Below are 59,470 nucleotides of genomic sequence, written 5' to 3'. Positions count from 1 at the left end.
CAACAAACATAAATTTATGTAGTAATAAATTCAATTGTCTAAACTTACAGACAGAGCATATGGCCTGGATACACATATAATATTTTCATAAAGATCAATTCATGAAACTGTATTCAAGAATTCTTTAATTTTACTCATCAATACCTTTTTATACTTTCACAGAATTAGGTAAATAAGATTTCACTCTTTAATCAGTCTGGAAGAATAAAAAAAATGTATTCAGGTATGTGTGATTTTTTCTGGAAGAAAGCTCAGCTGCGTTTTGAATAAGGGAATTATTTGCAGACGTGTGTTTTAAGGTATGCAATGTTTTTATTATTGAAATATGTTTATAGGACTGTGTTATTTAGGCTTGGTATAAAAACACTCAATCACCAACAGCACTAAGAATTTAAAAAATGTATAACATGTTTAAGTTTAAGTACTTTGTTTAAAAATTGTTAAATCCCTGAATAGAAAACAGCAAATATATGATAGGTTTAAAATTAAACAAATGTATAGTAACAATGTAATGAGAATGGAAACGTTTTAACAGGCAATATTTGAAAAACGAAAGACACAAACCAAGTTTAGTGGTTATTTTCTCAATGTTATATAAGTTGTTAAAAACGTTTGACTCGTATTAATATTTACAATTTTATAATGACAGTACAGTAGAACCCCTCATTATCTCGGCCTCGAGTTTACCGCACCTCGGTTTATCCGGCCACTTCCCGGAAGCCAATATCGAAATTTATTTACCACGGCTTGCAGACGCGCAGTTTGCGCACGCACTAGTCTCCCACGACTCTTGCGTTATTTTTGTGTATCTATTTGTTTACATTTTCCTGTGTTGTCCTCAGTTGAGCTAAATAGGTTTAACCTGTAAACAGTTCGTTGATTATTTCCAGTGCGGTTAGTACAGTACAGTACAATTGTTTTGTTTCGTCAACAAGTGCTGTGTACTGTAGGTTGGTTTTATCCGGCCGAATCGTTATCCGGCCAGGGGCTCGGTCCCGTGGTGGCCGGATTATGAGGGGTTCTACTGTACTCTTGTATAACAGATTCATACATAGAAATGCATTTATGCAATTCCTGACCTGGTAAAATCCATGATTTCAGATGTATATAGCTATTGTGTGGTCATCCTGGTCTCAAATTAGAATCTCTTAAAGTTCTTCAATTGATGGGACAGATGACATGGTGCCATGTGGCATGGAATTAGGGAGCCTGACATTAAGAAGATGCCATGTTTTGCATCCCCCAAATGTAAATAAGATTATGTGGTCCACAAGTCTTGTCACTAAAGGAAAAGGTACAGCAACCAAACCCTCAAAATTTTAACTCCAGGGCGGCTCAAACCGCCACATATGATGACAGTTACCACCCAAACAATCATTCACAACAATATGCCGACACAATAAATTTTTTATCCCAGCGACGCCCCCCAAATGGGAAGTACACAAGCAGGGAAAATTCTCACCAACACAAAACATTCAAAACAGTACCAAACCAAGTGTAAGAATACTCCACCAAAATACACAAGGAAGTTAACAACAAAAATAAATAGACTGATACATCTTCTAGAAACTTTAAACACCTCCACCAAACATTGTCATTATAAGCGAACATGGACCTAAAACCCTACCAAATTGAAAGTGTTGCACTGATACCTAGGTACCGCCTGATAGCTCATTTTCAGCAGAGAGCGCTTCAGAAAAGGAGGAGTTGCAATATTTGTAGAGGAGAGAAACTAGATGAGTATGCAAGAAGAAGCAGGTAGTTTAGATATCTTTGAATACTGTGAAGAATGTGTATGTGAAAATGGCGATGATAAAACTAAAAATCAAACAAAAACGTGTCTAAATATAATTGGAATATATAAGATCTCCGGATAAAAACCTTGATGAGGCTCTGGAACTAATGTCGGCAAATGATAGAAAGTCAGCAAAGCAGAATAAAATAGTCCCCGTTATCATTATGGGAGACATAAATGTGGATTATCCTGAAACCAGATCGAAAGTCAATCAAAATTAAATGAAACCTAGCATCTCATGGAATACAACGGGTCACTCTGCCACCCACAAGAATAACACTCGGAATCTAAAAACTTCAATAGGGACTGTATCTGTACCAAAACCTTACAATGGAAGAAGTGCGATATTCAAAATTATTGATGCAAAACTATCCAGACCACCACAGTCTCAAAATGTGTTCCTTGATATTAGAAAAACACACCAACATAGGGCCTACTACTCTAAGTAGAGATCTTCGACCACAAAGTCTACAAGAACCTTTAAAAATGACTTTTATCAGCGGAAAACTGGGAAGATGTTTTCAGTGGCCCCCATCAACAGACGAAGCATATAACTTCTTCATTTAACACTGTCAACTCGAGCTCTCAATGCAACATGCCCCCTAAAAACCAGGAAACTTAAAAAAAACAAATGTAAACCAAAACACTTTGCTGGGACCAAGGAAGCTATCAGACTAAAAAATTGTTTATAAGGAAGCACAGGAGACAAATATGAAACAAACAGGCAACTACATTGATAAAGAAAACGCAACTCGCATAAAAAAAAACCTATGACCAGAGGCTTAAAACACTAAGGCAACAAACATCTGCTGACTTCATTCAAAGGAATGAAAATAAATCACAAAGCGGTATGGCAAGTGATAAATACCTCACGGAATAAGAAAAAAGACTGCTCTGCGCTCAAGTTAAAAGTCGCATGGGGACCTAACAACAAACCCTCAAAAAGTAACAAACTGCTTAAACAAACCCACTTTGCAACCATTGCGGAAAGCTAACACTTTCAAAAACATCTCCTCTAGAGAAAAAGACACCCCTGCTAGGTCAAACAAACAATAGGCACAACATTTCTCCACCATTTCACAAAACAACCAATGAAGAGGTAATGTCCATTATATCGCAAAAATTAAAAGTCAAAAAATTCAGCAGGAATCGATGAGATCTCTTCCCAGAATGCTAAAAAATATGCATGAACGAGCTGACACCCCCCTTTGGTCTCAATTTTTAATAAATATTTAAGCAGGGCAAATTTTCCATCAGGAATGAAAGTTTCAAAAAATTTACCCAAAGTATAAAGGTGGAGACAAAAACCATACCAACTAACTACAGGACCAAATCTCCCCTCATCTCAAACCTTTTCTAAAATATGTGAAAAAAATCGTTCTTTCAAGGCTCCTAGATCACTGCTCTCAACATGACCTACTTAACAAACAACCAACATGGATTTCACAAAAAAGGGAAAGTCAACAACTACTATGCCGCATGATCAAGCTGAATCGAAACCGTGATTTGACAGCCTTGAGAAGGGTGGAAAACTACAGATGTCAATTTTTTCTGGACTTCAGCAAGGCGTTTGACTGCCTTAGTCATAGTCTTATAATACAAAAAACTGGAGAGGCTAGGTGTGAACAATAGTGCAAAAACAATGGTTCAAAAGTTACCTACAAGGAAGAAGACAACTTGTTTGAAATAAGACATACAAGGCAGGGATATCACCTCAGAAATTAGATCAGACCTACTTACCATAGACAGAGGAGTACCACAGGGATCAGTGATGGGTCCAGTCCTATTCAATCTTATTTATATAAATGACATGCCACAATACCTTGGTGAATACTGCACACCCTTGCTTTATGCCGACGACACTACACTGCTCCTAAAAGGGAAGACAGGGACAAAATTGCGGTATCATCCTACACGGCCTTAAACATGGCCTATCAGTACTGTTATGGCAATGATCTGGCAGTTAATCCATCAAAAAACAAACAAGTTGCATTTGGAAGACGAGCAGCAGAGGTTACCTGTCCTTCCTGATATAGAAGCAGATTCACAAGCAAAGTTCCCTTGGCATAATACTGGATGAAAACCTCACCTGGACACCACATCTTGATAATATAAGCAAAAAACTGAACTCTCTGGCCCTATATGTCATTAAACAAATTAAAACAATCAGCGGCAACCAAACTGCAAAAACTGCCTACTTCGCTATATTTGAAACACATCTGCGATACGGACTAAATAGTTTGGGGCACATCCGCTAAAAATTTAACAAGAACTCTCCTCCTGCAAAAAAAAGCTATTAGGGCTCTATCTGACCTACAGAGTCGGGAATCATGCAGAGAAGCCTTCATAGCTCAAAAAGTCCTAACTGTGGTTGCGATGTACATTCAAGAGGTAATTCTTCTATGTTGATGGGGGAAGATCTACCAAGGCTCAGCAGCACCCATGAACATAACACAAGACATGCCACGAAGTACATCCTACCAAACCACCATCTCTCACTGTACGAGAAAAAACCTTCGTATATGGGTAGAAAAGCTATTCAAACCACCTCCCACAAGACCTCGTTCTAAAAGGGGCAAAGCGCTGAGGACTTCGCTGCAGAGGTGGCTCTTGGAACGGCCCTACTACAGCCTGGAGGAATTCCTACAAAGACGACTCTAGACTGGGCATCTATTTTTTCAATTGTATGACACTATCTGTAAAATCTTAATGATGACAAATAAAGATGAATCTGAATCTGAATCTGAATCTGAATCTGTCATGTACACTATACTGTATCACGTATGCAATGAACTTCCATGTAGCACTGGCGTAACTCATACTAGGCTTTGGGGAGGGGACAAACCTGATTGAAGTAAAGTAAAATGTTTAACTGCTGTACTTCAAACAAATTAAATTGCTCTTACACATATTTTTGAAAATTTTTCTTAGGACTATTCAGAGGAGTTTTATCCCCCTCATCTCCCCTTTTAGTTATAATAACATTGTTAAGTATTAAGTACACTTTAAATGATAGTTTGACATTTAGGTACGCATAATAAACTATTTCATTTAAAAACAGTCAGCATGCCCTTGATTTTGCTTCGCACTTGACATGCTTGTTCTGGAGGTAATGTTTCATGCTTCCATTGAGAAAACTGCACTTTGGTTACTGGTCATACCCATACAAATCACAATTCATTGGCTGTTATGATTTTTTTGAGAAAATTGGGATCATTCTGTATACATTCATAATATACCTGAAATTTCATATCTCAACTGAAACTTGTTGCTCTGCTAACAAGTTCTTTGGAAACTTTTTGCATTAACTCTGCACATTGGCAATTTTGGATTAGTACTTTGAAATTGAAAACAAATAAAACTGAACAATTACATAATGATGGCTGCCTCTGTAGCTAGTTCACGGAAACATACGTGGATGCATGGATTCTCCTAAAACACAAGTTTGAATTATAATTTCATCACTTGCACTTAGTGCTGGTTTTCCAGAACAAGTTTCAATGTCCATTGAAGTGTAGCCATTCACCTATTTTTACGATTTCTGTGCTACGTTCCAAGCGCCTTCTCCAAAAGCCTATTGAATTTTTTGAATAGTTCCATTGTGGAATCTCTCAAGTTTTAGGACAAAATCTGAAGCAATACCGCTGTTCCACCTGTTCTGTCATACTGCACAAAACAAGACAAAAAATGTGATGAGCAATAAATACAGGATTCTATATTAAGTGTTTGCAACCGTCGGACTTGATATTAAGGTTGTACATGCACACTATAGTTGACTGCATCTATATGCCAGTGTCTAACTCACTCCAGCAAATTCTTTGCATAGTAGGAAAAAATGAGGTCAGGTACTGTTAAAGTAATCCTTTTAATTGCAAAAAATGGTGTATGTCTGGATTTTGTGTAAGTTTAAAATTTTATCTTGGACCATGCTAGTCGCTATGTCTTAGAGATGTGTGAATCTAATGCAATGTTTTCACAATAAACAAGATAGTCACAGTATGCGTCATAATGCTGTATGTGATGCAGTAGGTTTGAATCAATATAATGTGGATTGGACTGTGGTATAGAACAAACTTTTGGGCAGTGGTGAAGGATATTGTAAACCTGGAGAAGAACATGTACTATTGACAAGTTGGATAATGAGTGAGGTTCCTGCATTGACTTCTTTGCCAGTCACAAGTAGTAAAATATTAGGATAACCAGATATTGAGGCTAGTTGGCTGTCTTAGAAGTATAGTGTTTAAGTATACCAGCATTGCCTTTTTCAATGAGCTTCATAATTTGATACACAATGTAGGTTCAAGGTTGAAATCCCATAGCATTTTTAAAGTGGTATCATGCTTGGGTATGGATTCCTGTGAATTGTTCAGGATAACTCGGAGAAACATAAATAATGGATTGAAATATGGACAAAACAATGAAATAGATTTAAATACAGGCTTGCATTTCATTAAGTTGATACACCATGTTACATATTGGTAATATGTATATTTTATATAGTACATATCTATATTGATATGAATGTGGCAGTGTACCAGTATTGTAATGGCACACAGCTCCACGTAAGATAGATTTAAGAAGATGGTTGGAAGAATTCATTGTGTTGTGAACATGTGCCGTATTATTTAAATCCTATTAAATCCTAATTAATAAGTAATAATTAAAATATCACCTAAGTGATATTAAGCATGGTGTCAGGTGTGTGAATACTGTAAAAAGTAGTGTCATGAAGTAATAATCGCGATAACCTTGTTTTTAAGTAATGTTAATACAGTAGATTGAAATTATAACCTAAAAAATGGATTTTAAACAACCTCGAGGGTTAGTGATTGATGAAAACGTAGCAAACAATTGGGCTCTGTTTAAACAAAAGTTTGGAAATTTCCTCCTTGCATCAGGCAATGATGGAAAAAGAAGACAAGGTTAAAGTAGCAATGCTTTTACATTGCATAGGGGATGAAGGTTATGGAAATTTTATAATACATTTAAAACAAGACGAAGCAGATACTTTCAAAAAAGTGATCGAACTCTATGATGCATACTTCAATCCTAAGAAGAATGTTGTGTACTGTAGGTATAAATTTTTTAGTAGAATACAACAAGAAAATGAACTTATAGATCATTACGTTACGTCATTGAAAGCTCTAGCCAAACCTTGCGATTTTAAAGAAGACGAAGACAGTCTAATAAGAGATAGGGTAGTGATTGGTATTAGCGACAAACAGTTACAGGAAGCTCTACTTAGAGAAAGCGATTTAACTTTGTCTAAGGCGTTGAATCAGTGTCGAGCTGCTGAACTGAGTAGGCAGCAAGCACAGGTGATTCAAGGCAAGGTAGGCCTAGGTACTGCAGATAGCGTAGGCTTGCATGCAATCAAGAAGAAAGGTTATATAAGACCTAAGTATTTCACTAATGATAGGCCTAAAAACAATAATTTTAGTCCAAACCAAAAACTAAGCGACCAATCAAGAGGTCAAGGAGCTCGTCAAGATTTTAATAAAGGACAAACGTATAAGTGTCTAAAATGTGGAACTGAGCATACTAGGGCTAATTGTCCTGCGTATGGGAAAAAACTTGTAGGAGAAATGTGGACTTAAGAACCATTATGCCATTGGTTGTTATGGAGCAAATAAAAATAAACCAAAACTTAAGAAAACCGTTCATGAAGCTACGATGGAGCGAGAAGACATGGAAGATATTTTTCATAGGCGCCTTATTCCAAGAAAAGGTATCCAGGGAGGTCCAGTCCAAAGAAGAGGTGTCCAGGGGAGGTCCAGTCCAAAGCAGATGTGTCCAGAGAGGTAAACAGTCTTGAGAAGAAAGTGGAAGTGTTGTCGTGGATGCAAAATGTGAAAATAAATGATCAAAATGTGAGTTTTAAGCTTGATAGTGGTGCGCAGTGCAATGTGTGTTACCATTACATGTGTTGAATCAGTTGAAGTTTACCTAAGGTAAGACTTGAGCCTAATAATAGTAGAATTCTAAGCTATGACAATCAAGAGTTAAGTTGTGTTTAAGGAAATATTGTTCTTGACTCGGAGATTGATGGTAAAAAATACAGGATAAAATATGTAGTAGTAAAAACCGAAAGTGTGTCCCATACTTGGTTTAATTGCTTGCGTAAAGTTTAATTTGATTAAAAGAGTTAATAATTTGCAAGTAGGTCTAGCTTCAGATACTAAAGAAAGTTTTGTAAATAAACATAAAAATGTCTTTACTGGAGTAGGAAAGTTCCCTAAAAAAATTGACTCTAGAGTTAAAAGAAAATGCTAAATCTGTAATAAATTCTGTTAGAAGAATTCCTGAATCAGTCAAACCTAAAACTAAAAGAGGTCCTTGATAGGCTAAAAGAAAATAAAATAATTGAACCTGTAGACCATCCGACTGATTGGGTTAATAACATTGTAATAGTAGAGAAACCAGATAAATCCTTACGTATATGTTTGGATCCTGCTCAGCTTAATGATTGTGTAAAATTGGATCCTTATCCAATTCCCTCTGAGGAGGTGGTTTGTGCAGCGACCATTCTACGCAGTGAATGAGTTTCTCTCTTGGAAGGACAATGACCTAGCTTTTTGCAAGTCTAGTCTAACTCAACATGTATTTGAAATTTGAAGACTGTATTGACGCTTATCAAATCTTGATGATTGTGAATAAAAGATGTTCTCTCTCTCTCTCTCTCTCTCTCTCTCTCTGCAGATGAGTTAGAACTATTGTTGAGAGGAAAGTCTTGTTTTACTGTACTTGATATAAAAAGATGGGTTTCATCAAATTGAATTAGATCATGAAAGTAGCTTGTTAACAACTTTCATAACTCCTTTTGGTAAATATAAGTACAACAAACTACCTTTTGGGTTAAGAGTAAGTCCGGAAATCTTTCAAAAATATAATGTACAAATGTTTGGTGATATTCCTAATGTAGGAATTTATTTTGATGACTTCATAATTGCAACTGAATCAGAAAAAGAACATAATGAAGTTTTAAAAACATGTAATGGATAGAGCGTTAAAAAATAATGTTAAGTTCAATGCTAAAAAATTTACAGTATAAAGTAAGCAGTGTCAAATATCTTGGTATGATATTTTCTAAAGAAGGCGTAACTCTAGAGCCTGAACGTGTCAAAAGTATTGTTGCGTTAGAAGAGCCGGAAAGTAAAAAAAGAATTGCAAAGTGTGTTAGGTGTAACTAACTACTTATCTAAGTTTGTACATAACATGAGTCAGTTAACTGAGCCCTTAAGGCAATTGTTAAAAAAAATGTTGATTTTTTGTGGACAAAAGATCATTCAGAAGCGTTCAAAAAACTTAAGTCTAAGATTGCTGAGGCAACATCGCTTAAAATCTTTGATCCTAAGAAAGAGTGTGAAATTTTTGTTGATTCATCTAATTTTGGGTTTGGAGCATGTCTCCTTCAACAAGGGTATCCGATAGCATTTGCTTCTAAAGCGTTAACCGATACAGAAATAAAGTATCCAATAATAGATAAGGAGATGGCAGCTATGTGTTTTGCCCTGTCAAAGTATCATAAATTTATTTATGGTCAAAAGGTTACTGTATATACTGATCATAAGCCTTTGGTTTCAATTGTTTTCAAAAAACATGTATAAGGTTTCTAATAGGTTACAAAAGTTTAAACTTAATCTACTTAAGTATAATATTGAAGTTAAATACTTACCTGGAAAATCTAATATTTTAGCAGATTTATTGTCTAGAAAAGTTTCATGTAAAATGAATGAAAAGAATGAAAGTTATTTGAATAGTGAACTTGAAAAATCTGTTATGGTTCATAGCCCAAAAAATCAGTTAAGTATGTCTGAAAGTAAAAAACTAGAATTTAAAAGTGCTACTGAGAATGATAGTGTTTTGAAAGGTATTGTTAAATACATACATGAAGGATGGCCTTCATATAAAAGTTTGAGTAATGAAATGAAAACTTATCATAAAGTTTAAAGATGAAATATCATATGAAGATGGTTTGTTATTTTTTCGCAACAAAATCATCGTTCCTTCTGTTTTGCGACAAAGTATGCTAAATTTAGTACATGAATCTCACCTTGGTGTAGTTAAATGTAAAGCCAGAGCAAGGCAAATTCTATATTGGCCTAACATAAACGGAGACATTGAAAACCTAGTTTTGAGCTGTCAGATATGTAAAAAATATAGGTTTTGCAAACGTAAAAGAACCATTAATGTCTCACGAAACGGCTAGTAGGCCATGGCAATTCGTATATAGTGACATACTAGAGTATGGTGGTCAAAATTATTTGGTAGTTACTGATGCTTATTCTAACTGGGTAGAATTGAGAAAATTGTATGATAAGTCAGCCAACAGTATAGAATAGAATAGAATAGAAAAATTATTTATTTTCTTGAAAATATGTACAATAGTAAAATTATATAAACATCATTTATACCTTAAGCACAAACACAAACATTGCTCCTTAGTTGTAGACACAATTGACATGAAAATAAAAATAAAACAATGTAACTTTTTGTTAAAGAAATATGAACATGTCTTTTTTTTTATATTTAATACAGCTAAGGTACATCAATAAACAAAATTCAAGAAAACAAAATAGGACCTCAAAAGGCAAGGAACTGCCTGTGTAGAGGCTCCAACTTTCTTAGAAAAACAAAAGAAAACAACACTCAAGCAAATGAAATTAACAAATAAATTCAAATACGATAAATCTTCCCATTTAAACTAAGCTTTAATAAAACAAATTTGAATAAAAAAACACATTATATAATTTTCAAAGTCTAAAGCTAATTCAGTACATAAAATGCCATAAATATAAATTATAACCATATCCAGTTATTATATCTTCCATATAGACTTAACGTTATAGAGTGTTGAAAAATATTTTTTCTCAGTTTGGTGTGCTAGAACGCTTTGTTTCAGACAATGTTTCCCTATAGTTCTCAAGTGTTCAAAATCTTTTGCCAATGAGTACAATTTCATAACTGTGACAAGTAGTCCATTTTATCCTAGAAGTAACGGCAGATCAGAAAAAGCTGTTGCAATATGCAAAAATCTTTTGAGACGGGCCAAGGATAGTGGTAAGGATATTGAGTTGTTACTTTTAGATTACAGAAATACTGCTCTTAGTAATGTGAATGTCAGTCCTGCACAATTGTTTTTGAATAGAGTGTTAAAGTCAAAATTGCCTGTAAATACTAATGACCTCAAGCCTAAAATAGTTAATGTCAACAGAAGTAGCCTAAATGAAAAATCTAAAAAATATTATGACAAAACATCAAAGTCACTTGGTAGTTTGAGAAAGGTGATAATGTTTTGATTCAAAAAGGTAAAGAGTGGATAGGTGGTAAAGTAATTGAAAAGTTAAGCTTTCCCTCACGAAGCTATGTAGTTGAAGATAAATATGGGCAAGTGTATCGTAGAAATAGAATAATGTTGAAAAAATGTTATTATGAAGTTGGTAAAAATAATTATTATGATTTAATTGTAGAAAATGATGTGGGTAGGCCAAATGATAACAATATAGAAAATGTTGTTGAAAGACCTAATGTTGTTCCTGATAGGCCAGTGCAAAACCAAACAACTAGATGTGGTCGGGCTATCAGAAAGCCTGCTCATTTGAATGACTTTGTTTAGAGATAACTTTTGTTTGAAAGTTTTTGGTAACATCCATTTTCATAATTATATTAACTTTAATCTGTTTGTGTTGTTTTATCATTTTTATTAAAAAAAAGGAGGATGTTACCTATTGGTAATATGTTGTATATTTTATATAGTAAATATCTATATTGATATGAATGTGGCAGTGTACCAGTATTGTAATGGCACAAAGCTCCACGTAAGATAGATTTAAGAAGATGGTTGGAAGAATACATTGTGTTGTGAACATGTGCCGTATTATTTAAATCCTATTAAATCCTAATTAATAAGTATTAATTAAAATATCACCTAAGTGATATTAAACACACCATTTGCCAGTGGCGTTATCTAACGGGAGGTTCAAAAATTTAAATTAACGATTTTAAAATGTGACTGATATTACAAAAAAGGTGAAGAGAAGGCATCCCTACAATCTCACAATTCATAAACAATAAAACTATGCAAATTTTCTTTTTATTGTAAAACATATAATTTTTTACGGTGCAGTGTAAGATATAATATTCAACTATGGTAGAATAATTAGACTAGGAAAATTTGCTCAGGTGATTTACCTAAGGCAAAATAAATCTGAAATACTATGAAGGAAATGTAATAAATATATAGAAGAATCAGTATCAGATAAATATATCAAAATTATACTAAAACTGATGTAAGAGTTGTTTAAAAGCCATAAGCCAGTGAACTGTGAAGGTTTATTTTGTCAAAGAGGATATGTATTTAACTGTTTTGACAGAAAATTTGCATGCAGTAATTAAAAATTATATTGAAGCAATGACAGGGCTTCAGCTCTGTATCAACTGGTCTATTTTTGTCTCATATTGTTGTCCATGTAGTTGCTCAAATTCACATTAACATACTTCCATAACAAGATATTCCATAGGTTTGATATCTTCTTTTCATAATTTTTTTCATAAAGAGCAAAAACAAAGTAAGCAATAAAAGCCATTATATTGTTCTCTAATGACTTGTTATAATTAATTATTTTCCTACTCATCTTTGAAAATTGACAAAGGAGTGTAATATTGATGATAATCATTATATTGAGTATGAAAGTCTATTGTGTTATGTTTTGCAAGAGATCTAAATTGTAAAATATATACACTTATGCTGACATGTTACATATTGTTTGAAGTTTTATTATATAATTTACCATATATCTCATTGATATTTTAAATATGTTAAAATCTTGAATTTTATGTATTCAATTGTAATTCATGCATTACAAAAATTCTTATATTTCGAGGATTACCTCTGGCTACATGACACATACCACCAGTACGTGTCAGGTTTCATGTTGTAGTATTGTTGAACGTACACTTAAAATATGTGTATACTTCTAAACATTTATATAAAATAAATAAGTTAAAATTTCTTAGTAGCGGGCAATAAATTGATAAATATAGTTATAAACTTGAGATGCAGCTGATATGAGTGTTATGCATGGACAGAATGGTTTGTTATTGAATATTGAGTTCATCCATGAGAATCAATTCGCAACACGTTTAAATTATGCCAGATTTCCAAATGACCTGCTGTTGAAAATGTCAACTTCTTTATATGTTTGTGTATATAAACCTAAATTATATTTTAATTGTAAGTGTACACTTAACAATGCTGTAATTGTGTAAAACGTGTCACATGAGAACAACTTTACTGGGTTCCTGCATGCTGTAAGTGTAAATTCCTTGAAATATAAGATATATCAGCTATCCCAGGGTTAGATCCAGGTAGAAATGTATAAATCTGTAAAAAAAGATTTTCAGATCAATCTAATTTTTACGAGTTTTAGATATAGCAATACATGTGTCTCAATCAATACAACACACTGTTTTCTTAAGCACAGTTTTAAGAACACTAATTAACAATGATCACTTTCCATATATATATATATATATATATATATATATATATATATATATAAAATTCAAGAACCTCATGCACCCTCTACAAACATGATACATATCTAAAATATTTTAATAATTAAGATTTTTAGAGAGAAGTGTACTTACTAATCGATTGTACGTAGCATGTTAAGGACAATTTTTTGTTTTAGTATCATATCAGTATTTTCAATTTATTTATAAAGGAAGATTTCAATAAATATATGTAATTATTTTATAGATCAGTCAAAATAACATTGTGGTTAAAAAAATACTTCTTGTTTAGTTTCTGGTAAAAATGCTCCAACCTACCAGTTGCACTTGACATTACCACAGATCAATCGATTAATTAACGTTTGGTATTCAGTTAATCACAACACTGACAAAGTGATAACTCCAAAGAGTGTCTATGCCAATGCCATCAGTGCTATCTATGATGTGTTAGTCTCTTATCTAATTTGTCGGCCACTCTTGACAGCACTTTTCTCTTCAGTGTAATCCTCAAGTACAAGTGCTGCTTTTGTAACTGCCATTATACGAGCTATGAAAGCACGAAATAGGAGACACAAGTGAGTTCTGTTACAACAATTTTGTTTGTTTTATTCGTTTAGCTTAAGTTATCAGCTGTTCACAGTTAATGTTATCTCTTACTTATACAATTTTCTGAATAATTTTCAAGCAATTTTATCAAGTTTTTCTGTTAGAATATTTGTAATTTGTTTTTTATACGTTTATGAATGGTGTAAAACAGTGCAAATATGTTTATTTTTGATCAAGTTGTTAGTAATAGAGCTTCTCATTGGATAAAGATTGCTACTGCTATCAACATCTTATAATTGTTCAATATTACAAAAAACAAAAACACATACTTCTGAAAATTTTTCTACTTTGTTCTCCATAAGCGTGCATCCAAGTAATTAAAATAAAGTCAATAAAGCCAAGTTTCATTTCAATTTTCATTTTAATTTTATTTCTAAACATCCCTTCTGGTTCAGTCAGATGAAAGGTGGATTTCATGTAAGGCTGTCATCTCGAAATGTCAAACTGAAAATACATTATTAGTTTAGATGGGCATGTTAATATAATCGTAACCCTTTCAAACATTTAGAAAGTCCACAATCTTGAAATCTTACTAGACAAAAACTTTTACAACCTTATATATAAAATTTTGTTATAAAAACATGGATTTAATTTAATTACAATTAATCCCAAATTATGTTTGTAAAGATATCTATTTAGTATGGTTCAATTTTATACTTCTATAACTTTTAACTTTAAACACAGCCATCATCTTGAAACCTGAAAAGTTATTGGAAAATAAGTGTGCATAAATTTTGCTTGGAATTACTTGACAATCTTATAACACTTGTAAATTTGTATTAATCTTGCGAAATACTCCAGGGAAAAAATTTGCCTAAATCTGTGAATGCCTCTTTTGAAATCTGCATGTAATCTGTTTTAGAAATGTTATCAAAATACTACACAATTTTGGAAGTTGTCACCTTAAAATATATGAACCTTGAGAAGTACAATTGAAGCATTGGGTCTAATCATTTGTTTTCATTGAGAAAATTGGAATATATAAAAATCAGATTTTTTAACCCTTTAACCACCACGACCGAGATATATTGTGCAACACTATTTTGTGAACAATCTCCATGCCCGAGTATATTCGCTTTCATGTTATCAGCTGTTTTATTTTTGTTGTATCAGCTGTTATATTTGTTACTTGGTGTTCTATTATGTTAGAAATGTCTAGAAGATAGCTGTCCAGTTATGTCACACCATGATGACAACACACGTGTCAGATCAGCGGTGAACGCAGTAGTCAATCGAGCATCTTCCCCACTAGAACATTTAAAGATGATTTCTAGTACATTTTTGTTCTGGTGCTAAGTTTAACTTTGGCAGGTTTATCATCATACATTCATTAGTTTAAGTTTTGTATGCTTGCCTTTTAAAAGATTTTTTCCACCCTTGGAGATAAAGATATATTACGAATTCTCAAATGTAGTTTTACTTATATAACATAAACAATGGAAAATGTCCAAATTACTGTTATATTGTTAATGCGTTTAGGCACTCAAATACAAAACTTGGATACTCCACTGTATTACTTTATGTATGAGTTCAAGGTAATATGATACGACAAAAAAGTATAAACATGTAAGTGATGAAGACGGTGATTTTATTTAGTATATTTGTTTACTGATTCAGAGGCTACATTCAAAGGATGGTTGGTTAACCCTAGAATATTTCTGGATAAACCATGCCAGTCATGGATTTGGCTGGGTTAGTTAGCAAACTCCCTGATTTCATGTATGGCTGAAGATTAAACTGAAGATGCAGCATTTGTTTAGAATGTTAATTCATACAACACTGAAGTTAAGTCAGCTCTAAAGATTGGCATGTGATTATTAGTAACACTTTCAAACATTTTGGAATTCTACAAGGGCTATCCAAAGAGTAACAGCGGTTTTCAAATAAAAAAGTAACCAACTGAAATGGGAAACATTTTATTATATACATTTAAAAGCTACACTCTTAGGCTATTTTTCAATGTAATCCCCGTTTAAATTGAGACATTTGTCATATTGTGACACAAATTTTCCGATTCCAGCTTTGTAAAAACCTGCCACCTGAGATCTTACCACTGATTAATGCCAGCGTGAAGTTCATCGTCATTATCGAAGCACTGCGTTTCAAGCCAGGTCTTCATCGCTGGAAAAAGGCAGTAGTCGCTTGGTGCCAGATCTGGGGTATAAAAGGCGAATGATCAAACACTTCCCAATCAAAATCTTCCAAGACTTGTTGTGTACAATTGATTGTATGGGGCCATGCATTTTCGTGGAAAAACTAAATTTTTGAGCTCAATTTTCCCCTATGCTTGTTTTGTACCACTCACTGTAGCTTATGTAATGTTTCACAGCACCTCTCTACGTTGATTGATCATCCTTGTTCAAAAATATTAATCAGAATCACACACCCTTAACATCCCAAAAAACAGTTGCCATAATCTTTCTCATGAGTTTGGAGACATTTTTTGGGTTTTTTTTTTAAGAATGTGTGTGTCCCCATTCCATAGAATGCATTTTTGTTTCACAATTGGCATGCTTCACCCATGTTTTCATCAACAGTAAAGATACGATAGAGAAGTTCATTACCGTGTTTGTCATATTCATTAAGGTTAAGGATGCAGCAAGTCTTTGTTTTTTGTGATCTTTCGTAAGGATTTTTGGAACCCACCTAGCACAAAATTGTAGTATCCAAGCTTCGCTACAACAATTTCATGAAGTAAACTTCATGAAATTTGTGGGAAATGTTCTGAGAGATGTCATTGTAAAACGGTGATTTTCAATAACTTTGTCATTGATTTTCAACTTCAAATCATCACGTACTAGGCTAGGTCGACCGCTACGACTATTGTCATGAACATTGGTGGAGCCATTTTTAAAGTCAATACACCACTGCCTTACTCTGCTTTTACTCATTATTCCATTTTCATAAACTTCACACAGTTGGTGATTGATTTCTATTGGATTATGGTTTTTTTTGCCATCAGAAACCTTATCACTGAACGCACTTCAATTGCAGCATACATTACATTTAATCACAGTGAGAAAAGTAAAAGAGATAAAGACCCCGCCCGACAACAGCTCAATGCATACTGAATGCCACAGTGTTTAGATACCAAGATGGCGGCTTTAGTCCCGTCCAATGCCACATCATTAAGAAATGTCTGTTACTTTCTGGATAATCTTCGTATTATCTTGAATGAAACTTCTTAATACAAAGATTATTATAACTATGTAAATATTTTGTTATTAATTTTAAATCAAGCGATGTAATAACTTTTTATTGCGAGGCCTTTCGTCTTTGAATGTGGGTCTGAAGATGTTTCCTTCGAAAACAAAAGAGCTCACAACAAACTTTTTAAACTTTATTGCATTCTTTGATTTTAAATTAATAACGAGAAGAATATCCAATAAGACAAGACCATCTACAAAGAATATAAAGTTATTTCCAAATACATGGACTTGGTTTTATTGCAATTAGAAGTTATGTTTCCAAACATTACTTATTAAAATGATTTGATGATATCATATACTTCTAAAAGATTTGTACAGTTGATGTTTAGAAATCTTACAGTCATAAAACCTGAAGTAAATACAAGCATTTTCATAAATGAGCTGGCATACAACTCTGTTTTTCTCAACGATACATAGTAACTGAAGTATAACCATTCCTTTTCAAAAACATTTTATTAAAAATTTTAAGAGATATAGAAAAATTAGTAGGTATAAAAGTAGATTGAAATTGCTTGACATTTCTAAAAAAAACCTTGGACATTTTTGTTTTATATAGTGAAATACCTTAGATAAAGGCTTTGCACAAATGGGAATGGCCATCATCTTAAAACTGTCTATTGGTTGAGACTGGTTAATAAATTTATCCAAGCCATGTGTAAGTACTCTCTTTACCAAATTTAGTTAGAAATTAGTCAATTGTTATGTTTACCATTATTTCCACTTTTTGTAGCATAATACTCTCAAGTTTCTAAAGACACAAAAACAAAATTATTGTAAATTAATTCTAAAACACTTCTATTTTGCTTTACAGCTACATAATATCTTACTGAGATAATCATTCTCTTTTCAAATGTTGACCGATTTTAAAAATTACACAATATAAAAAATGTAATTTTATTCTGTTTGAGCACAAATTTAATGTTAATGCCTGCCATCATGAAACCTGTTATTGGTTAGGAGTAACTAACAAAGTCATTCCAATTATGTTAAAATACTGTCTCTATACAACATTTTTTCTGAACGTTTAAAACATTATTGCAGTTATTATGTTCAAAAGACTGTATTAATCACATCACACATGTGCACTCACTCACACACACATCTGAATTTTCGGATTACAGTGGTTTTGGGTACTGGGACCTGGACATTCTATCATGAGGGTGATTGCAGTGGGCAGATTTTAAAGACACCTAATTGAAAGTAAAACACTTCATATCATAGTCAGGCTCAAAGAGACCAGTTAAGAGTTTCGTGATGAACAACTTACTTTATGAAATTTAGATTTTGTATAGAACATGATGTTGTTGCTTATTTATTGATCCAGTGTTTAATTACTTTTCAAAACAATCAACTTAAGATACTTTTAGTTTGTTTATTTTTAATATAATAATTCATGTTTCTTTACAATCAGATTGATTAAAGTGGACTCTTTTTACAGAATGTATTGTATTAGAATAATACATAAATTAAAACTAAAGTTTCTACTTTAAATTTGTACAACCCCTCAAAGGAAGGAATGTAATACTGTGCTTTGGATGGAGCTCATGGTGGCCAAATAACTCTACAATTACATAACTATGGTGGCCTTGTCATCACAGCACTGTGTGAATTCTGGTAGTTCTAATCATTGTTCTTTGTTCTATTTGCTGTTGTTGCTCTTGTAAAATGAACCGTTGTTTAAAAAATGTTGTTTCCTAGTTGCTAAATAAATTAAAGAAGGTTTTATAGTTAACAATAATAGGAAACATGAAAATAATATACTATCTCAAAAAAAAAAAAAACTGTCAAAAGAAATAAGTATGCTCTTTTTTTAGGATAATCAGATCAGAGAAAACCTCAAATTGTTAAGGAACTTTTCACAATCACAATCGTTAAACTAAAATATAGTAAACAACTTTTGTTTTGATTAAAAAACAAATAACTTAAATTATAAATGAACATTAAAAACAAAACATACAAGACTAAACCTGATATTATTTTAATCTACTGCAAGTGTGAAGTGGGGTAAAGGTTTTTAATACTTAAGGTGTATTCTTTGTTGAACTTTAATCATTTATAACTTGATTCAGGAGAAAATACTAAGATTGAAATTTTTACTGTAGTGTAATATTATTTAGATGCTTGCTGTGAGCAACACTTAAATTTGCCTCAGCATAGATATTAAACCTCAAAATCTCAAAACTTTCAAATACTCCACTGTTTATTTGTGTATAAAAAGATAAAGGATACATATTTTGGAATTCTTCCTTAATGTTAGTAAGTATTCTTTCATATCTTACTGTTGGTAAAATATTAACTTGGGTATTTTATTCCTTCATCAGGAATTTTAGCCCTAAAAAGTGCATTTTGTGCACATTTTATTACAAACTTCGGAGGGATTTTTAAGTTATTAAGGGTAGTTTAACATGTAATTGTAAGAACCTAAATTGTAGAATTTACTTTGCTGAAAAAGATGGCATAGGTTTCATTATTGTAGCTTTACACTTTTTGGAAATATTTTGTTATTCGTTAATGGCTGTTAAGTCTACAACTAGGCCGGGTGGCCAAACCGCCATAAGTGGCTACCATCTGTCTGAATGTAGAATAAGACAAAATTTTTATTTAACTTTTTTTGAACTGCTGATTCATATGAAAATAACATATAAAAAATTCATTTCATATAGATTGACCCTACTGTGAAAAGGTAGTAATTGGTATGAAAGGTGGGATCTTTTCTCACATAACTGTGCTGGGTACCCACTAGTTCTATACAAATTATCAATTTGAAAGAAAAAAATCTTAAATCTATCCTTGGACCTGTGGTTTTTTTTCTTTCAGCAGACATATTAAATGATAATATTGGTATTTATACAAATAACAATTCTGACATTTTTATTTTCAACTTTTGTACCACAGTTGAATCATTGCACTAAAATATTATTAGAGGGCCAAATAAAAACTAAAATTATAACAGAAACAAATACCAAATGACAGTGGTTGAACATTATTGCCTTGGCTATGATTGTGTATCATCTGTTAGTGTGGCATGTCTCTTCGTCAGTCCTCTAGATAGCCTACTACTGCAATGAATATTTTTTATGTACAGATCATAAAACCAAGAAAACTAATTGTTTACCCAATAGTGGTTTTAGGTGTGAGCTTGAGAGACATTTTTGTTGTTGTGACAGGTGACTAGTACACTCAACTGTTACAATCTTAATTTTTGAATTTTAATGCATGCTTATTTGTATAACTTTGTATCCTGTAACTAAAGAACAGAATAGATACTAGTTCTTGGAATATGTACCTGTTGGTTTTTTTGTAACGTGTGGTGATGGCCAATGTGTGTATCGGCCTTTCAAACAATCAATCCCTAATCAATAATTAACTTTAATGGAGGATGGAAATCGAATGGTTCTTAAGAGTCTTGTAATTTTTTTAACCCAACTGTTCCTTCACTATATTTATACAAATGTGGAGATAACAGGACAGGTTAGGATTACAAAATCTTATTTTATGAGTTAATGGTTTATTTTTAATCATTCATATGGCAAGAGCAATTGAATTTTAGCTTTGAGTAATGGAAAGGTTTTGTATAGATGTAATAATTATGTAGACTATCTGTGAACTAGTTTTCTAGCTGCTCCCAAATCTATCACCAATCATGTTAATATAATTCTGTACATTTCTTTAATAATGTCCTGAAGGATCTGTGTAAATACTTGGGTATTTAAAAATTTACTTGGGTTTCTACATTTTATTAGCTAAAATTTGCGATCCTTCTATAATTTTCAAAATAGGTGTGATGAATGTACGAGTATGAAACATCACTATATGATATTATTTTTGATCTGTTATCTTTCCAGGGTAATATCCACTGTTGTTAAAAAATTGAAGTGTATACATTATAAAAAATAATAACAAAATAACAAAAACTAAGAAGTTACAGGTATTAATCTTATTTAGTTCAGGCTCTTTTATTTTATTTTTATAGTTATTTTAATCACATACTTAAATTGTAAATGAGTTGACTAAACTCTGTTTACAATTTGAGATCGTTCAGTAATTTTTCTTAGACCATTCCTTTGATCAGATGAACAATCACTTCAGAAATATATTTTTACTCATAAATGACTCTAAAATGTACCTAATAATGTACATTCACATTATTTTTTATAATGTGAACTATATCATTGTTATTTTGTTAATTCTAACTTTTCCTCATCGCCACCTGCCAGTATATGACTTAAACTGAAAATTACATTTATTGTTTTAGACGCTATGTAGGAACTGTCATTATAGGTTGTTTAAAATGTTGAATTAGTATGTTTTAAAATATTATAGATAAAATAATTGTACACAACTAGAACAGTACTCTGGCGTGAGCTTAAATAAAAATAATAAACTCACAAGTTTTTCAAATTTTCTACTAGATCAGTTTGCTCCTAGTGTGTTAATTTTGGCACCAAATGAGTCACAGAGATATGACATGTTATCACAGTTTGCGCTTGACGTGTGTCTTACCTCCCACGTGAGACTGTTGTACTGTCTTGATCGGCTCAGTACCTTGTCTGATGAAATAGTTATACTTTGTGGTGTTCAGTCATAACACCTGAGTCACTTAACTACACCCTTTTGTGTTGTAAGTATTGCATTTTACTGGATTGTCATGTTGTAAATATATAAATCTGGTTTCATTCACATCTATGTATAATAATTATAATTTTATCTGCTTCAGAATCTTCATATTAATTATCTGCTTTAGAAATCTGAATAATTATTGTTATTGCCAGTCATTTGACAATACAATTGAAAAATAATGCCTTATTCCTATAATATTGACGCCTCAAAATTAAAATTATAGCCCTCAGTATATTTTACTAAATTTTATTTCTGCATATTTAACGACTAAATATTTCACACATATAGAGAAATTACGGATTTAATCTGATAGTTATAAATAAATAACTATCAAAGTTATTTATTTATATAAAAGTGGAAATACTGTAAAACTGTGTGTGACAATACAGTATTAATATTAACTCGTTTTGAAATTAAATAGTTGAATTTCCCATCTCAGTTTTCTATTTCCATAATGTAATAAAATTTAAATAGTGTAACAAAATTAAATGTAATTGTAATGTTTCTTGTTCATTAGTAATTTTTACATTGTTTTTAAATGTGTTCGCCCTACATTGTCTTAAGATAATCGGATACTAAAGTGTTACAGATCTTAGTGCACTAATAATCCAGGCATATACTCATCATATTAATTGTCAGAAGTGTGTTAAAGTGAGGAGAACTCAAAGTTCTGTATTTTTACAGTAATTTTATTGCAAAAAAGGTGATGTGGTCACATGAAAACACAAACCCCCAACAACACCAACATATTGGTATTGGTATTGGTGTGTGGTAGGGTGGTGTGGTGTGGTTATTTGTAAATAGTAATGTAAATTGCTCCAATATTACTTTTACAATGTCTAGAGAGATATGAGGAAACACAGTGGTGTGTTTTACCACACTCCTTTCTTGTATTTCATGTAACCTAATTCTGTCCATCCCCATATACCACATGCATATATGAAGGTCTTCAAAATCACAATAAGAGAAAATAACAAAACAGATAACACAGATCAAAAATTGTCAGGGCAAACCAGGGTTTAATCTTTATTTTTTATTTGTCATGTTGAATTGTAGTTCTAAATCTTTGGACCTCTAAGATGTTACTCTATTCTATCTAAATATATATATATATATATATATATATATATATATATATATATATATATATAGATCTCCGGGTGGTCAAACTATAACTCCTGCAGGTTAGGGGTTTGGAATATCTACCAGAAGAAAGGGGGATCTACAGGTCCTTTCCCGGAAAATGTTGAATATATCAGGTCTAAAGAAATTGTTTTTCATTTCTAAAATGCAGAGGAACATTTTTTGTGAAAACCGAAAGTGCTTAATTTTTTAGCGAGAGGTATCAGAACACCGGTTGGTGCATTTCTCCTCAAATTTGGTATTGTGTATACAAGATCCACTAAAATAATACCCGAATTGGTATCATATTTCTGCTGATAAGCATTGCAGGATATTAAACTTGGTGGAGTTATGAAATAGACATGAAAAGTTATTACGTGCCTTTAGTGATGACTGTATAAATCGTACGCATGTTTAGTAGTTAAAACGCTTTGAAGAAGGCGTGACACTGTTGAAAGTCTCAAGCTGTGTGTAAGGCCAACTAATTGCAGTGATGAAAACATTGTAAAAGTACAGGAACTAGTGTTTTGTGCTAACCGACATGTGGTGAATCTTGTTAGGACAACATAATGACCAATCTAAATGCTAAAGATTACTGGTGTGAAGTTTTGAAACTAGATCTTTCTGATCATGATGCCTTATATTTTGAAATATATCATTACAATCTATATCCAAACCAAAAAAATAAACAGAATAAATGTCTCTAGAACAAGGCCTAAATTTAAAATTATGTTAGCTACTTAAACCTGGGCAAATATTTACAAAAAGGCTCAGTCTGCTAACATAAGTTTTAATGTATTTTTAACCAATTTTTGAACCAGTTTAAGTATTATTTTCCAATAAAAACAGTTGGTGAAACCAGAAAGAAAACCAATGCCATTAAGAAGTTGGATACTCTACATTGGTACACTTCTAAGCTTGCGCAAATGAAAAAGTATATTCTAATTTGTAAAGATATATATATATATATATATATATATATATATATATATATATACTAAGAATAATAGTGATAGATTGTTGTCATTACTAAAAAGTCTAAGATATCACTATTGGTTAGTGTTAAGAGCAGCTAAGAGACAGAGGAATGAGGAAATCATTGAGAATTCCTCTAATAATTGTATAATTGGACTGTTATTAATAGAGCTGCAGGAAAGGTATTACCAGCTGGCTCAGGAAACTCAACCTAGCATACAACCTGATGTCTTCAGCCATTTCTTCGTCTCATCAGTGGAAGAAATATGCAGAAAATTCAATGCCTCAACCAGTGCAGCACTCGAATATCTGAAGAAGGCTAACATTGTGCAACTGTTTTCTTGTGTTTGTTTCTTCTGTATCACCTAGTGAAGTGTTGAAAATAATTACGTCACTTACAAGCTCATCTACAAAAGGGTATTAGAGGGTATTTTTCCTTCATGCTTAAAATTCTTCAGAGTGGTACCCATATATAAAAAAGAAAAACCTGGACTTTTTCCCAATAGCTATCGACCGATTTTTTGTATTCCTGTCATCGCAAAGATCTATGAAAAGGTTCTGAAAATTCAGGCTTGTAATATTTTTTAATCTTTAAATTTATTTAGTAATTGTCAGTATGGTTACCGCTCTGGCAGATCTACTATGCAGGCCGTAGATATTATGATACAACAGTTACTCTTATCTCGTGAAAATGGTAATTCTGCTCAAATAACCCTATGTGATCTAAGTAAAGATTTCGACACTGTACGCCATGACATACTACCACTAAATTACATTACTATGGTTTTCATGGCAAAGACTTCGATGTTTTTTAGCATATTTGACTAACAGGAAACAAGTAGTAGATGTAAGGAGTATAATCTCATAGATTTTAGATGATAAGCCAGGTGTTACTTAGGGGTCCCGATAGTCTTTTTAATTTGAATAAATGACCTTAGTTGTAATATTTTTAGCTTTTCTACAATTTATGCAGATGACACCTATATTTTAAATGTACATAACAACATAGGCCAACTCAAATATTTGTCTGATCAGGCACTCAGTGAAGTAACTTATTGGTTTGAAGCAAATGGATTGTTCCTGAATAAAGATAAAACTCAAACTTAATAGTATCTTCGAAAACAGAAAATGTATTATATTGTAAAATTCCCATTATTTTGTTTGGTATAAGTATAGATTCTAGTCTGTCATGGAAAAGTTATATGGATATTGTGTGTAAAAAACTGTCTAGGGTTATCTATTTATTTGTAAATTTAAAAAAAACAGGTTGATTTTAAGTATTTGAGGATGGTCTATTTCTTTTTTTTGAAAGCATGTGAGGTATAGATTAATTGTGTAGGGAAGGAGTACAGGTCTAGAGAAAATTTTAATTCAACAGAAAAAGGTTGTCAGTATAATTATGAATGCAAACCATTAGGACACTGTCATCCACTATTTGTTCCGACAAAAAATTTAAGTCATCAACTTGTATATATACATAACTCTTCATCAAAAAGTTCCTGTTTTGGTTTTTTAAACATTTTTCTGCTTTTTAACGCATCATCTGTCTTGACTGTCATTGAGTAAGCTTCCAGATCTTAACAGCTTTTCTTCTAGTCCTTTACCGTAGTCACCCCTACACCCAACTCAGAGGCTAACAGACTCACCATAGTCTAATCTTGCAACACTTCAAATTTTTATTGCAGAAAAACACAAACACGTTTACGATTTTCAAGAACAGATGAAAACATTAATGATGTGAAGAAAATAGTATTGACCAATTGTCGAATTATCATTAAAAATGTTGTCGAGGACCTGAACATATCAATTGGCTCGTGCCATTACATTTTTACCAAAGATTTTGCCATGCAACGGGTCATCACGAAATTCGTACCAAAATTGCTCAATTTCAACCAAAAACAGCCGTGCCTTACCATTGCTAGTGAGCTGTTGCACTCTGTCCGCGATGACCTAAATTTCTTACAGAGGGTCATTTCCAGTGACAAATCATGGGTTTATGGTTATGACTTAGAAACCAAAGCTTAATCATCCCAATGAAAGCTGAAATACAAGCCAAGGCCGAAAAAAGCACGCCAAGTCTGAACTTTGTCAAATGTGAAAGTTTTGCATACAGTTTTTTCGGTTGTAGGGGTGCGTCATGAGTTCTTTGCACAGGGTAGAACTGTCAATAAAGAATATTATCTGCAAGTTATGCGCAATTTGCATGAAGCAATCCACCAGAAACGCACAAATTTGTGGTAGAATCAAAATTGGCTTTTGCACCACAATAACATCATTACTTGTGCATGATTTTTTGACCGAAACAAACACACTAATAATGCCGCAGCCACTGTATTCCCAAGACCTGGCCACCTGTGACTTTTCTTGTTCCTGAAACTGAAGAGGCTCATGAAAGAATGACGCTACACTACGATTGACAAGATAAAGACGGCATCAAAGGAGAAGCTGAACAAGATCACAAAAACGACTTTCTGAAGAAAATGTTGGCACAAGTGTATAATATCTAACGGGGATTACTTTGAAGGGAACACAATTATCTTTGCTTGAGCTATTTTAAGTTTATAATTTCTTTTTGCCACAGTATAGTCATTTTTGAGCCGAATATCTCTAATATTATCACATTTCCTAACCTATCATACAAAACTAACATAATAATGAAAAATTTGGAAACAAATTATAGTGTTAAAGACCTTATTAAAGAGATCAAGATTTTACAGTATATATATATATATATATTGTAAAATCTGGAAAATATATGATATATATATATTATATATTATATATATATATATATATAATATATATAATATATAATATGTATATATATATTATATATTATTATAAGTAGATATGAATATGGCGGTTCTAGCGCACTTTCGGAGCCAACAGAAAATCAAGGGAAAATACTGTTTAAAGGACAATAAACGAATCGGTAACTCACGAATGAAAAATTACCGAATCTATAGCTGTTTGCTTCTACTTTCTCAAATCAATCTATTTGAAATGTCTGCTACGAATAAACTATAAATTAAAACTTATAAACGGAAATGATGGAATTTGCTAACAATCACTCGAGAAGTCGGGGAGAATGTGAGTAAAACCACATTCTTTTGACGAGGTTCTTCATTTAATTTCTCCAAATGTACTATAAAATCATCAAAGATTTCAGGCTTAAAATCGTAATCAAATTCAATATCCAAATAGTGAAAGATTATAGGTAAAATCTTCTCATAATAAACATGTGTATCGATACCTACAAACCTAATGTATTCTTTGAAAAGGAAAATAATTTTTTCAACGGTTCTAAGAGATAAGTAAAAATTTTTATTCTGTTTTCTAAATTCTGTAACAAATTTTGTTTGTTTTTTACCTCCATATTGCAATTTTGTAAGCAGATTATTCAAATGTGTTAGTTTATTTCGAAATTTCTTAGGTTTAGGTCTTTCGTACAAAATTAAATTACAACCTCTACAAACTAAATATCTTTTATCGATAATTTCTCCTCTATTAGAACACTTGTAACAGTTGGCATTATACTCTTCCATTTAAACAAAAAGATTTTTTTATAAATGGAGATTATGGAACTAACTCTGCCGAGATATAAATTTTTCAGCGCAAATGTTTGTGTTTACATTTCTACAACAGAGATAAATAGAAATAATTTCATTCTATTGTACAACTATTTAGGATATTTTGTCTATGATTACAAAGATTATTCCGGAAGAAATCGAGATTTTTCATCAACGAAAGAGTATATTTTTGAAGTTTTAGAAGGAATGAAAGAGAATAATATGAACATCATCAATTATTGTAAAAGACAAAATGAATGATTGTGTCTTTGGTGTAGTGTTGTTAGTGTGCGTGTTTGCGCTATGGGAATCACATCACATTCAACTTCTACGGTGTCTATTGTTTAGAGACTTGGCCCTGCACTGCTACTGTCCAACCAAGTTAATGGCTAGGAGCTGTAATTCGGGTCTTAGACTCTGGAATTTTTTTGTTCCCAAGTCTCATTTTTTCTTTGGTAACTACTGTGTAGAAGTTGATGGAGAGATTCAATTAGGGAATTTGTGTCGGGTGTTTTGTAAGTGTAATGTTGTATTAATGAACGATGTGAGAATGTAATGAACGAATTAAGGAAGAGAAGGAATTAAGGAATGAAGTGGAAAGGTGAGGAAGCAAATGGCGCGCCAACCACAGTTGTCATTACTCGGCTTGTTCTATAGTCATTACACTATGGCCACTCGTGTAAAGACTTGTCCCCAACCACTGAACGACAACCATGTCTTCCTCAATAAAAAGCGCGCCTGAAGCTCTGGGATTTGAACCCAGAACCTCAGGCTTTGAAGGCAAGCGTCTTACCAACTGAGCTACGGAGAGTCTCGAAAGTTATAAGCTATATCTCTGCTATATAAGTTGTTCAATTAGGAGTGCTAGTTTACAAATTTATTAATAATTTTATATTTCAAAAACTACTCAACCGATTTTAATGAAATTTGGTACACATATAGTAAATACTTAACTCTTTCGACTTAACTTATCCATAAGGGTGAAATCATCCCCTATTTCTTAATATTCATAAAAAAATAAAAAAAATTATCAGAAAAATCTGAAACTTCAAAAACAAGCGAGTTCAACTTAAAATTTCATGAAAATAACAAAAATTTCAAAATCTACCCCAATCATCCCTTATCTTAAAACTCTTATATCTCGAGAACTATTGGAGCTTTTTTGCTGAAATTTGGTATATAGGATCAGTAAATATTAAAGTATTTTTTAAAATCATAACTTCCGGTCCAACCCTTAAGATGACCTTGGAATAGTTTTTTGTTAATATCATCCCCATTTTTTAAGATATTCTTTTGAAATTAAAAATGAATACTTATATCAATGTCTTTAATAATTCTGTAAAGTTGTAGAATTATCCAATGAATAATATAGACAATAAGACGATTTTTTCAAAAATTTTACTGAATTTCTCTAATATTGTTCTTAATCACATCATAGGCTAAAAATTTCTCAGAAACCACAACCACATAACAAATCGCGTTTGTAACAGCTTTTTGAAAATCCATATTGATAATTATATCGTTCTTTGAACCAGAAATATTTGTCATACTCTTTGTTGTATCAATGACATAAATAGGTCTATTCGCTAAAAATTCTTTAGGATTGTAATACATTTCCTTATTATTACAGTAAACTTTCTTAAAATCTTGATACATCTGATACATGATTCTGAAAAGACCTCCTGAAATGTTTAAATTTTGTAATTCATCTGGATAATAAGAACCGTTCAATTTTACTCTGATATTTTTTTACATCCAAACTATCAAACTTTGAAGGATTTTTTTCTTGATTATTCTGTCTATCTGTTTGAAAACCTATGATAACGAACTTGGGATTGAAGATATTTCTATAAATATTTGTAATATCGAACGAATAAGTTGTTCCGGAAATACCTTTTTGTTCAATACATTGCCAATCTAGAAAATTAAACATAATGTTTTGACTTTTTGTAATTTCATCAATCAACCTAATTTTACTCGTGGTTTTATAATCAATCATTGGAACTCTAATAAAAAAATCTGTAATTGTTATTTTTCCATCAACAGGCATAACATTTCCAGTTGCAGTCTTCAGAATCACATCATTGTCTTCTGCTCTTATAAAACTTAGATAAAATCCTCCTTTATAGATCGGAATAGTAACATTTTCAAAAAATCCTAATCCAAAATGAGATAAATTTCCAGCTGCTTCAAAAACACCAAATTTAAAATCTGATTCAAAGCCATTAGAAGTTTGAGAAATAACATCACTTTTTGAATACGAAATAGTTCCTTTAATTGTGCTTAATTGGCCACAGTTTTCGACTTCTTCTATCAATTTATTGTGTTTTCTTACTTCAATCTTAGAAAATAAAAACGGTATAAAATTATCGATTAATCTAACATTATCAGTTCCAAGATATGCTTGACCATCTTGTTTTGTTAAAGTTCCAGAAATATAAAACTGGAAGTTAGACGAGCAAAAATTATCTCCAAAATCAATATTAAACTCAGTTCTTTTATTCGGTTCATTCAAATGTTGTTTACTAATTGGATAGAAATTTTTAAACTCCGCCCTTTCAATATCACTAGCATATTTTCTGTAGTCCGCCATTTAATAAGAGAAAATTTAGAAATTTTAAACATCATGTATAAGAAAGATATCATTTTTTCATCGATCTAATGTACGTTTTTATAAGAAAAGATATAAATTTTAGTCATTTTTAATGATCTACTTCGTCATATTCAGGATTCTCTTCCTTAAATTTTGCGATCTCGGTCACATATTTCAATAAAATTTGCACAGGATAGTAACCGCTATCTATAATATTGTTCCAATCAACTGTATCTTTATTTTCATCCAAAAATTTTATACTCAAGTGTTGATAGAGACAAAGAACAGACATATGATCTTTTAATTGATAATGTATATTTTCTTGAATGAACTCTGGGGACAGATTTTGATATTTAGCAATGTTATACCAATTCAATTTGTTTACGTATAATCTCATCATATCTTCGGATAATTCATATTTTTGAGAAATATCATCCCAATGTTCTTTTTTCAAATCTCTTTTGTGTTGCATTATAAAAAGATCGAAAGCACTGTAATGTCCCGCCATCTCTATTTATTAAGAAAAAATTTCAAGTTTTTATAAATTGGCTCTTTTTAGTGTTACATTCAGCACATTTTCCAGAAACTCTTTTAACTCCATTGATATTTGCATAGTATTTTATATCTTTTGTTTCAGTTTTTGCCTTACACCTCACACAATATATGAGCGCCATTTATAAAGGAGAAATTTTGTCATCATAGCCGCCTAATCCATTAAATCTGTTATCAATATTTTCAAAAGTTTTATTAACATCTTCTTTAAATTTATTAAAGTTTTCTTCTAGTTTATTTACTTTATCGAGATGTAAAGAGTATTGATCATCTATTCTTTTAAGTAATTCATTATTATGTGTTACTTTCTCATTGAAACGTGTACCAAAATTTTCAAAAAAGTTTACTTTCTCATTGAAACGTGTATCAAAATTTTCCAGAATTTTTGTAACTGCTTCACTAACTGTTTCATTAACATTATTTTTATATGTATTAAAGTTTTCTTCTAGTTTATTTACTTTATCAAGTAATTCACCAACATCGTCTACTGATCTTCTATTTCTGGCTTCTAACTTGTCATAGACTTCTGTTGTAAAATCTTTAACATGCTGTTTATGATTCTCATAATTTTGTTTTAGTTCATTAAACATTTTAATAGGATCTTCTAATTGAATCATTACAACAACATCAAATGGATTAATTCCTTTACTAACACTGCTAATTCTTTTTCCTTTAAAATCTAAGGCATTTTTAACATTCGGATCATGTAAATCAACAATATCGATGTTTTCTGATAATTTTAGAGGTTTTAAAATTTGTTCTTTAACAACAACATCATGTTTGTCAATACCAGGTCGAACACCGACAATTCTTTTTTTATTAGCCAAACTAACATAATTCTTTTCAACTTTGATCGCTTCAGTAATTTTATCAGCTTTTTCGATATGAGACATTAAATTGGTAAATAATTTTTTTACACCATCATCAACTTCTTTTTCCAATGTTTTTATTTTATCAGCAACTTCATTTGAACTCATGAAATTTGCAAGTTTGTTATCATATTCTGCTTTAAAATCTTCAATCTCGACAGCAAACATATCTGAATCTGGAAGGTTTTGTAATAAATTTTCTAACTTGTTATCAAACTCATTTCTCAAACTATCAAAATTCAAACTATTATCTACATTTTGAATAATTTGTGTTCCAAATACGTCAAAAATATTTTGTGAATCCATATTTATTAAGTAATAATTTGTTAACAACTTCTTTAAAATCTTTACCAGTACTCAGTTCATTCAACACAAAAACACATAAATGACCACAAATTGGGGGATCTTTATAGTCTTGAATCTGAGAATCATTGTAGTAGACGCTTGATTTTTTCAAATATTTAATCAATTCTATAGGTGGTTTGTCCTCAATTCTTCCATACGAATCAAAATAACATGCATTCTTATCATTTTTATAATAACAAATCCAATGCGTTCCACTTCCCATAATCGAGTCTAAATTCACAATTCCACATTCAAATTTCTTAACTTTTTCAGGTAATGTATCTCTCATGAAGATTCCTCTAAAATGTTTAATATTTTTGCAGATTTCTTCCAATTCCCCGAATGTTAAAGGTTTGATTTCAAATTTTTTTTTCAATGTTTGATTTCACGTAATTCAAAGTTTTTTCATCTAATCCAGATCCTGTAACATCTTCCAACTCTTTATCTAACCAATTTAAAATGTTTCGAACAATAGGAATCACATCCTTTTTAACGATTGGAGCAGCTTTACGAACATAAGGAACAACATTTTTAACAACTGGAATATTTTCTCCAAAATCTAATAAATCTTTCAAAAGTCCACCATTTTTAAGTTCTTTCAACTGATTATAAGAAAATTCTATTCTGGTTCCTTTATTGTTTTTCTTATGTTTTTCGAGTTTATTGTATTGTCTATTTGTTAAAAATATCTTATCTTCGCCATTTTTTAGTTGATCTATTTTAAATTGAATACTAACGGGTATTTTCTTCTTAAAAGCGGATTTTATTTTTTCTTTCTGATTTTTGCTGAAATTTACATTCACCTCCATTTATATAGTTAAAATTTCAAGTTCTCTTCGATTCCCATTCCTAGTTTTCTCTTCAAAAACATTGCTCCAGCTGTTGGAAGCGCAACAAATCTTTCACCTAAACTAGCATCTTTTGATAAAAATCTATCCATTGCTTTATCTTGCAAAACTTTATCTGCTATATGTCTGGAATTTGTGTCTCTATGTTTTGCATAAAAAATATCGTGTTCCATAGCAGCTTGACCTAATTTATTTATACCAGGATCTCCTCTTTTTAGTCTTTTTTCGAGTTTTGTGCCAGGCCCCAGATACTGATAAGTTGGTACGTGTAATTCAAAAGGTAAATTGTTGATAAAATCATTCAAAAGTCCACTACCCTCAATCATAGATGAACTTATTGCCGGCAAAATTCGTTTTAAATATTTAATTCCATCAGGTTTTTCAATCATTTCGTCAAGTTTGTTCGAAATAAAATCTTTAATCGCTTTCTTTTCATTCAAAAAATTGTTATTTCCAGCCTTCTCTTGAGCATAAATATAATTAATAATTCCATCGAGTTTTGTCAAATCGTCGATATATCTGTATTCAATCTTATTATCATTGTATTTTCTTACACCTGATCCTTCGATTCGTTTTTCCCAAATTGGTTTAATTAATTTAATATATTTTTTACCTCTACTTGACTTAGGCTTCTTAGTAGATGGATCATTATTTTTGTAAATTGAGTCAGATTCCCATAAAATTTCTGTATACTTTTTCAAATCTTCTTCAGAATATAAATTATCTTTTGGAGCGTCATAGTCTGTTAATAATCTCCATAAACCTTGAGTTCCTTCATATGTTTTTTCATTAATAATGATATCATTATGTTCAAAATTAACGGGTAAATTTCCAATCATAAAACTTCTCTTTTTTCTGTCCCAATACAAACCAAATTTATCATCCTTTGCTCTAGGAAGAAATTTTTTACCAATTTCACCAATTATTATATCCGTTGTTCCAGGACTTATTGGTTCAACTATGGTAGAGTCTTCAATGATTCGAGGTCTAAATGGTGTCGACGATGGTAATTTTGGCAATTCAAACTCAGATTCTGGTATCGAAATATCGGCAAACTGTCGTACAACTGGAACCAAATTCATTAAATTTTGATTATCGCTTAAAACATTTTCAATTTTGCCCTCAACATTTTTTATTGCAGAAGTTACAGGTTGATTAATTTTTTGAATAAATTCTTGTTCTTTTTCATCCATTCGAATCTGTTCTTTAAATTCTTTGATTAATTTCTTTTCTATTTGATCAAGTTTTTTTGCTTCTTCTGAAGTTACGTTCGCCATTTATTTAGGAAAATTTTGAAACGTGAACGTGAACGAGAACGAGAACGAGAACGTGAACGTGAACGAGAACGTGAACGAGAACGAGAACGAGAACGTGAACGAGAACGAGAACGTGAACGTGAACACGAAGCGTGAAAACGTGAACGTGTAACGTAAAACGTGAACACGAAGCGTGAAAACGTGAACAGATTTACCGTTTTTCAGTTGTTTTCATAATGTAAATAAAAAGTAAAGATAATGTAAAAATAATTGTAACAAATATTTTATCGAGTAAATTTGTCAGACCACTAAGCAGCATTTATATCAGAAAATTTATTCAAATATTTACCATTTTTAGGCTTCAAAGTTAGATTAATTGTTAAAAATCCGTAGTCTTCCTTCCAAATTTTATCACATAATTCATTAAAGTGGTTAAAACTCATATCAGATCCCACATAATTGTTGTAAATCTTTCTCGAATAGTGATCGTCTTGCTTAAAAACACACAACATATTCAAATTATTTCTAATAACTTGTTTATCAACCTTTGAAAAGCATTGGGAAAGATAGATACAAGATATGTTTTTGTGACGAGACATTACGAAATATTCCTTAATAACGTCCTGATTTTCCAAAATACAATCATCAAAAACGATTAACGAATTGGGTTTACATTTGCTTAACGGAACTATGTCCTCAGAAGCATTATAAAAATGTGATATTTTTTTGTTTAAGTTTTTCTCAATATTTTCAAATCTTTCTTGTAATTTTTTATAGGCGTCTTGTTCTAAAGATTTACTAAAAACATACAAATTGGAATAAGGAATCAACCTATTGTAGATAAAATTCAATAATAAAGTTGTTTTTTTTCCACATCCACTTGAACCAACAATTAACAATCTGATTGGTTGATCTTTCTTATTTTCTTCAAACGTTTGAAGTTTTATCTGATCTTTTTGCTTTAAAAATTTCTCCATTTAAATAGCGAAAATGAAGCTGTTCAAGTTGACTTCAGAAAGCTCTAAATTAGATTTAAACTTGGAACATCCTATTCATTTAGAGGAAGAATCAAATTATTTCATCGGTTTAAGCGGTTTTTATTCTGACAATTTTGTAATAAATATTAGTGAAAGTTCTCCTTATTGTATAGGATTTAGTGAGAAGAACATAACAAAATATTATGGTTTAAACAAAGGATATTATACTTTCGATCAAATAAAAAATTCCCTTAAAAATTATCTGAAAACATTCAAACAATCAGATAAATCTTTAAACTTTGACGAAAACAAGTTTGAAATGCAAAAAAATTATCTCTCTAATAAAATTCAAATAAAATCACCAGTAAGAATAATGTTTTCAGCAATTATTGTAGATTTATTAGGGTTTGTTCAAGAAACTATTGAGCCAAATCAGGTATATTTAGGAAATAAAACGCCAAAATTTAGACCGTTTGATGTAATTGAAGTACATTGTAATCTCGTTGAACCTAGTTTTGAAAATCATACCGAACATCTTCACAAAGAATCGGAAATTTTGTACACTTTCTTTCCAAATGTTGCTTATGGATCAAAAATTAGTGAAAAACCGAATGAAATAGACTATATTCCAATTAGAAAAAATATGAAAAGAATTCAAAAAATCGTCTTAACTGTTCAAGACTCTGAAGGTAATTTATTGAAAAATGAGAGTAAAACTACAATTTACTTAAGATTGTTGAAGCAACGGACATGAATCATGGGGAGCTATTGAATAGCTTACCTTCAAACTTTCAAGAAAACACTGTTTTCAACCTTTACACTCAAATAATAGCTTGTTAAATTTTTTCTATCTAAATGGAGTCTGTTGTGGATCTACTCAATAATCAACTTACATTCAATAATAAAGACATTTGCACGATTGTTGACGAAAATAATGAAATTTGGTTTAAGGCTAAAGATGTTGCAGAAATATTGGAATTTAAAAATACGAGACAAGCTATCATAGATCATGTTAAAGAAAAATACAAAAAAAGCTTTGAAAACATAGATTCTGACAAGGGTATCGAATCGCGACTCTTACAAAAATTACATCCAGACACTATTTTCATTAATGAATCTGGCCTTTATTCTCTAAATAAAAATTACTAGTTAAATTTCTTTTCTATCTAAATGGAGTCAGTTGTAGAACTACTCAATAATCAACTCAAATTCAATAATACAGAAATTTTTACGATTGTTGACGAAAATAACGAAATTTGGTTCAAAGCAAAAGATGTTGCAGAAATTTTAGAATATGAAAACACGAGGCAAGCTATCATAAATAATGTCGATAATGACGATAAAACAACTTTTGAATGTATAAATTACAGGAGTCTATCCCATAGACCCCGAGAAAATATTCAAAAACATACTATTTTCGTTAATGAATCTGGTTTATATTCTTTAATTTTGAGATCTAATAAGCCAGAATCGAAATTGTTTAAAAATTGGGTTACAAAAGAAGTTTTGCCCTCTATTAGAAAACTTGGTGAGTACAAACTTGAAAACAAGATTAAATATTTAGAGGACGAAGTTAAACACTTGCAAATTAAAGATGAAATGAAATCATTGAAAATAGAGAATCAAGAATTGCGAATGGAATTAATGAAGAGAGATATGGTATGTAAAGATTTTGATAAGAAAAAACACCATGTTTTTGTATTAATTAAGAAGAATCACATGTGGGAATATCCTTATTACGTTATCAGAGCTCAAAAGAGAGAAATACCGAAAAGATTGAAAGAACTTGAAATTGATTACCCAGAAATGGAAATTTTATTAAGACATGGAGATCCAAATAGTATAAATCTCTACAACCAAATGAAAGAATCTTTGAATATTTTATACAACGGAAATCATTTTACTACAAATATGGCAGAATCTCGACTGATTTATAGAATATCTAAATTACACGATGAAAATGTTAAACATTCGAATTATGATATTTTGTTTGTAAATGTCTTTTAAGACTATAGAAATGTTGAATTTCTCTTCCGCATACGCAAAGAACTGGTCTAGCAAAGATTTGTTTAGCACAATCTTTACAATATGCTTGTTTGTTGTCTTTACTATAATGGAGATTATAAAATTCTGAAATATTCTTAACCTTTTTACACCGTGTGCACTCTTTCTCTTCTAAAGTTAATTTTTCCATTTTATCGTATAATTCTTTATGATATTTATTATGACAGTCTTTACAATTATATTCAAATCCATATTTTCTTTGCTTATTCTTATAAAATTCTTCAAAATCTTTAAATTCTTGACACTTTGTACACTTCTTTTGGGCCTCCATTTGTATAGAAAAAATTACAGCTTTGACTTTCTCAATTCATATTCGTAAACACTTCCGGTTATTTCTCAATTTTCAAAGTTTCCAAGTTTATTTAATTCGTCTAATATATCAGATTTTGCTTCATTTTTATAGCCATAAGGTACTGTATCGATCTTATTTTCTAGGACAATTCTCTTATCATCTTTAGCGTTCAGTGCTAACTTGTTTATAGTGACGGTGTACAACTCATGTTTATAGCTTTTGATTACTGTCATCTCCATAAATTCTTCTTTATCTTCGAACAAACATTTCTTCAAGTTTTCGATATTTATTGTTTTATTTACAACGCTTCTCTTAATCCCTTTGCATCTTACTGGATTTTTGTCTAGATATTTGTACGAGTACATTTTCGATCTCAATCCACAAAATTCTTCTAAAACTTCGCTATTTAACTCATCTTTGAATTTCCCTATTACCTTCTTATTTTTAGTAGTGAAACATTCGTGATCTTTTGGATAATCACTTGTATCAAAGTCATCTATATTTTCTTTAATAATTTTAAAAGGATCTCGTTTCAATTCTAGAAAATAACTGTCTGTATCCATGTAACAAAGATTCAAATCTGGGTCAAACTTCTTTAATTTATCGTAATAAAACTCGTACATTAGCAATTTTGATAGGTCAAGAACTGAAAATCCTATGTAGATTGGCTTGTTAAATTTAACCTTTTGTTTGTACATGTGGCTCGCTATACAGTTGTCGTCAAAGATGTTAAAGCATTTGAAATTTGTTTTCTTAGCTTGTTTCATTGAAAATTCTTCATTTCCTAGTTTGATATCACATCTATTTCGCACATTTTCCATAGATTTCCCAAAAACAGAGTTGTTCATTAGCTTATAAAAGTCCTTTTCGAAGTCACTTGTAGCTTTGGTTCTCATGTTTGTGTTAAAATCAATGTAATCTTTCATAAAAGGCTTCTGATCGAATGCGATAACTCTATTCACATGTTTCAAAATCATACCTTGTTCCAGATAGAATTTCAAATTTCTTGAATGAACAACGTATTCAGTTTTATCCAGTAAAGTTGTGCAAAGTTTGTTTTTATAATGTTCGGGAGCAAGAGGTAAATCCTTGTGATGTTCATGTAAATTTGTTGGATATCCTAGATCGACTTCAAGAATATAGCCATAATCTTCGTCGCCAGTGAGTTCCAAAATTGTTTCTTGCCATTCTGCTGTTGTATATGTTTTCGGGTTCATCCACTTGATATCGCCATATGGTAAATTTTGCATGAGGCCATACCCATAAAGGTTGTTTGCATCGACGTACAACAGATAGTTTTCGGGCTTTGTCTTATCAAAATCTTTCAAATATTTGTTATTTGCTTTAACATATCGTTTAATACATTGAGAAATGCCTCCGCGAATACCTTTTTCAATCATCAAATACATATTATAATCACTAATCAATTGTAATTCTATTTTCGTTAATTTTAACATAGCATCCCATGCGAGGCTTGGAGCTGTTAAATAATGTGCTGGATCAAGTTTATAGCAATTTAAGCAAATATTTCTGAAATTTTCAAATATATCAGCAAGCAATAAAACATCTTGGATATTGTACAAATCAGAGTAATTTCCAAGATTTTTCTCTTTTAATTTGTTCCAAACGCTCAAGTAGTGTTGATAATCTTTCTCAGATATGCTCTCATCTGTCAAAAGTGAATAGAAATCTTGAATTTTCAGGTCTTCTGTGTAATCAAGTTTTTCAATACTATCGATAAATTCGTAAGGAAATATGCCTTTTCCAGATAGAATTTTAAAGATTTCTTCTTCGTCATTTGGTTGTCTATCTAGAATTGCGTTCAATATTCGTCCATCTTGTATAAAATGATTTGTATGCTTGAAATCATCTTTTTTGAGGTTTTTAGCTAACTTTTCAATAGACGATGCCATAAATCTGAACGTATCTACGAAAGAAAACTTGATGAACTTTCTTGGTTTATCATCTTCAAACTCATACCCATATCCTGAATTTACTGAATAATTTATATATTTTTCATCTGTGTTTGCGATCAAATCAACATTACCATACTGTTTTGCCAATTCTTTTATGTACAAATGAGTATCGTAGTTACTCATATTGTGACAGAAAACTGGAATATTTTGAGGAAATTTTAGATTTAAGTTACAAGATAAATGAGCTGAACCTCTAAATTTACCTGTTAAATGACAATGATCTCGTACTTTTTTTCTTGTTTGATTATCAAAACCCTCACATTCACAAATATGACAAAGACTGGAATTTTGGTACGCTAATTCTTCTTCTTCGGTCAATTTCATAGGTTTTTTGTTCTTAGAATTATACTTTTTAGCTATGTATTTTGATATTTTATTGAGCTCTTCAAACAATTGTGTAGGAACATTAGGTAAATCGTCTTCATTTTTTGCTCTATAACATATAGGTTTGTACATGCGATTTGTCACATTAGACACTAAAATAATATAGAGTAAAACCATAAGGAATATGCTTCTGAATCTTGGTTGTAGTCGATTTTTGCGGATTGTTTTTGCATGTGGGAATCTTCTCTAATATGCTTTCAAAATCCATATAAATAACGTAAGGATGAGAAAATTTCTTTTGATAATTAGTAAATGTTGTTGTTTGACCTGGAAACGGCATAATTGGCTTACAAACTTCATGTTGCTTGCAAATTTCTAAATGATCTGTTAAATCTCCAGATTTGTAGAAATGGCTTAAACATCTTCTACATAGCAATTTTTTATGTTCGTGTTTAGATAACTGAGAACTCACGAGCTTATTTAAATCGGTTATCAAAACATAATGAGATTTGTCTTCTTTGTTTAACATACAATAAGTCAATGTTTAACTCAGCGTCGTATTTTTCAGAAATTTGTAATGGAACAATATTGAGTTTCTCATCATAACTGTAGATATTTATAGACATTTTTGGATATTTGTACTTGGAATTGTAACTTCGTTTTTCAAATGATTGTATATCTTTTAAGGACATTGGATACTCAAAACCTGAAAATATCTCGTCATTTACAAATTTTTCATATTGTTTTGATCTTTCGCAGTCTCTTTCAGGTTTTTCAATAGCGCATCGGATAGAATAAATAAAGCAATAATCATCTTTATTTTTGATATTTATACAAGCTTTCTTATCTTTGATTTTCTTTGGCAAATCGATATATGATCCTGCGTTCATCATTTCGTGTTTATTAAGGCTCAAAACTAGTTGTTTGCAGCTTTTAAATGTCCATCCAGAACCCTTATTTGGATGATTTGTTTGTTCATGATGTGTTAATTTATTAAATTGTTTAGAAATAAAGTCGTTTACATCAAAGATCTCGTCTGCTTTTATAGTAAAGTACATTGGACACGTTTGTGGTTCACCGTTCACTAAAGTTCTTTCGTATTCACATTCCAAAGAGAGATATCCTTTCATATTTTTAACATTTTCTTGAAATTTCTCGATTAAACTTTTAATTTCTGACCGCATAATTGAAAGATATTTGTAAATTGACATGGAATTGTCGTTCAAGTTTGTTAAAATGTATTGCTTGAAAAGACCGTGTATTGAGGATAACACTTCTACATCAATGATATTTTTAGGGTTTTCGTTAAGAGTTTTGTCAATTTCTTCGATCATTTCAGACTTAGTTTTATCGTTTGTTTCAATGGACAATTTTTCAGCGATTGATTGAATTTTTTCATCTTTAAATAGATTTAGATCTTTTTTATCTTCCTTAAAGTTTTTCTTTAATTCACGCAATTTTTCTATATTGTACATCTTTTCATGATCGACAATTTGATTTTCTTTAGCCCATTGTCTTAAAAAATTCAGTTCTTTCTCGTAAATTTCTTTGTTTTTAAATGGATTTTTGAGCTATAATGTCGATCATAGTTTTTTCTTAAAATTTCTTTTTTGCAAAACGGACATGTTACTTTTTCACCCTCCATTTATATAAGAAAAATTTCTTAACTAAGGTTTGTAGGAGGCAATTTAAATTCTCTATACTATTTTTTCAATAATTTTAGAATTTAAAAAATTAATGATTTTTACTTGAATTTGACAGAAATCAGCACAATTTCTGGTGAAACAGTGATAGATTCTTCTATTTATTATAGAAAAATCTGTAAACTAAGACTTAAAATTATTGAAAAAATAGTATATTTATAGGACAAAATAGTACTTTTATTACTATATTGGTTTGTATGAGGTAATTTAAATTCTTTATACTATTTTTTCAATAATTTTTTCTTTAACTTTTCCAAGATTTTTCATTAAGATTTTAATATATTTACAACAGAATTTTCGTTGATTCGAAGCAGATATGAGATCATTAGATTGATTCGAAGCATATTTGAATAAGTTTCAGCTTAAGAAAGTAGAAGCAAACAGCTATAGATTCGGTAATTTTTCGTTCGTGAGTTACAGATTCGTTTATTGTCCTTTAAACAGTATTTTCCCTTGATTTTCTGTTGGCTCCGAAAGTGCGCTAGAACCGCCATATTACTATCTACTATTATATATATATATAAAATATATATATAATATATATATATATAATATATATATATATATATATATATTACTAGCGGGCCCGGCGCGCTTTGCTGCGCATTTCAATAATTTTTTGCAAAAGTTGCCCGCGGCTTCGCACGCAATTTCCCGTTGAAAACAGTACACTATATTCACTTATTCTTTTTCTATCACATTCTAAACATTGCTGAGATAATTGATAGTCGTTCCATCGTGAGCCTCTTGGGCGTATTATGAAGGTATGTACCATATTCCTGCCTCTATCTAGCTGTTACCCACGGCTTCGCACGCAAATCTTAAGAACCGAAGTCCTTATATTACTTAGTAAATTTTTTTTTTTACTATAATAAATTTTAGATTAAATTAGTTATATCTCCGATGCCACGATTGAGCTTGCTTTGTTGTCTCGATCGAGAGAATATGTACACACGGAGTTTTGAGAACCATACTTCTGTCAAAAAAAACAACTAAGGTTGATTTTATAACATTCTTTATATTTGTAGCCAACGTAAGATAGTAATTATGATATCTGCATTACTCTTCTGATCAAGCATGAGCATGGTTTATATTAAATAAATATTGCAGTTAAAGGTGAATTTTTACGTCAAATTTGAATTGTATTATCTGGATAGTAAAGTCTATGTTTAACAGTGATTGCAAAAACAGTTTAAACAAAATTTGTCGTTTCTCTTAAGCTTACTCTATGCTTTAAAACTATAAGTGTAATATATGTTTACAAAGAACAGCTGATTAAAAATTTGAAAAGACGTTAACATATGTTTGCTGCAATGCATTTCTTATGGGTATTTCTGTAACCAGTGGGGCGGAATCCTGAATCGGGAAAGGGATGGGCATAGCTTATAAACCTTCTCCGTGGAAAAATACATATACGTACAAATTTTCATCATGATCGGTCCAATAGTTCACGATTCCATAAAGGACAAACATACAAACATTCATTTTTATATATATAGATACTGTGGCAAAATGAAAATATAAAATATGTAAAACAATAACGGCCCTTCCATATTAAGAGTGAGCCATAAGTACAATGTGGTATTACACTGGACAAACATAGACTACAGTTTTACGAGAAAAGCACTAATTACATGGGACAAGTTTTTTAAACTAAAATACCATTAATAATAACTGCAGAGAAAAATAATGCAATATTAAACAAAAATTGAAATCATACTTAATTTCTTTATCTTTATTTTCAATTGACAAGTTTTATAATTCTGGGTTGAGGTGAGTTTTTTTATATAACTGCAATGTATCAATTTGTGTTTATGTATTTATTTGGCTTGTTTTGTGTATTTATTTCAATTATTGTTGCTAACTTATGATTACTGAAATATATTATTATTGTTATTGTTTTAGTTCTATAGTTTAAATATGTTTCTTTTTAATTATTCATAATATTGTTAACTTTTTCTGTACTTAAAAAAATTAATGTGTTATGGTTAAAGCTGCAATTATTGGGGCACTTGTGATTAGATTGGCTATTTATAGGATTACGATATTTTATTACATTATAACCTCTTAGTTTATAAGTATATTAATTAAGTAATTTTTAACGTTTTCTAATGTATACAAAATGTATATTCAATGAATAAAGAGATTTTTAATTAAATTCAATTCAGTACAACATCTCTTTCATCATGCATTGTTCCTTGTGCTCTCTGCATTTACGTAGTCAATATAAATCTAAGCATATTTTGGAATGATTCATATTTTAATGTATTGTTTCTTATATCAATATTGAAATCACCTGTTATTATTATTATTGCTTCATTGTACTTTCTTGTCATAGACCTAATCAAAATTTCAAATAAATAAATAAATAAAAATACTTACATATGACTTAAGTGTATGATAAATGGTGACAGCAACAGTATTAATCTTATTTAAAACAAAAGCAGATACCTCAAATAGTTGTACAACACAGAATCTATTTACAACAATTACATTAAAATCTATACCTATTTTTACAAATATACCACATACACCTCTAGAATAAGGAAGTTTTCTACAATAAATATCAGCTAATATGTACCCAGCTGGAATGTATGGAGAAATTTCATCTTGAGACAGCAAATTTCTAATACTAACTTTAAGGAAAACAATTTATTCTAATGGAATATATTCAGCTGAATAATATTCAAGAGTTTGTCAGTAGTGACGAAAGCTGATGGTTCCCCACCGGTGGTAGGTCGTTTCCTGTTACTGTTGTACTAGGCCCAAAATATATTCACAGGTTGACAGCTGCCAATCTCTGCCACCTAATATTTCCTCTCTGTTAACTATCTCTTACTACTTTAGATGAATGACCGGTGAGTGATTCTGTGTACTCTGGAAAGAAATAATCTCCATCATTGCTTTCAGAGTTACACATGACTAACACACAAAGTCTTACAGAGGTATATTAAACATTAGGGAGGACTTCTTAAACTTAGATTCCTGAAAGAAAACACTCCTTTATTTAAGATATAAACGCTATTGAACAAGACGGTAGTTTTTAATAATGATCAAAATAATATTGTATTGTAAGTGACAGTATGGTTGGGCAGTTCCAGACAGAAGCAGGAGGACTTGTCACCACTCAGTCCGGGTGTGGATGATGTCCTGATGAACTTTGATCACTTAGGCACTACTCCGCCTCGCACTCGCATTCGGAACAAGGATAAGAGCCGGCGGGAAAAAGACGCAAGGTTAGTTCTGCTCGATTATTTTCTTCTCTGTCTTGTTTTACATTCTACGTGAAATATGGGACATTTTAAAGTATGAATAAATAGATCTTGGCATGTCTGGGCATCATTTTGACTGTTATACAAAGATTAACAAATGTTCTTAATTTATTTTTAAAAATAGAGTTGTTCTTTACTCTTTACGTGATATTAAACATTAGACTTTAAAATTTTAGGACTAGGAGAATGTTCTGTCATGAAGAATTATACCATTTTTCTGTTTTTGACTTATTTTAAATGTATTTGGAAAAGTATTGTAGTGGCCTTGTAAGAATACACAATAGTAGACATATATCTCATATTTGGGTTCTACTTCAATTTTCAAAATATTCTCAGAATTCTTTACCCATTTTTCCTCAATTTGTCACAGAATTTTTGTTATTGAAGGTATACAATTACAATTCTTTATGACGCATGTCGGGTCAAATAGTAGCCTGTGTTAATCCATACTTCTTGTGTGAGGCTTCTACACTACTTTGTTGTCTTAATCATTAGCATTTGATAATTTATTATCAAAGACAGGTGAACAATTAAAACACAAGATGTAGTTTTTTTTACCTTCCCATAATCATATCTGACGACTCCAGTAAATAGTCTAACAGTCAGGGAGGGATCGTGACCATTGAGTGATCCTGTTGCTGCCAGCAGCCCGATTCTTTAGCCATTTGTGATCTGATGCTCTCTATAATTCAGTCATGTAAAATATTTTATACTTTACTTTGTGATAAATAACCATAGTGGCTGCATAAATATTCTGTTGTTTAAAATGTAAAACGGCTGAATATGTTGTTAATATTTATGTTTATTTGAAAAATGTTATATAAAAAATAGCAATGTGAAATGTGGTAACGCCCAAATATTTTTATTACCTTAACATGAAGGTAAATAACTAATGAAAATCAAAGATATTACATTGTAAATTCGTTTGAAACCGATAATTGACTGAATGTTATCAACACTGAGCTGTCTAGATTGACAAAGTGGTGTTATCTTTCTAACAAACCATCGTCTGTCACGTGCTTCTCCTTAGGTTCAGAATCCATCTCGTCTTTAAAGTGGTGTTTGGTAGTAACTGTCTAGTCTTACAATATTGTTCAATTTCAGTGATTTGTTTTTTAGTTGTAGTTTGATAAATTTCTCAAATTGATTGTGTTTTACTGAGTTGCAATCAGAGAATTCTGGTTAATGAAATTAAAGTGAAGTTACATATCTCATTTAATTTTGTGCGCTATAAATTAGTTATTGAGTGCTGGGATGTGTATAAAGTGATAGATATGAATCTTGTTGAGTTATTGATCAGTATAAACATGTATATTTAAATTCAGAATCCAGTATTTTTTTTATTTTCACAGTATGTGAATATTACATACATACTATGAACAAAATTGTTTAAAGAGGAGTAGCACAACTTGTTGAAGTTTGCAGCATTTTTCAACTGATAGCAGTGCTAATGTGTGGGTCACAGATATCAGTGAGGTGTAAATATGTTCGAGTGTCTAAGACGGTTGGTTCAGAGATTCAATAACCATTCCTCATCTTCAGACGTTGAATTGCAGAAATCGCATAATTCGGTCTCTGTAAAAGGCAAACATGATAGACCTTGTACACAGTAAGTGCAATATAACACTATCAACATTTCAAGTTCTTTTACAACAACTTTGATATTTTGTAGTGTCATAAAATATATACAATAAATAATTTAGCTAGATTAACAATATTTCAATCTGAGTTTAGTATTGTTTATTTACTACTCAATAATAAAAAAACCACTTTGACAATTTCAACTAAACTTTTTATTTAAATGCAGTTACAATGTTTTGTTGAGGTTTATTTATTTTACAATTTTTTTTTATTTTGAAACAATAGGAAATTGCAATTCTTATTGACAACTTTTAAAGCATTTATTCTTTACATGTTAAATAATTGATCTTAAAGCAAGGTCTGGTTATAACTTGATATTTTGATTTCAAATTTATTTTTCTTAAATTTATTGGCTTTAAAATTATAAAATTGAAATTCAGGTAAACATACAATTAAAATTGTAAATGAGACCAATAAATAGATCGATTTTGATCAAATGTTGTTTGAAATTAATAATCTTTAAGCATGGAAAATTGTTTAATTATTGATAGTGAAGGTCTATTGAGACCTTATTAAGTTTGAGTTATTGGATTACAAAGTTCATGTAAAAAAAGATCATAAATAGAAGCATAATGTGAAAACTATAACATTCATTAAATGTTTCAGTACAAAAATCAGTTTTCAGTTATTAATGTTGCAAAGTTAAGGTTTACAACATATGAAAAAGTGTATCGGTTTGGAAAACTCAATGACGATAAGTTACACAAAAATTTAAGATTTAAATCAAATGCTGTTATTCAGCAAAACTTTTAAAAAGTCTCTGCCCATTTTATCCAATAGATTACATCATTCTGCATAACTTGGATTATTTAAAAAAAAAACTCACTTAAGACAAATGTGGAAGCATCCTAGAACTAATTTAATGGAATCCTCATTTAAACCCTCTATGTAACATTTATACATAAAAATATCCATAGAAAATTAAATCTAGGTTGAAGGCAACTAATGAAGAATCTGAAAGATTGAGAAAGTTTTCAAAGAGCACTCAAAATGTAAAGAAAGATTAACTGTCAGAGATGTAACTTTTAATTTAAGTTCTTGTGGTGTAAGTAGTTACCTCTTTACTGATGATGTAGGTGTGTATTCACAAAATATAACATTATATGAAGCCTACCTTAAGTCAAAAAACCGGGATCACTAATGATTGTTACTCTGCAAACAAGCTCTGTTTCAATATTGAGAAGGTTCTTGACTTGCATATTAGTTTAAGCTGAAAAGATAAGATTAATGTAAAATTTCTTGAAATGAATGATCAGGCCAATTTAACAAATTTACAACAACATGTACCACATTGGGTACACGCAATCTTTCACAACTACCATTGTGTACCCGATCTGGTACACACCGGTCTTTCATAGTTTTAATTGCAGACTATCATGTACCCCGTTGGCCTAACAATCGCTTAATTTTTTAGGTACCTCTTGTGGTATATCGATAAACATTGAAAAAATATATTGTAATAATTTTTTGTGAAAAATTGCGACACCTATGTACTGTTCTGTTTGTACTTAGATTTTTAACATTAAAAAATTACCGTTTTTGCAATTATAGATTAGATTATTTAGAGATCATAAATATATAAGCCTATACTCGTTGTAGACCACTTTTTGTAAAATTAAAAATTCTGTTACTGCTATGTATGTCTTGTCTCTGTTTTTACTTACAATAACAATTAATTCATTGTGATCTTTTACAATATTCCAGTTCCATAAGCAAGGTTTTCTGAGCCTTCTTATTCCTGGTACGATATCTTACATAAAATATCTTACACGTACTTTTTTTAGCAAGGGTTTTTTATAGAATAGGTTTGGTAAAATTTGTTTGTATATCGTCTACAATTATCTATTTTTTGGTTCTTTTCGTTTAAAAAAAAATTCACTACTTACCATACCATGGATTAACTTTTAAATACAATTCATGTTAAATAAAATCTTTTAGCATTGAAGAACTTTTTTTTATCATAACTGCATAAGATATCTCTGAATGATTACAAAAAATTCTTCCTTACTAATTGTCCTTTAAAATAAACTAAGAATGTTTTAATATATATTTTACAAACCTGTATGCATATCTTCAAATGTAAAAATGAAATAGGTTTATTTATAAACAAATTTTGAAAAGTTAGTAACAAAAATGTCATTTTGGTTTGATAATTCCTCAGTATATTCTATTTTTTTATATAAAAAGTACATACAAGTTATGATGTCTTACATAAGGTTCCTGAGAAAAATGTTCCTAAAGTTAGATAATTTTGCATGGCAAGATAGGACCATCAATTCTCTTCAATAATGGTATAAAAATAATGTTACTGTAAGTTTATTGATGAGTATTTTACGTTTCCAGCACGAAGCCAGCTCCACGCATTATCTACAGTGGAAGGAGTTCTTCGGAGAAGAATTTCTTCAGTAGAAATAATTCTGAAAGCTTTGATGACGAAGGTATGTATTTTGTCATACATTTCATAACTCTACCTTTGTTGCGGGATCGCTCTGATTATTCGAGTGGCAAAATAACCAGGCAAGGTCTTGACACCTAAAGAGTAGGAACTCACAGAGATACTCGGCACAACGGATTCAACTTGGATTTATTGTTAATTAATTCACTTATACAAATTTATAAAATAAAGTTCTTCAACAAATTCACAGAAAAGTTCTCTATTTCCTACTATGATTAACTAGCTTCATACATAAATTATTCTAAGTCTCAAATCTATCAAATAGCGCGAGAGAGCGAGCGAACTGTCGCGGTCTACAGATACTAATCTCGTGCTCTTGCAGTCTGCCGAGACTGATACTTCATCAGCTCCTCTGAGGGGTTTTAAGCATGGTACAGTCATTAGCCTTCATTACAATGTCTACATCACTTAATCTAATGTGACCAAAGTTCTAGATCCTTCTAGACGCTTCTCGAGAACTACTCTTTAATGAACAGCAAACAATGAGTGGTTAGGCCGCTTGTACTTGTGAATCATAATGGCTAGTTCAATACCATTAGTTATGTAACGCTTCAGCTCTCACGCATCTCTTTCGCTTTGAATTTAGGTCTAACTCTAAAATACAATATTAATAAACTAAATAATACAAGAATATAATAAGACTATAATAATTATATATTGCTACTATACAACACCTCCCTCCTTAAAAAAGAATGAGGTGTCATTCTCTATGACACGTCTTTCTTAATTTTTAGATCTATTCTTTTTCCTGGATATTTTAATTCTGTCTTCTAAAGGAATTTCATCTAATTCTACTTCTACTTCTTTATTTTCTTCAGTTTGTCTGAGAGTCACTGGTAAGTATAATTTTTTGTTCATTTTACAGAATCTACAAAGTTTGAAATAATAAATAATTACAATCAAAATTACTAATACAAGTGAGATAGAAATAGAATGTTTTACATAATCCACGTTATTGTTTGGTTCGTATTTGTTGAGAATGGAGTCTAGTTCCTCAAGTCGAATGCTAACAGTTTTAAGATCATTTAGAGATGTGGATACAAATCTTACATGAGCTGTGGCATTTTTCAATTTTTTTGGCTATAATATCGTATGTGTTATCGCTTAACTTTGTAGAGTGTTCTGAATTTTGGGAGTTCTAATTATACTACTTACATTTAATTCTATTCTACTTTTATACACAATCTTACTATATATACGGAATGATGATCCGATCATTTCACATTTGGTAGGCAGTGTTAACAGTCCCGTTCCCTGAACATATTCGGTTCCATCGTGCTCCGGCAATCCATCGGCTCCCTGGCAGGTGAAGGTCATGACTTCTTCTCGAGGTAGCACAAAAATCCATCGGTCTGTATTCGGAATCTCGGTCCAAATTGAAGTCGCAACGTAGGATAGTCGAGTTTCACAAATGTCTTTAGTTGGTTCGATCTGTCTGAAGTAGGCTGTCTCACAAGTATCTTGTCCATGAGTTAGGTGGTTCACTACGTTTGGTCCTAAGCATATTTTCACTGAGTCTCCTTTACAGTTGTTGACATCGCACTGTGTCATAGGAAGATATCTCTGCTCGTCTGCTGAAACAGCTATGTAGTCCATGTGTGGTTGGATGTATTCGTAGAGTTGAGTCTTCTCAGCTCCTGGTGTTCCAGTCGGTACAGGTAATATTTTGTACAGAGTATATGTTCGTCCACTGTTTTTCAAAGGTACATTTAAGAAGAATCATAACACTTGATTGTTGACTAACCAAGCACTTACTCTAATTAAGCTATAATATTCATGGATGGTATGTTCAGTAACAACAAGTGGTAAGGTGGAACCAGCTTTTAAATGTGTACTTATGTCTTTTAGATATTTAATTAAACTATCTGGTGAAAGTAAAAGGGAACTCAATTGATTGTTTCGCATAGAATCTATGCTTACATATAAATCAGTTACAACATTATCTACATCCTTGCAAATTAGGTCAATTATCTGTAAAGCTCCTATAACTCTGAAATGTAGTCTCATTTGTTCGTCTATGCTAACTGCTTTCTTATTAGTTAGTTCTTGTAGCTGTTCCAAATAGTTTTGAGTCTTTATGATCGTATCTTGATTAGTTCTGAAGTCCTTGAAAGTGTGTGTTATATCTGAAAGTGTATGCTTTACGATGGTAAGTTGATCTTTTTCTAATTGGTATACTCTGTGCTGGTTTAGATCCAGTGTGCTTATCTTTTCGTTGAAGTATTCTGCGTCATCGTTGTCCATTGTTCCAAATAGAGTCTTAAGTCCCACGCCAATGGTGTTGAAAAATCCTCTTCTTTTACGGCTTGACGTTATAGGTTCTGTGCCTATAACCTCGTATAATCTCATGATTTTTAATTTTGCATTCTTCATAGCGTCTCGTGTTTGTTGAAAGTGTGCTTCAGTCCATGTAGTTCCTAATGATATATTTTTCAGTTTAAGAGTTTCATCCCATATGCCTCAAGATGTTCCATTTTTTCTTCTAATTTTCTGAGATCTGTGTCTATGGCGATAGTCCAATATTCAGTTGAAAGTAAGAAATTAAATCTTTTAGCAAAATATAGTCCGGGTCGGTTGTCAAGTTTTTCAATTCTGTAGCGTTTGGAATCTCTTCCTGGTATTTCTCAAAGAAGCGCTCCCAGAATCTGTAAAAAAGTATTTCTGTTTTAGTTTCTGTCTCGAAAATGTTTTAGTCTATTTTTGTGTACTTTTTGTTCTTTCTTGCCCATCTTCACAGTCACGTTTACTGCATTATCTATTCTTATTACTCTGTATGGTCCTGTCCATGGCATATGTAATTTCTTACTTCTACCTCTCTTGACTTGAGGGCAGTGTAATAGGACTAAATCGTTTATTTTAAAATCTTTTTCTTTGGCTCTCTTGTCGTAATATCTTTTACTATTTTCTTTTGAAGTTTCAATCGACTGGTTCGCGTGTTGGTATGCTATCTTCATTCTTCTCTTAACCTCGTTCATAAAATCGTCTTCTGTTAGGTCTGGTTGTAGTTCTTCCCTGATCCAATCTGTGGGTAGTCTCATCTCTCTACCATGTTGGAGGTAATATGGCGAATATTTGGTTGTTCCATGCGGTGTGCTTCTATAGACCATCATGACATATGGTAACCATGTATCCCAGTCCCTTTGATCCTTCTCTACAAAACATTTTAGCTGTGCCATTAGTGATTGGTGGCTTCTTTCCAATATTCCGTTTGATTGTGGGTGATAAGCGGTTGTCTGAATTTTGTCAATTTTTAATAATTTACACGTTTCTTTTAATAACTCGCTAGTAAAATTTGAACCTAAATCTGTTAAAAGTTTTTCTGGTGTTCCGTGGCGACAAATGATTTCTTCGACAAGGATTTTTGCAATAGTTTCAGCCTTTTGATTTTGAATAGCAAAAGCTTCTGGATATTTGGTGAAATGATCTTGGAATGTTAATATGTACTGGTTTCCTGAGTGTGTTTTCGTCAGAGGTCCAACTATATCTAACGCAACTTTCTGGAACGGACGGGTGACGGGTGTAGTCAGTTGCATTGGTACTGGTGCCTTTTCTTCCCTGGTTGCAGTCTTTTTGTTGCACTTTTCGCAGGTTTTAACGTATTCCTCAATTTCACTGTCCATGTTTTTCCAGTAGTACCTTTCTTTGATGAGTTCTGTTGTTCTTTCAATTCCTTGATGTCCTCCAAACGGCGTGTCGTGGTGTGCCTGCATTACAGATACTCTATTGTCTTTTGGTACAATTAATCTGCGTCGTCCCTTACTATCCTTGAAGTACACATAACCGGATTCATCTTTCTCGTATGTGTCCAGAGTCTTCTTAATGGTTTTGATGTCCTCTTCTCCTTCTTGGTTTTCCAGTATTTCTTCGGGTGAGGCTCCTATTTTAATTATTTGGACTCTACTTAACGCATCGGCATTGGCATTCGATTTACCTGGTCTATGTATCACTTCGAAATCGTATTCGCTTAGTTTGATCGTCCATCTAGTTAGGCGACTTCCTGGATCCTTCAGGCTCATTAACCATCTTAATGGCCTATGATCCGTTATTACCTTAAAATGTCTTCCCCAAACATATGGTCTAAATTGTTTTATTGCCCATACGACGGCTAATAATTCCTTCTCGGTTGTACTATAATTCTGCTCAGCCTTGTTTAACGTTCGACTAGCATAAGAGACTGGTCTGTCGTCTTTGCCTAATGTTCCTTGCGATAACACAGCTCCTAAAGCATCTTGTGAGGCATCGGTTATGACTAAAAATTCTTTCTCAAAATTTGGATACTGAAGGATAGGTTCACTGACTAGTTTTTCTTTTATTTCTTGAAAAGCATTTTCTTGACTTTCAGTCCAATTGAATTCAATCCCTTCTTTAAATAAGTTGTTTAATGGTTTAGCAGTTTTGGCAAAATTTTGAATAAAGCGTCTATAATATCCTGCAAGACCACGAAAGCTTTTAAGTTCTTTGGTAGTAGTTGGTGTTGGAAATTTTCTAACTGCATCTATTTTAGATGGGTCTGGTAGTACTCCATTGTTGGTAATGACATGACCTAGGAAAGTAGTGCTCTTCTTGAGAAATGAACATTTATCTGGTTGTAAAAGTAGCTTGTGTTCTCTGAGTCTTTGGAACACTAATCGTAAATTTTCAATTTGGTTTTCTAAATTCTTTCCGTAGCATACAATGTCATCCATATATACAAAACAAGCTTCTCCTATGAGACCTCTCAGTACTTCGTTCATTAAACGGGTGAAACATGCTGGTGCACCCTTCAATCCGAATGGCATGCGATTGTATTCAAAATGACCCTGTGGAACACTGAACGCGGTTTTCTCCTTATCGTCTTCTTTTATTTCGATTTGATGGTACCCAGCTGCTAAATCCAGCGTTGAAAAGTAAGACATACCTCCCAACTGGTCAAGAATTTCTGTAATATTGGGCAGCGGATGTGCGTCACCTTTAGTGACTTCATTAAGCCTTCTGAGGTCACAACACAACCGGTACTTTGGTGTTCCATCTGTACTTTTCTTTGGCACTAACACAATAGGTGAATTCCACGGGCTAGCACTTTCTCTAATAACATCATTATTGAGCATCTCGTCAATGTGATCCTGAATAATTGGTTTTTGTGCTTCAGGCAATCGGTAAGGTCGTTGATTTATAGGGGGCTGATTTGGATCTGTCGGTATTTCATGTTTAATAGTCTCTGTGCATGTTAGATACTGATCGGGGTGACGAAATATGTCTTTGAATTCTGCATACAAATTTAAAATAGAAGTAGATTCTTCTTCAGTCATATGCGATGTGTGTATCAAACATTGGGTTTGGCCCACTTTAACACCACACATTTTAATCACATGCTTTCCAAATTCTACTTGCATTTTGCTGTAATCAATCCGGGCTTCTAATCTTTTCAGAAGATCACAACCAATTAATCCGTCTTCATCTAGTTGAAATCCTCTAGGCACAATGTGTACTGGATGTATAATTTCATTGTTTCCTAATTTAACACGACAGTCTGCTTGGCCTATGGTGGTTATTGTGCTTCCTATACCATTTAATATTAATTTGTCTTCCGGACCATCCCTGATCCAAACATCATCATGGAGACTGTCTAATTTTAAATTTGTTACATCTGAACCGCTGTCTATTACATGATCCTGTCTCACTTTCCTGTATTTCTAATTGGAGAACGCCTTTCCGGTCACCTTGTATTCTCCCGACTTGTGCATGTACGAGTTCCTTCCGAGGCGGGAATTCATCGGAAGGGAGGTCTCGTTTCCCTGCTGGTCGTTATTTTTAACCGGTGTATATGATTGTTGGTTTTGTCTAGGCTGATACGAATTTTGAGGTACTTTATGCGTGTACCTTGAGTTTGACTGCTGTCTTGGAGAACGGCATTCACGGGCAAAATGTCCTGGTTTTCCACAATTAAAACATGTGTTGTGTCCCGTTACGGCTTTAACCTGGTTTAGTGGCTTACTTCTACAATGTACTGATGTATGACCAAATTTGTTGCAATTAAAACATTGCTTGTCAGATCCTATATTCACTTGAGGTCGTCTTTTTCTTTCTAAATCCCTGTCTTCGCTTAATTCCAGTTCAAGTCCCAGAGCGTCTTTTACTGCATCATTAAATGACACGGTTTTTTTCTGTTAAGCAAAATACTTTTGTACGGTTCATTTACGCCCTTGGTAAAACGCTTCTAGCTAAAGCAATGATTAGTTTGTGTCCTAATTTTTCTATTCTATCGGCAAATTCTCTGATGGTTTCCTTATATCCCTGCTTAATGTATATGAGCTGATCCTCGATATAGGAATCACTCTGTTGTTTGTCTCCTCTTTCACGTAAAAACCCTTTTAATTCTGTCCATGTATCTAACTCGTTACGCCTGACTGCTGCTGCACCTACATCCCCTCTAAGTCTAATCTTAGCAATTTTCAAATATTTTTCTGTTTCCTCGCTTTCACAATTTTCTATTACAAAAGACACTGCATCAATATAAGCATTGAGATCCTCGTTTCTACTATCTCCATATAAAGGTATAAGTTTAATCGCTGTTTCTAAATCCATGTTAATTATTCTTTGTGTATATTTCTATTTAAAATTAAATAGTTTTTTATTCTAAAAAAATTTAATCTATTGGATGTTAGATTTTCAAAACTTGTCAACTTTTAATAATAGTTCTATACCCTACTAAACTCTAAAATTCTGGTTCCACATAACCAAAGTTGTCACTTACCCCAAGTAACACTTGTAGTTTCATCTCTCTTTTGTCCACTGCACTGGCACAAACACTATTTCAATCTTCTTTCTCCACTGCTGTATTCTCGTCGTTGCGGACGCTGCTCTACTGCTGTCGTCGACGACTCCTGGCTTCTCGTCCCCTTCTGTCTTCTCCCTAGGTAGTGGCGATGCTGCTAGGATTTTCTTTCTTCTCCCTCAGCTGTCACTGTTGATGTTGTCTTCCGTGTTGTCCCGGTAATCTCTTGGTGCACAACCCCACACACACACTGACACTATTAATTGTTGCGGGATCGCTCTGATTATTCGAGTGGCAAAATAACCAGGCAAGGTCTTGACACCTAAAGAGTAGGAACTCACAGAGATACTCGGCACAACGGATTCAACTTGGATTTATTGTTAATTAATTCACTTATACAAATTTATAAAATAAAGTTCTTCAACAAATTCACAGAAAAGTTCTCTATTTCCTACTATGATTAACTAGCTTCACACATAAATTATTCTAAGCCTCAAATCTATCAAATAGCGCAAGAGAGCGAGCGAACTGTCGCGGTCTACAGATACTAATCTCGTGCTCTTGCAGTCTGCCGAGACTGATACTTCATCAGCTCCTCTGAGGGGTTTTAAGCATGGTACAGTCATTAGCCTTCATTACAATGTCTACATCACTTAATCTAATGTGACCAAAGTTCTAGATCCTTCTAGACGCTTCTCGAGAACTACTCTTTAATGAACAGCAAACAATGAGTGGTTAGGCCGCTTGTACTTGTGAATCATAATGGCTAGTTCAATACCATTAGTTATGTAACGCTTCAGCTCTCACGCATCTCTTTCGCTTTGAATTTAGGTCTAACTCTAAAATACAATATTAATAAACTAAATAATACAAGAATATAATAAGACTATAATAATTATATATTGCTACTATACAACACCTTTTGTATGCTGTAAGCCACCTGCGTAGAACTTCTCTCTAGTCTTACCATTTCATTGTTTAGTATTTAGAGAGGTTAGTACATTAATACACTTAAACATACAGGAGGTATGCTTTGATTTAAGAATTATCAAATACATCTAACTTGACCTAATTTGGTATATATTCCTTGACTTCTTCATCAATGACTTTTCTGTCAGATTCTGGAGCTGTTTGTTAAATTTCAGTGGTGTAGTGTGGATTCTTGTAAGTTATTATATACTTATTTTGTGTTAAAATATTTCACATAAAAGAAGTACAAAATACTATACTTAATTTTATTCAGAAAGTTTTAAGAAATATTTGTATATGAAATAATACAATTTTTAACCTAATATTTTTTAATTCAAACCAAAGTTAAATTTAGTGGTATATAAGGTATATGCATGTCATTAGGTACAAAGGAGCAGGTCATTATGAATTCAAAGCTAGGTTTTACAGATTTTTAGATTTGGTAAATAGAAAGAAAACCATCCATAGCCGTTTCCAAAAACACCAAAGAAGTTAAAATTCCAAGCTACACCTTTAATGGTCAGTGACATATCTAATAATCCAAGTAAAATATATTAGTGTGTGTGTTTATGGTTATAATTATACTATAAATATTAAAGCCCATCTTCATGGGCTTTAATATTATGTCGATTATTTAGAAACTAATTCATAAGACATCTAAATATAGACCATAACACAAACATTAAATAGCAATAGTCATAGTCATAGTCATAGATCTTTATTCAAAGCTGTAACATTATAAATACAGTCAGAATAGTGTCACAAATACAGATAGACTAATATCATCACAGATACAAGTTAACCTATCTAAAACCTTATGTTAACTTAACATAAATATTGTTAATTTAAACCAGGAGTGCCCAACCTTTTTTACCCAAGGGCCACATTGTAAAGCCTTTATGGCCAGGCGGGCCAACATCCCAGGGAATTTGGAATCCCAAACAAAACGTATTGCCCGGGGGTTTGTTCCAGAAATCTTGTGCAAAATATGAGTTTTAAGGTTATTTGGCACTTGTTTCCTGATTATTGTAATTTCTTATTATTTATTAGTTGTTAGGTAAAGGTTTATAATATATTATGTGTTTAGGTACTTTTAGTAGAAATAAATATAAACCCAGACTTTTGGATGTTTGCTCTAATTCTGAGGGAACAATAAAAAAGTCACCAATAAATTGAATACATTGATTTTAATTAATCCTACTAGGATACTAGGACATACAAATGACGTGGCGAGTGGTGACCTTGAGTTGGGTAGGGGTTACGTCGCCGCACCGCGCGCTGTGCTGTGCTTTACGCGCGCTCTATTCGCCAGCCGGCAGCCACCTCCGTAGTCAGTGAAATCTGTCTGCAACTACTTTACTTCTTTGAACACTCATACTCCACCAAATGAATACGGCTCGTTCTACGTGAAATCGGCTGGACTGCTTGGTTCTCAAAATTTGTATTTATTTAATATTTCAAATGCTTGTAAACAAATTTGGTTGTTTTGGCAACAAGGCGGGCCACATAAAACTGACTCGCGGGCCGGATTCGGCCCGCGGGCCGTAGGTTGGGCAGCCCTGATTTAAACAACTAAAATCAACTCAAGTTTTATTTTTGTTCAATGGCCCAAGCCCTCAAAAAATTCTTCAAAAGAATAAAATGATCGTGATATGAGATAATTTTTTAATTTATTTCTAAACGGATTGATTCCTTCAATTTTTTTAATGTCAATAGGAATGTATTGAATAAATCGTGTACCGGCGTATTCAGTTTTCTTTTTAAACAGCTCTAATTTATGATTTTCAAAAATTATACCACTCCTAGTATTATATCTATGAGTGGTATAGTTAGGTATATTTTTAAATTTTGTGTAAGTTATTGTATCGTATATGTATTGACTGTAAACAGTTAAAATTCTTAATTGTGCAAATAAATGTTTAATGGTTGCTTGCCATGGTAAATTTAGAATTAACCGTATTGATTTTTTTTGTAGTATAAGAATTTTTTCAAGGTTTTTATTTGAAGTAGCTCCATATACACTGATCCCGTAGCTTATATGGGAATGTATTAAAGAAAAATAAATTTGTTTTAAAGTATCCTGGTTACAAAGGTTTGCCATTTGCCTAAGGGCGTACAGGCCAGATGATGCTTTTTTTATTATGGTTTGTACATGTTGATTCCAGCTTAAATTTTGATCTATTATTAGACCTAGGAAACAAGTTTCCTCTACCACCAATAGGTGATTGGTAGAATAAGAACTGTGTCCTCTGAGATTAGGTGACTTACAAGGAAGTTCTCGCCCCTATGATCACTCTCAAAATTAGTTTTTGGGTATTCAGTAATACAAAGTATTACGTTTTACCAGTAGAACTCTGTTCAAAAAAAATTGTCATTGATTAAGTACAACAAATATTGTACTGTTACATATGAAGTTCTGTACTGTATTTGTATAGAAAAGTAACAAAAGTAAATAAGTTTGTCGAAGGCTAAAGCCTGTTGAAACTGAGACTTTGATAACTCTGTTTATTGTTGGATTTTATCCTTATCTTTCTCTGATAAGTCTTTGTCACCTCTGTGACCATGTAGAACTTTATCTTTTACTTCTTCCATTTTCATCAAACTAAAAGCCTATATTTTGTTATATGAGACACCATAATTGATATGTTAATCAAATTTCCTTTTAGGTGAAAGGCCTGGTGACAAATAAAATCGTGTTATTCGATAATACAATTTTCTCATTAACTCCCGTATAGAACTTGTATGGATTGCCTCATTTGGTATTGTTTAGGACATAATAATTTTAAAGATATAAGAGTAGAAATGTGTTTTTTAGAAAAAACTTCTGTATAATATTTTTAATATAAATCTTTGGATTATTTATAAAGAAACCAGGAAGAGGTGTAAAATTAATCCACTATGCAATGTAAATAAGAATGACCTTTATATAATGTTTTATATATGAATAAATAAGAATTTCACTGTATTTAAAACTTTACATTCAAGCAATAGACAAAATCAAATTTGCTATATTAAATTATATTGATAACTTAGGAAATTGCCAGCATACAATACAATTATGAAAATGTAAAAAAAAACTCTAAAAACAACAAAATAATTTAGAACAACTATGGTAACTATAGCAACAGGTAAATCTATAAGTTAATATGAAATCTTAATCAATAAATCTA

General features: G+C 31.8%; 1 protein-coding gene and 1 long non-coding RNA gene across 2 annotated transcripts; one reads left to right on the top strand and one right to left on the bottom strand.

The window, feature by feature from the left end:
* The first annotated feature begins 13,406 nt into the window (after positions 1-13,406).
* Positions 13,407-48,871, top strand: LOC124374946. Its single transcript, XM_046833084.1, has 3 exons — positions 13,407-13,884; positions 44,305-44,445; positions 48,466-48,871. The coding sequence occupies exons 1-3, from the start codon at positions 13,859-13,861 to the stop codon at positions 48,656-48,658; spliced, it is 360 nt and encodes a 119-aa protein (XP_046689040.1). The 5' UTR covers positions 13,407-13,858; the 3' UTR covers positions 48,659-48,871.
* On the bottom strand, positions 14,258-21,896 carry LOC124374947. The gene is made up of 2 exons (XR_006923630.1): positions 21,628-21,896; positions 14,258-14,359 (listed from the first exon to the last, which is right to left on the bottom strand). It is a non-coding gene; the product is annotated as an uncharacterized LOC124374947 (long non-coding RNA).
* Positions 48,872-59,470: the final 10,599 nt, after the last annotated feature.

This window comes from Homalodisca vitripennis, unplaced genomic scaffold (assembly GCF_021130785.1).
Source record: "Homalodisca vitripennis isolate AUS2020 unplaced genomic scaffold, UT_GWSS_2.1 ScUCBcl_11417;HRSCAF=20670, whole genome shotgun sequence".
NCBI lineage: Eukaryota > Metazoa > Arthropoda > Insecta > Hemiptera > Cicadellidae > Homalodisca > Homalodisca vitripennis.
The sequence above is the reverse complement of the archived record's forward strand: the minus strand, read 5'-3'. Positions and strand labels throughout refer to the sequence as shown.

Bases quoted from the DNA above. Each gene is read 5' to 3' on its own strand.
- LOC124374946 (XM_046833084.1), top strand. From the start codon at position 13,859: ATGAAAGCACGAAATAGGAGACACAA. The intron at 13,885-44,304 runs GTGAGTTCTGTT...ATGGTTGGGCAG, and splicing joins GCACGAAATAGGAGACACAA to TTCCAGACAGAAGCAGGAGG. The intron at 44,446-48,465 runs GTTAGTTCTGCT...TTACGTTTCCAG, and splicing joins CGGCGGGAAAAAGACGCAAG to CACGAAGCCAGCTCCACGCA.